The sequence below is a fragment of the Oreochromis niloticus genome, linkage group LG18 (assembly GCF_001858045.2).
Source record: "Oreochromis niloticus isolate F11D_XX linkage group LG18, O_niloticus_UMD_NMBU, whole genome shotgun sequence".
Lineage (NCBI taxonomy): Eukaryota > Metazoa > Chordata > Actinopteri > Cichliformes > Cichlidae > Oreochromis > Oreochromis niloticus.
This window is the reverse complement of record NC_031982.2, coordinates 27,274,254-27,342,260: the sequence shown is the minus strand read 5'-3', so window position 1 is coordinate 27,342,260 and position 68,007 is coordinate 27,274,254. Positions and strand designations below refer to the sequence as shown.

At 42.2% G+C, this 68,007-nt stretch overlaps 3 protein-coding genes and 1 long non-coding RNA gene across 4 annotated transcripts; 2 read left to right on the top strand and 2 right to left on the bottom strand.

The window, feature by feature from the left end:
• Positions 1 to 31,975: 31,975 nt before the first annotated feature.
• On the bottom strand, positions 31,976 to 32,541 carry LOC112842955 (uncharacterized). Its single transcript, XR_003215039.1, has 2 exons — positions 32,483 to 32,541; positions 31,976 to 32,147 (listed from the first exon to the last, which is right to left on the bottom strand). It is a non-coding gene; the product is annotated as an uncharacterized LOC112842955 (long non-coding RNA).
• Positions 32,542 to 36,143: 3,602 nt separating this feature from the next.
• Positions 36,144 to 43,500, top strand: LOC100703170 (acyl-coenzyme A thioesterase 1). The gene is made up of 4 exons (XM_019347353.1): positions 36,144 to 36,222; positions 36,990 to 37,445; positions 38,461 to 38,657; positions 41,276 to 43,500. Exons 2-4 carry the CDS (start codon positions 36,995 to 36,997, stop codon positions 41,894 to 41,896), a joined length of 1,269 nt encoding a protein of 422 aa, XP_019202898.1. The 5' UTR covers positions 36,144 to 36,222; positions 36,990 to 36,994; the 3' UTR covers positions 41,897 to 43,500.
• A 2,308-nt stretch (positions 43,501 to 45,808) lies between these two features.
• On the top strand, positions 45,809 to 50,577 carry LOC109195441 (uncharacterized). Its single transcript, XM_019347488.2, has 15 exons — positions 45,809 to 46,120; positions 46,286 to 46,425; positions 46,634 to 46,859; positions 46,972 to 47,047; positions 47,170 to 47,450; positions 47,533 to 47,568; positions 47,676 to 47,749; positions 47,844 to 47,921; positions 48,190 to 48,395; positions 48,477 to 48,576; positions 48,674 to 48,836; positions 48,939 to 49,045; positions 49,120 to 49,264; positions 49,402 to 49,528; positions 49,680 to 50,577. The coding sequence occupies exons 1-15, from the start codon at positions 46,073 to 46,075 to the stop codon at positions 50,015 to 50,017; spliced, it is 2,145 nt and encodes a 714-aa protein (XP_019203033.1). The 5' UTR covers positions 45,809 to 46,072; the 3' UTR covers positions 50,018 to 50,577.
• On the bottom strand, positions 49,836 to 53,295 carry LOC109195352 (uncharacterized). Its single transcript, XM_019347342.2, has 7 exons — positions 53,151 to 53,295; positions 52,293 to 52,958; positions 51,759 to 51,804; positions 51,312 to 51,403; positions 51,120 to 51,230; positions 50,727 to 51,000; positions 49,836 to 50,466 (listed from the first exon to the last, which is right to left on the bottom strand). Exons 2-7 carry the CDS (start codon positions 52,592 to 52,594, stop codon positions 50,260 to 50,262), a joined length of 1,032 nt encoding a protein of 343 aa, XP_019202887.1. The 5' UTR covers positions 52,595 to 52,958; positions 53,151 to 53,295; the 3' UTR covers positions 49,836 to 50,259.
• Between the last annotated feature and the right edge of the window lie 14,712 nt (positions 53,296 to 68,007).

The window sequence follows — 68,007 nt, the reverse complement described above, 5'->3', positions numbered from 1 at the left end:
TACAGTTAATAAAATAGATTTTCTATTTTAATATAATAGCAATTAATATAATTTTCTATATCAGTACAAATATACAGTCAGCTGAGCAATTACCTATTTTAGTCAGTTTAATTCCTCTTTTCAGCTATACTAGAATCTGAATTCATTTCAGTGTGCTATTTTACACTTTCTGGTTTAATTACCCTCATTAAACCTAAACACCTGACAATAAGATTAGGAGAGAAGAGCTAATCCACAGACATCAATGCACAGTCAAAATGAAATAAAAGTAATGTTAATAAAACTTACAAAAATAGAAGTGTTAACGGGAGCTGACTGAAAATAAGCGATAGACAGCTGTGGAGTCCTGGAAAAGGAGACAAAAGTCCAGAAGATGATCCACAGAAATGCAAAAAATGAAAAAGTCAAAAATCAACAAAGGAAAGAGCTGTGTCAAAAACTGGAGCTAAAGAATTTTGAATCTCTAAAGTGTTACAGTAAAGTGTTACCACTGTTATTCATATAATATATAAAAAAAGACCACTGGAAATGCAGCTTCAAATTGCAGAAAAATTAGTGTTAAGTTAAAGTTGAAAAAAAGAAAGAAAAATAGCCAGAAAGCTTCCTCGAGGGTTAAGTCATAAAAAAAACTTGATCACAGTCGAAATCCGAGACACATAACTGCCCTCAGTAGCTCTCTTATTTGTTGAGAGGGATTTTTTAGCTTCACCAGATCACTCTTACAGTGCTGTTTATCAAATGGGGTTGAGGGGATAAGGGGTGGGGTGGGTGAGGTGGCGGAGGGAAGCGTGGATCTGTATTACTACTTGCCACGCTTTGAAATTGAATGCCTGTAAGTAAACCTGTAAAGCATTTTGGGTCATCTATTTATATTTTTCCATGTCCATGTCCAAAATTTTATCTTACAAGGAAATAATAATTACTGAGTTACTAAAATTGGGGTTAGTAAGAGAGGGATATTATACCCCTTATGTCAAACAGTGATTTATGGACCCAATAAATTATTCATGAGCTTAGGAAGTAATTAAGTACGTAATAAAAATATGATATTCATAAAAATATGATATTAATAAAATTATGATATTCATCCAAATATGGTTACCCATTTCCACCGAAAACTCTGGGACCACAACTGCAACACCGGTTTGACTGGTTGTGTTCTTTGAGACGTCTGTATATATTTGAACATAACTATAATATTGGTCAATGTAAGCCTGTGCCGCATGAGAGTTCAAAATGCCTTATCCTCATTCTTCTTGTTCAACAATGTTAAGTCTACTGTAGCATCAGGAAGTATCCATGGAGGTACTGCTGGTAACGGCACTCTGTGACTAATGTTTAACTGATCCAGATTAAATTCTGTTGCTTGTCTCCCCACAATCCACCCAAAGCTCTTCGTTTCCCTCCTTTCTTTCTCCCAGCAAGGTTTAAGTACTTCATGCGTTGGGTGATCCTGGCCGTGGCCCTGTAAATTAGCCCAATAATTAAGTATGAGCTGCTCCCTTCTCAGTCCTAATGGCATCTCTCCCATCTCCACCTGTAAAGCTGCTGTTGGAGTTGTTTTAAATGCACCTGTGCAAATTCGGAGTGCCTGATACTGAATATGGTCTAACTTTACCAGAGTTGTGTCTGCTGCTGAGTTATATGCTACACACCCATAATCTAACAGTGATCTGACCAACCCAGTGTATATGGCCCTCAAAGACTTCCTATCCGCTCCCCAGTCCCTCCCAACTAAACACCTCATTATATTCAACACTTTTTTACATTTGTCCACCACCTTCTGAATATGTGCAGCCCATGTTAACCTTTCATCAAACCACAATCCAAGAAACTTAAATTTACTGACCCTTTCTAATTCTTGATCATACAACTTAAGCTTGATGTCCTTACCAACTCTCTTCCTTGTAAAAAACATCACTTTGGTTTTATCAACTGAAAATTTTAAACCCCACTTATAAGACCACTCTTCGACTCTTCTAATTGTTCCCTGCAGTTTCTTCACAATATACTCTATATTTTTCCCTCTCTTCCATATTGCTCCATCATCAGCAAACAGTGAACATCCCACCCCTGCCTCTATATCATTAAACACATCATCTATCATCAAAGAAAATAACAAAGGGCTCACTATGCTCCCTGTGTACCATTTTCTACCAAAAACCTTTCAGAAAAAACCTTCCCAATCCTCACTTGAATATGTCGCCCCTTTAAAAAATCCATTATCCACCCGTACATGCTCCCCCTAATACCCAATTTACAGAGTTTAATCAGTAGGCCATCTCTCCACATCATATCATAGGCCTTTTCTATATCAAAAAACACCACAACTACACTCTCACTGTTTGTTTGTGCTTTTCTAACTTCATGTTCCAAACATTCCTCCCTCTTCTAAACCCACTTTGATAATTAGAGATAAATCCTCTAGTTTCCAAATAGTACGTCAATCTTTCAGTTATCATACGCTCCATCACTTTACAAACATGCGATGTTAATGCTATAGGTCTAAAATTTCCTGGATTTGTGACATCCTTTCCAGGTTTCCGTATGGGTACCACCACAGCTTCCTTCCAGCTTTGCGGCAGTTTCCCACCCTCCCAAACTCTGTTATATCACCCTAACAAAAGATCTTTAGCTGACTCACTGAGTTGGTTTAACATGGTATAGCATACCTGATCTTTTCCCGGTGCTGATAATTTAGATTTCTGTAGTACTCGATGTAGTTCTGTCTTTGTAAAAAGGATATTTAATGAATCATCTGTATCCCCTACCAGGTCCAATAAGCCTCTATTCTCTGCAATAGTCATGTCTCTTTCTCGTCGCCCTTCCTCACTAACATTGCCTGAACTGTGGACTTTAACAAAAGTTTTTGCCAACACATTTGCTTTTTCCTCATCTGTTACTGCTATGATGTCTCCATCCCTCAGGATTGGATAATCACACTCCATTTTCATACCATTCATCCTTCTAATCATTGACCAGATGTTCTGTATTCTTGTCTCCCTCCCCACTGAATTACAAAACCCCCTCCAGAAGTCCCTCTTTGCACTTTTAATGGTTCTTTTTACCTTAGCTTGCAATCTTTTATATTCAATGAAATTCTGAAAACTGTGATTGTTCTTTAAAGTCTTAAATGCTCTATTTCGATATTTAATCACTTTATCACACTCCTGTGTCCACCATGGTACAATCTTCTTCTCCCCTCTACCGTCTTCCCTCTTCATCACCCTGCTGGCCGCCTCTAAAACTGCCTTACAAATAAAATAATTTAACTCATCCACCCCCACATTCATATCAATCTTTTGCATTTCTTGATCACTAACTAATCTAAATGTATCCCAATCAGCATCCCTAAAACACCACTGCTTCACCCCCCTTACGTCTCGTTTTTCTATACTGAACTCAATCATCGTCATTATAGGATAATGGTCACTGCATACAGGTGTCTCTTTCAGTACCTGCCATGAACAAATACCTGCCAGCGAGTCTGACACCAATGTAAGGTCAATTGCTGATTCTGCACCTGTTCTAACATCCACTCTCGTGCCACTTCCATCATTCAAACAAACAAAATTCTTCATCTCCATCAATTCCTCAATCACTGCACCATTTCGATCATTACCATTACCCCATAATGTGCTGTGTGCATTAAAATCCCCACACCAAATAACTTTTCCCTTTAAATATGTGTCAAGTTCATCCGCCGATATCAGTTTATTAGCTGGATTGTAGAAATTAATCACTCTGAAACTTCCAGTCCCTCCCCAGACTTCAAGTATGATATATTCCAACTGTGTTCCCAAACCTACAACTCTATATTGAATCCCTTGTGCCACAAATATTGCACACCCTCCTCCATTACCCTCCTTTCTATCTCTGCGAACACTACTATAACCTTTAATAACAAAATCTAAAGTAGGTTTGAGCCAGGTCTCCTGAATACAGATTATGTCTGGTTTCTTTTTGCATTGTTTGACGAATCCTTTAAATCCTTTAAATTCTTGTCCTAAGTCTCCTTTGCAATCAGACTTCTGGCGTTCCACTGTAAAATAATCATATTACACTCTCCTCTGGTCCTCCTGCCTTCCCCTCCCCTTGACAGTTTCCCAAGATATATCTTTAATGCCAAAAAACCTGTCTGCTCCTTTCACAACTATTTTAATTTTCTCTGTTTTGTGTTTCACCTGGTCTGTACAATTTGTGACATAGGCAATAAACAAAATCATCTTCTCCACTGTCAGTCCTGTACGAGCTCCCTGTGGTTGTATTACTTCTGACGTTGATGGTCGAACCTTTTCTGTCCCGTCCTTTGCCTTTTGTACCTTTTTGACAGCCTCAGCGTAACTTAAGTTGTGAGCTACTTTGACTTGCTCGACCTCCACAGCCTTCTTCCTTACTTCACACCTCCCATAACTCACCCTGTGCTGCCCCCCACAGTTACTGCATTTATCCTGTACACTATCCCCACATTCATCATATCGGTGTTCCCCTCCACACTTGGGGCACCTCTGTTTCCCTTTACAAACTGCAGCGATGTGTCCGTATCTTTGGCATTTATAGCACCTGAGGGGTGGTGGCACATATGGTCTAACAGGAAAGCTCATGCAACCTATTTTAACTCTGTCCGGCAGGACAGCCTCCTGGAATTCCAATAGAACCGACAGGCTACTCACCCTCTCCCCATTAACCGTTTTTAGCAGTCTTTGTACTTTGCTGACCTCACCACCATTAATACATCGCTTGAGCTTCTCCAGGTCCTCTTCTACAGGGATACCCGTAATCACCCCCCGTATCACTTTGTTGTCTCCTAAGATCCTTTTGTCTTCTACAGTCTTCCTACAAATACTTTCAGCATTCAACACTTTATTGTTTTGTTCTTCTGTCTTAACCACTATCAGCAAGTTCCCATCCCTGAGAATTTTAGCCAGCTGAACATCTCCAAACTTCTTTTTCAGTTCTCTAGACAACGCTATTGGGCTTAGCTGCACATCCTCATCTTCCTTCCTGAACTTTAGAATTATTTTGAATTCCTCCCTCACCGTTTTCCTCCGGACAACTCTGGACCCCTCCTCCGAACTGTTCTCCTCCAAGCTCCGTTTACTAGTCTGTGTCCCAAATAAACTTGCCTCCTCAGTCCTGCTTCTCCCTCTTCCTGATCTTCCCCCGCCAGCAACCGGGGTCCAGTCACCAAAATCCGTATCATCATCCTCGCCCACCTGAGACGCCATTCCAGCCAGTCACATACCAGTTTATGCCCACCCGCCAAAGTCCGTGATCCAAATCCGTAGTCCAAAGTCCAAAAACTAAATGATTCACTTAAACCGTATGGTATGTATGCTTCTAGCTTGTCGACCGACCACCGTCCGCCCCGACTCAGCCGCCGCTCCAAACAGCAACGCAGACTTTCTAAAACGATGACGCATTTTAGTCATGTGATGCAGTCATGTGACCAATTAAACAAAGATAGCGGAGTGCATTATACAGCAGTTGTTTTGAGTGCTCTCAATTTTGACAGCCCTAAAAAATATTAATATCAGTTTGTACATGCTCCAGATAGCTTTTCTTCAAATTCTTTAACTCTCACTTGCTTTTGCGCATGCGCAGGACTGAAACGTAAGCATTTTTGATCATTTCAATGTGGATGCACACCTCTGTGAAAACGACTGAAAACGCTAGTGTGGACGCGGAGTGTTTTCAGACGAAAATGCCGTTTTCAAATCTCTCCAGGCTTGTGTGGACATAGCCTAAATGTTTGACTTCAGCAAGTGATTACCACCAAGTCTGGAGCAAACCTTATCAAGTATGCTATTCAAGATCCCCTGGAAGAGAAGAACAAAGGAAGCCTCGTCCCCACTGAACGAGCCAAGAGCCAGTTCCTCTTTGTGGTTGCAGAGGACGACCTCAACTGGGACAGCAAGGCCTACATGGACGAGATGGTGGAGAGACTGACGCGTCATGGGAAGGAGAACTTTGAGACTGTTTTTTATCCTGGAGCTGGACATTTGCTGGAGCCACCCTATGGACCCTTCTGCTCCTCTGCTTTACATGGGATGCTTAGCTTCTCAGTGGTGTGGGGAGGGGAGCCCAGGGCCCACGCAGCAGCAGAGATCTACCTGTGGAAGAAGATCCAGGAGTTCTTCAGAACTCACTTGAGTTGTGATGCTGCACAGACTAAAGCCAAAATTATAACTTCAGGATGATTAAAAAGCTTGAGTTGCAGAAAAAATAAATCATGACTGCAAACATAGAAAACTCACAATTCTTTAATAAATGAAAATAAACATACTTTTAATATCTATTTGAAAGTCTCCATCTTTTTTGTTTGGTACAACAGATCAGGACAAAAGACAACAGATCGGGGGGGTGTTTGGATTATCCTTTGGACTTTTACACCCTTAAACTGGACTTTACAGCCATCTATTTCCTTTTTAGGGAGGAACACCTGGTATAAAATGTTTGCACTATTTGGCCATTTGTCTCAGCACATTTCTCTTTGTTATCTGTTGGATCACTTAAATGCTGAAGGGGGGCAAAAAAGAGAGATATGTAACTGTGAAGAAATCAACCCAACACACACAATCTCTGTGTTCTTAGCATGGCTTTTATTAAATATTCAGCAGCTCTTACTGTTGTTTCGGTCCTCAGACACAAGAAACAGGCACTCCTTTGCTGCTGCAACCACCCACTCCTGCGGCTTCACCATTACTAAATACACAGAGAGGAAAAAGGATCATTTGGCTTAGGGTTGGGCAGTATGGCTTAAAAGCCATATCACCAGAGGTGGGACCAAGTCATTGTTTTGCAAGTCTCAAGTAAGTCCCAAGTCTTTATCCTCAAGTCACAAGTCAAGTCTCAAGTAAAGTCAAGGAAGTCAGAGTCAAGTCACAAGTCAAGACAGACAACTTTCAAGTCAAGTCCCAAGTCCGAAACTTTGAATTTCAAGTCCTTTCAAGTCTTTTTTTTAACCCTCTGGGGTCCCGGGTATAATTGGCCGTTCTTGACTACTTTTGATTTTACTTCTATATTTCACTTTTAAAATATGTTTTTCTTGCCTTGTTTGGTATCATTATTTACAGCACAACCTCAAATATCTGAAATTTGAGTTATTTTTTTCATTTTGGTATACTATATTAGCACAGTTGATCTAAATTCAGACAAAAAATTCAGAATCCGAGTAGAAAAAAGTTATATTTTTTTACATGTTTAACGAATCATTTTCATAACTTGAAATGCAAATAGAAATTGTACATTTCTAAAAATTATGCACAAATTTTGCAAACAACAAAGTTATATGGTACTATTTACCTAAAAATGCAGCCAAGGCCTCAGGCGTTTTTTATATAACCATTTAAATCTATTTACAGAACAATCAGGTGTGCTGCATCAAATAAGAAGGCACACAAATTATTTGTGCCAGTCCAAAAAATGTAGTTTGTGTTCAGTATAAGACAGAGGAGAACACCACAGGCCTAAACCCTGCAGGTCTGACAACTGGAGGTGCAACAGTCCAGTTTTCTATGTGGAGACAGCGTTTACACTGGAATCTGCCTTTGACAGCTTTTTTAGATCAAATATGAAATTCAGCAGTCTAACCGACACACAATACAAAACAATAACTACACAACAAACTAACTACAGCCTCCAAACACGCTAAACGTCACTAATGTCTCACATATGAAAACTCTCTCTCTCTCTTTCTTTCGCTCGCCCGCTTTCCGTCGCGGGTGTCACTCCTAAAAACTTCCCCTTCACCCTAAACAACCAAATGTCACATGTTGCCTTATCATTTTTTTGATTGGCTGACATGGTAAACTCTAACACCAATAGGGAAGGGGTGTTTTTTCTTTTTCTTTTTTCACTCGCAAGTGGAGAGCGTATGCTAGGCTGTCTGTAGAAAACGCCGTTTTTGTCTAGCATCCCTGTTGAGAATAACCTTTGCAAATAAACAACAGCTAATAATATAAGATCAAAGTATTTTATTTGATGTATTGACATAAATGACAGAAGAAAAAGGCCATGTATAGCAGGACTACTCAATTACACACTAAGGTGGGCCAGATTTTCTAACCAAAAAAAAAAAAATTTTCCCCTGGCTCAGACATGCAAATGTTAAACACGACCATACACTAATTGCAAATTAAACACAGTGATTTTGAATTGTGATGTGATGGTAAAATAAATATTTGTCAGTCTAAACTGGGTTAAATCTACGGGGTTAATGATGGGGAGGAGACGGAGAGAGACTGAGTACAGCTACAGAACCCACTTTCTGAAACGGACCCTGCTCACCATTCACCGACAATTCTGAGCTAACAAGTTGCATGTTATTCTTTACGGAGCCCCGCAGGGGACATGGGAGAAAAAAAAATTAAGACGGACTTTTGCGAGATCTCGCAAAAGTAACTCGGGATCTCGCAAAACTATTGCGGGATCTCGCAAAACAAACTCGGGATCTCGCAAAACTATTGCGAGATCCCGCAAAACAAACTCGGGATCTCGCAAAAGTTTTGCGAGATCTCGCAATAGTAACTCGGGATCTCGCAAAACTTTTGCGAGATCCCGCAAAAGTTGAATTCCAACAATGGCGGCAGCTACTTAGTCGTAATATTACTCTTTCTGGGTCACAAAATAAACTTTTAAGATATTTTGAGGCGTGAATGTAGCTGTGTAAATGTCAAATATCTGCGCGGTTTACAAGACATCACATATTTGCAAAAGTGCTCCGACGTTTTTCGGAGATCTGACACCCACCATCTCGAAGCTAACGGGAGGTCGAGACCTACTACAGCCGGGAGAAACACCGCTCTCCCGGCACGTCGTGCCTCGACCTCCCGGTCGGCCTCGACCTAGCGGCCTCCGAATGCGGCTAAAACTTTTGCGAGATCTCGCAAAAGTTTTGCGAGATCCCGAGTTAGTTTTGCGAGATCTCGCAAAAGTTTTGCGAGATCCCGAGTTTGTTTTGCGAGATCTCGCAAAAGTCCGTCTTAATTTTTTTTTCTCCCATGTCCCCTGCGGGGCTCCGTAATTCTTGGATGCGCTTGCAGGACCGGATTTAAAATAGCATGACAAACATATCATACCTGTTAAAGCCAAACAGTATCATCAACGTAGCCCGAAGAACATTTGCTAATAAGATGAAGTTAGCTAAGTCAGCTGTCTCATCGTAGCAAAAAAAAAAAAAAAAAAAAAAAAGCACCACCTACCGTTCTTTATGCAACTTCAAATGTCGGACAAAGACAAAGTTGGAAGTTGTTCCATCTCTGTCTGTGATTCTCTTCTTGCATGTTTTGCATATTGCATTTCGTTTTTTGTTGACTACTTCGTAGTTTATGTACCCGAAAGAAATTACTCTTGGAAGCATTTTTGGCTCCAGCGTTTTTGTTCTTGTTTTTTTCAAATCTGGTTAATTTGATTGGCTGTGCTACAGCCCACGCTCACATACATACGGAGTGTGGTAAGAATGAATGAATGAATAAAGTGAATTAATGGTCCGCACTTTTTTTATAACATCTATGTTAAATTTTAGATTTGGGTAAAATATCAAGTCTTTTCAAGTAAACAGGTTCAAGTCCAATTCAAGTCCCAAGTCACTGGTGTAAAAGTCCAAGTCAAGTCACAAGTCTTACAACCTTCTTTCAAGTCAAGTCTAAAGTCATAAAATTAATGACTCGAGTCTGACTCGAGTCCAAGTCATGTGACTCGAGTCCACACCTCTGCATATCATGGTATAATTTGAAGCATATGCAGTAATGATATATATCGCAATATATTCTTTTCTTCTGTATACCGTATTTTCCGCACTATAAGGCACACTTAAAATCCTTTAATTTTCTCAAAAATCGACAGTGCGCCTTATAATCTGGTGCACCTTATGAATTCTGGTTGTGCTTACTGACCGCGAACTGATTTTTTGTGGTACACGGCGCTCAAAAATCTGTCAAAAAATGTTTTAGTATGACTTTGGTAAGCTACAAAGCCACAAAGCTTGATGGATTGTCGGAGCATCACGGCTACCGTAGTCAGGAGCCTCGCGGAGTAATCTGGGTTCAAAACTCCGTCCGCTTCAGGTCTCAAAGTCATAGAAACACTGCAGCATTGCTGTGAGTTAAAAACTGTCTAAATTCTTTCATCTTTAATTAAATGATCAGCGTTGCTGCTTTACCAGGTGTAACAATTAAGTTTAACATCCAGGCATCCATGAAAACAGAATTTATTAAATTTAATGGAGTTAGAAGTTAGCAGGAAGTTAGCTTGCTAGTTTCCACCTAAACATGATATAGCATGTTCTGACTGAGAGATTTCTGAAAAAATTTAAACGTACAGCTCTGCTTTCACTTCCAACATAAATGAAGGCAGAAAACTAAACAGCAGTGAAATTTGTAGGGTTACTGAAGTTGGACAAGCTGGTATATAATGATGTGCTATGTGATTGCTAGTGACACAGATATGTTAGCATAACATAAACACAGTGAAGCCGGAGGATGAACACTAACTTTTTTCTACTCGATAAAAGTTAACAGGAGGATTTCCGATGGTTAGGGACAGATGCAATTGCATGGCAGGATGCTATAAATGGACCAAATTTGAGGCAGGAGAACAACAACCACAATACGAGGTTAGTCATTAATATACTGAAACAACATGGGAATAGAGCAGCTGCGACAGAATTCAACATTAATGAATCAATGGTACGGAAGTGGATGAAGCGCAGTTTTTGGTTTTCCCCATATTCCAAAACGTGCTTCAACTCTTTGCTATTACTGTCGCCCGGCATAATTTGCAGATGATATTGCTTGCAGCTGCTGCAATGCTTTCAGCCAAAACAGGCGCAGCTTGATGACACCATCAACATGCGCTGTCGCGGTAGAGCGGTATAGTCAAAATCTCGAAAAGCAGCACCATTGGTCAAATTTATATAATTTCTACCGTATACCGTTTATACCACCCACTCCTAATTAGGCTTATCCCATGCACCTGCTTCTTGGCGCACCTCCCTGACACCCTGAGTGCTCACTGTGCCACCCCTCCCCTGCAGCAGGCCAGAGACCACACCCCTGCCACAGTAACAAAACATATTACCAGGAAGAAAGTGTTCTGCCCTCATAGTTTGCGGTCTGGTAAATGGACTGGTGTTATGTGTATATGTTGCACAAGCACTTGTTTGAGAGTCGGAGGAAATCGGTGAAGCTGCAGAGACCTTTAAAGGGAGAAAATCAAAGCTGCACAAAAAGTAGGCCTGTACATGATAATAAATATTTTGCTCCTCCAATTTGCATGTGTTTCATTTTGCTGGCCTTGTACTGTGTGTTTTATCCCTTTTCCAAGTGGGACACTGGACTGTTAAAAAGGATCTTATTTCTCTCGGGAGCAGGCTGTCATATCTTGCAGATTTGAAAGACTGCTATTATTTCAAAATAATATTTGAAATGTTCAAACAGATACTCATAAGAAAGCAAAAAGTAGCTGAGGATGTGTCAGTTCAATTTAGTTCCATTTTATTTATGTATGAGCAAGCACTATGGTGAGATTGGGAAGGAAAAACTCCCTTTTAACAGAAAGAAACCTTTGGCAGAACCTGGCTCAGCTAGGGGCAGCCATCTGGCATGACCGGTTGGTGGTGAGGGGAGAAAGACAGGACAAAGGACGCACTGTAGATGAGAGCAAGAAACACTCAGTGCCCCCAGCAGCCTACACCTATTTAGGCATAGCTAAGGGAGGATTCAGGGTCACCTGATCTCTCCCTAGTCATATGATTTGTAAAAAAAAAAAAGGTAAGTTTTATTCCTAATTTTAAAGGTAGAGACTTTTTATTTTCCAAATTCAAATTACGAGCTGGTTCCACAGAAGAGGGGCCTGAAAGGCTGTCAAATATCCTAGGAACCACAAGTAAATCTCCAGTCTGAGAGTGAAGTGCTCTGTTGGTGCGATATGATACAATGAGGTCTTTAAGATAAGATGGGGCCTGATTACTCAATGTATTTGACCACAAGGATTTTAAATTCAATTCTGGATTTAACAGGGAGCCAATAAAGAGAAGTCAGTATGGGTAAAATATGCTCTCTGTTTCTAGTCCCTGTCAGACCAACATTTGGCTTGACAGCATATTTCTAAGATTTTAGGGACTAACCTAGAGTTTTGAATTTAGAAGCGGGAAATTGGATGTCATCCAGGGCTTTATGTCTTTAAAATATTCCTGTAGTTTAACTAATTGGTGTGTGTTATCTGGCTTCGTAGATAGATAAAACTGAAATCTCGAGTTAGCTCTGCCAATCAGTAATCTACATGGAATGCGCACTCAAAACCGGATCGCAACAAATTGGCACTTTCGAGAGTACCTTTGCTGATACGAACGCCATGTGATTCAGCTAATAACACAAGGATTTCATCATTTGTGAAGCCACGCTGAAAATAATCAGCAATTTGTGCATTCATGACTGGCTGTAATAATGGTAGCTTAGTTGTTCTCAGTCCAGCAATAAATCTGAGTTGTTTAAGTTCATTTTTGCCTCCACGAGTCCTGCTCTTGGGTCCACCACTCCTGCCTGCCTGCACACAGCCATGACAGAACGACACGACCAGAACCTGGACCCAGCGGGCTCATCCCGGGAGATCGATCTTGCCCGCATCGTGGGCTTGGTAAAACGGATTCCCACACAGAGGATACTAAGGCAATGGCGATAGGAATAAACGCTATCGAAGCGATCATCAAGAGGAATCCACATTTTCGCCAACTCAGGGGATTTATGGGTTTAATGGACAAGCTGCACGAAGCCCGGGAGGTACTTCAAGCTCGGGAGCTAGCAGCTTTTGCTCCCTCCCGGTATTCCACGCCGAGGTCGCAGCAACAACCGTAGCAGTGGACAGAGTCCACTGCGAAGCTGCTCTCCGCGACACAGCAGTGGCAGAGCATGGAGCTTTCTACCACGCTACAGTGGTCGATATGGCAGGATAGCGATCCTTTGCCGCTGCCACGGAATAAACGACCCATTATGGTATGCTCCGACTATCGCTCACCCGCCTCTATATTGGCAGCGATGTGGTCGGAGAATCAGGAGCCGGCTCCAACCTCTCTGTCATCACCAGTTTCCTTTGCTATCTCCGCTCTCACTTCCAGGAGGAAGCGGCACCGGCTCCATTGTCATTCCTCGCCACAGCCACACTCCAGCCTTTCTCCAGAACAGTCTGCAACTGTGAGTAACCTCGACTGTTTTCCTTCCACTCCAGGGCAAAATAATGAAAGAGGCTGTGTTGTTCCTGCTCCACCTGAGCCTGGATTTACCTTCCCTGAGTCTGCTAAAGCTGTGGCTGTCACCCCAGAGACAATTAACCTCAGCCCTAAGGATATAAAGACTGTTTTTTTTCCTGAGCTGCCAACTCAAGAGACTGTTCAGTGTGCATCTGAGCGTTTTGTTTCTCGGACTACTGACACTCATTCTAAGCCATTTTGTGGCATGTGCAATGTTGTAGAGACTTAGAAGCCAGCTTTACCTGTGCCGTTTAAAGGTTTCACCCAGCCTGCGGCTCAGTCTGCTGCCCAGCCTGTGGCCCAGCCATTAAGTCAACCACAGTTTCCACCTCCACCACAGCCGTCACTACAGTCAGCCACCCAGGCTCCTTCTCAATCGCCCACTCAGCCTTTAGCCCCCTCTCCAGCTCAGTCAGCTGCCCTGTCTCCAGCTCAGCCAGCTGCCCTGTCTCCAGCTCAGCTTTCAGTTCTGTCGCCCTTAGCCCAGGCTCCTGCTCAGTCATTTACTCAACTTCCTATTCAGCTGTCACCTTCACCCGTGCTTTCTGTACAACCTGTAAACTCCAACTCTGAATCTATAAGCACTGCCTGCTCAACAGAAGGCAGCTCAGGGACTACTCATTTTCACACTGTGGACTGTTTTTCATCCACTTATTCTCAGCAAGGAGCCAAACCCGTTAAGATTCTAGCCGTTTCTCAAAAGCTGGCCTTTCTAGATACTGTTACTCTCTCCAAGGCCTCCCCAGAGGCTGAGCTTCAACCCTCAGCTGACTCTGGACCCCTGGAGCCCATGAAGCCAGCACAACCTGTGTTACCTGAGAACTCTGAGCCGTCTCAGCAATGATTCTCTGCTGAGAGGAAGAGTTAACCCAGCTGCCTCCATCCTCTGCTGGGAGTTTCTGTGAACTCTTTCAGCCAGCTGAGGACTGCACCCTGCTATCACTGTCTGAGCACACAGCTCCAAGCCAGTGTCGTCACCGCCAGAGGTTTCCGTGCCTGCTGGTTATGTTTTGTCACTGCTGGAGGGTCCGAAGGGCCCGTTCAGCAGTCTGTCTCCGCTAAAGAGGGATTGCTTCAGCCTGCAGACGCTGTTGGAGACTTCGGGGGGTCCATTGAGCTTGCAGTGCCACCACCTGCTCCATGGCCTGGGGCTTCCACACCGTCGCCTGCAGTGCCACCACCTGCTCCATGGCCCGCGGCTTCCACACCACCACCTGCAGTGTTACCACCTGCTGCGCCTCCCTCGTCTGGTCCTGCCTCATCTGGTCCTGCCTCGTCTGGTCCTGTGGGTGCCACGCTGCCATCTGGTCCACGACCTGTTCAGATGGCACGTCTGTCACACAGTGGAAATTTGTATTTATCTTGTATATTGTTTTTATTCTGATTTTTAGTGGTTATTTATGAGTGTCATTTTATTTGCATGGTTTTATTCTATTTCTATTGCATGGTTTTTAGTGTTTTATGTGACATGGTTTTTATCCACAGTGGACTGGCTGCACATGGGACAAATTAGCTGATAGGGACCACCTGCTGAGGCATGGGTGTGTCCAGAGGTGGCCTATCAGCTGTGTAAAGACCTTTTAAAAGCAGGCTAGCTGAGTGCTGAAGGGAGGAGGCCCAGAGTGGAAGAGGAATGCTAGATGGCCAGCGTGACACGACGTCCCAGTTGGACAGTGTGAAGGGCGACAGTGGGAGACGCTGCCTGTCATCGCCGGGCAGAGGTGTACCTCTGCCGGCATATGTGAGTAACGCTTTTCCCACTGTCGTATGCTGGGTGCAGCTGAGCTGGGAAAGGGTTGCCATGGCTATGAGCCAGGGTCTCTTCCTGGACGTGTTGTCTGGCCCCTATTTGTTTATTTGCAGGATGCTGACACGAGGGGATCCATGGTGGCATTGCGTGGAGGATTCCAGTGTGAAATGGAAGCCGGGCTGGGATGTGGGCGGCCCAGTGAGAGGACAAGAGGGGAATAGGAGACTCCTCCCCATCGGCCTAATACAGGGCTAGCATGGAACCAACTCATGCAAAGGAGTTTCTGGCCCGCTGGTGGACCCATAATGCATCCATGGTTGTGGGACATGACATCAGGGAATTTTAGTAAATGTAGAAAATTGTATTTTTACTAGTTTTAGCTGTCAATAACATTTTTCCCATGTATGTTTTCAAGGGTGTTTTTATTTGTGATCCCTGGCCTAGAAATAAACTGTTTCTGATGAGACCTGCTTCATCTCTGTGCCCTGGGTATCTGACTTGCTTGCTCCCCCTTGTATTTTAAAGAATCTTTCATTTTAGCGTGGCATTTTGGCGCGACTGCCTTTAATGTCGCTCGTGTTACACGTCCACATCTAGCCCGGCCGGCTCGTCCATGTTCACCACCTCAACATCGCCGGGCACTTTCCGGGCCGCTGGCTGGACATCATCGCCATTGTGGGCGGCCTCCTGAATGGCATCTCCACAGCCGTCTTCTACGCGGTTGGCCTCTGGATCTGCTCTGTCGCCACCGCTGCCTTTTGCGCGGTCGACCTCTGGATCTGTTTCGCCTGCGACTCCGCTGCTGCTTTCTGCGCAGCCGGCCTCCGAACCTGTTTCGCCTGCATCGCCGCCGCTGCATTCCGTGCGGCCAGCCTCCGGATTTACTTCACCTGTGAAGCCGCTGCTGCTTTTCACACGGTTAGCCTCCTGAACTGAGCTGTTTTGGACTCCTGCGCTGTCGGCCTCCGGGTCGGCCCCCTGAACTGTTTGTTGGCTCTGTTTTGTTGTGCTCCAGTGTTTTTGATTTTGTGACCTGTTTTGGTTTGTTTTTGTTCTCTGTCCAGCAATAAAGCTGAGTTGTTTAAGTTCATTTTTGCCTCCAGGAGTCCAGTTCTTTGGTCTACCACTCCTACCTGCCTGCACACAGCCATGACAAAATAACTTGAAATTTCAAGAAAGATAACTCAAAATTTCGAGTAATGGATACTATTTTTTTTTTCTTAGTGATGGAAACGGGCTTCCATAAAAATGTATGATACGCCTTCTAATAATACTGTCCATTTACATGAACAAACTGTAAATTTAAAAAGCTTTCCCTTTTTAAAAGGAAAGCTGCATCAAAAGTTAAATGTAAGAAGATTTAGCAATTGTTGCAAGGAGACCTAGAATTTTGATTAGCTTAGGTCTAAATCTGTTGGAGGAACATACAAGAGTTCCCTACAATCTCAGTCAGTGACAGAGCTGTAATTTGGCAGTGTGACATGGAAGCACAGGCTGTCCCTGGCACAGCAACTTTTGTTATGTTGACTTTGCTGCACTCACCATCTGTCTACATTGTTGAGCAGAACATGGTGTGAAGAAAATCACGTACTAGCTCAGTCTCCTTGTGTTTTTTGCTCTATTAGCGTTTTGCACCTTTGTGGTTTTGCTACCTAATTTAGTTGTGGAGGCAACTATATAATGACAATAAATAAAGTCCAAAGTTCAATCACTTTGGCAACAATTAAATCTGTCAGAGGCACATACAAGAGTTCCCTAGAAACATGTTTGATTTGCAGAAACAGATTTAAAAAAATCAGCTTTCCTGACCTACAGTGTAACGATTAGAATCATGAAGGCCAGCATAGGTAAATATACAGAATTGAAGACATTTGTCCTCATTCTTCCCATCACACTTCCCATCATTTTCTTGCTTTCCTTGCTTCCATCGTCATCATCTCAAATAACTTCTTGCTCACTATCTGCATCACAGACAGACCATATACAAGAATATTGGACTGATCTTAACCTGCTTACAGCCTCATACTGCTTTTTCAACTTTTGTGGCACATCAGAGGTCAAACCACATCAGGGTGGGAGGTGTGGGGATGTGGGGGTCCTAGGCTAAAAAGAAACTGATGGACTATCTCAGTCACTGACAGAGCTGTAATTTGACAGTGTGACATGGAAGCACAGGACGTCTCTGGCACAGCAATTTTGTTATGCTGACTTTGTTGCACTTGCCATCTTTTTGCATTGCTGAGCAGAACATGGTGTGAAGAATATCACTTACTGGTATCTCTCAACATCACGTACTAGCTCAGGCTCCTTTTATAAATGATGAAAAAAACAAAACATAAACAAAAACCTGAGTGTTTCTTCTTCACTCCACTTTTTAAAAAAAACATGTGTACCTTTGCCCTTAAAACTTCCTTCTGAGCTGCATGCTCTCCCTCTGCAGCCATCACTTTTGCGGTTGACGAACAAACGTTCATTCATCTCTACTTCTTGACCATTTCTGTCTATAAAGGATTTTCTTTGTCTAGAATGAATCTTTACATTTTTGAGATTTTGTTCCTATACTGTGAAGGTCAGCATAACAATGAGACATGGACGCCAGGTAGGCTTGTAGGCCACTAATCTACCCACTGGGCAAAAATAGGATCTGGAGTTGAAAATGCTCTACAGTATTTCTGCTCTCGTAATTGCATTGTTAACTGTATCTACGTAGTTAATTTGCTATACTCTTAATCTAAGAGGCTGGTGTAGTGTGTGGAATTTCATTCATACAGCCACAATTACTCCTAAACCACCTTTTATTTTTTTCTCAAATTTCCCCACCTTCAGCATTTTCATAAAATCAGCCTTGAAAAGCAGTTATATTCATGGAGTGTAGTATCTGAAGCATGTGTACAAATAACAGTACTGTAAACCCTAAAAGCGCTGAACTTAGCACTTGCAGTAAGAGAAACATTTCGTCACTCATCCAAGTGACTACTTCAGTCTCAGCTGACTGCAGTACATTTGTATAATGATTGAAAGAAAAAGTACTGTGAAATATAAGGGATGGACATGACCATCTAACATTATATAGGTGAAAATATGCAGCTCTTGGTATGTTTCAAACTTTAAGGAGCTTTCAAAATCAACACCTACTGTAAGGTCTTAACCTGGGAGGGAAGAGATACTGAAGAATTGTCAATGCACAGAGAGAATTTATCATTATCCAGAACAGTTTGGTTGTCTCCAAAAGACCTTCTGTTTTGTCTGTGTTTAAGAAAATTAGCAGACAACCACAATCTATTTTTAATTTTCTGTGATGTGGCCGATAACCAAGTTGAAATTGTTAAAATAGATGACTGTCAGAACACATTTTTTTTTATTTATAAAAGGAAAAGTGTGTGGGTGTAGGTCAGGAGGCAGAGCAGGTCATCTACTTATGGGAAGGTTGATGGTGCGATCCCTGCCTGCTCCAATCTGCATGCCAAATATCTTTGGGCAAGATACTAACCCCAATTTGCTCTCTGATGCATCAATTGGAGTGTGAGTGTTAGAAAGTGCTTAGGCATAGGAAAAAGTGCTTGTATCAGTTGGTAAAGGTGGCAGGTTGAATAAATTGCTTTGAATCCTCTGGTAGAATAGAGCTATATAAAAACCAGTCCATCTACCAATTCCCATTTGCCAGGATAAAAAATTGGACAAATGGACAACAGTTATTTAGGTTGAAAGGGTCTGCAGCTGATTTCTGAAAAGTTGGAATCATCACAGCTATTTTAAGTGGTAGACGAAAAAAGCCTCAGATTAGAGAAGTGTGAATAACGTCAATTATTAAAAGAGAGAGGAGGCATAAAAAGATTTATCCACCTGAATGAGAAGTGGGTCAACATGGCAGGTAGAAGGTTTAGATTGTATAACATATATTTCCTCAATAGTCTGGAGTGAATCTAGAAAGCACATACAATGTATAATATCTGGATTTACTTAGAGGAGCTGCTGATGGATATTACACATAATAATATTGCACTGCTCAGTGGAGTAAAACTGGGGTGGAAAATTGTCAGGTGGCTAAAGAATGTGGTTTACAGTAGAGGAAAGAGTCCTAGTGTCACTTCACCAGAGCTGATTAGTGCAGCCCTGCAGACAGGGCATCTTTATAGTGGCACCTGTGTTCTACATGAGCAGAAAAGGTGAAGAAGAGGTGAGCATTGGTTTTACTGTAGCTTCCTTTTTATTATTATTTAATTTTTCATTTGTTTGTCTTTAGACTCATTTTTTCAACTTTCCCTTGGATTGTACACGGTTTATCCTGGACTGTTATCTGTGTTTTTCCTGCCAACCTCAGTTGTCATTCCTTTTAAGTTTTTTGAAATTACTTTTTATTCATTTTGAGTGTACATTGGTGTCATGTATTTGGGTCTCCTCTCTTAATTGCTCATCTCTACACACAAATTGTACATGTATTCAGCTATTCTGCTTTAGATAAAGGTCATCTTTATCTTCATCTTTATCTTTAATGAGGACAGTGTTTCCATGCCTCACTGCCAAATCCTGGCATACTCCTTTTCCAGAATGTGTAAAATATTATTGATGCACTGATGTAGTTTCACTGAATGAAACTCCCTGGGAGTCATACTGAATCACCCTAGTTAGTAGTATTATGACCTTAAAGTACCACATTTCTGAATGGAACTTGGTGTGAAACTTTTTCACTTTTTTTTAATAAGAACATTAAAGACCATAGGGTCAGATTAAAAAAGTGAACAATAGTAATTCCACCATTTAAATGTTAGTTTATTCCTCTTTTTTTGGCTCTGTCATTGTCATCAGGTGCATTCTTATAGAGTTCCTTTGAGGTAGAGAAAAAAAATGTCTGTAACTACTAACCTTGGTATTATCTTTAAAAAATAAATAAATAAAAAGAAAATACCAGAAATGTATCATAATTTTAAAATGCATATATATTTTGTATTTTAATCACTGAAATTTTCTGTATGTTAAACAATGGTGAATACAGTTAAATTTAAATGAAATTTTGTGTATTTTTACAGATTTGTTATGTTAAATATATGCCACTTAGATTTGTCATAACAATGAAATTACTCGATAAAAAACGATATAAAAAACTACTGTAATAAAAATATTCAGACTTAAAAGTGCAGAAAAAACTGTTAGTAGTTGGGCATTATTATTTAATTTTATTTGTAAAGTCTTGTCTGTTTGGCAGTAATAGTCATTGGTTACAAATCACACCTAGTGAGATAATCAATAACAGGTGCTGTTGTTGAGTGATGCTGATTTTGTTTCGTAACCATGAACTTTTTAGTAACTTGGTAATTATTATTTCCTTGTAATATAAAATTTTGGACATGGACATGGAAAAATATAAATAGATGACCCAAAATGCTTTACAGGTTTACTTACAGGCATTCAATTTCAAAGCGTGGCAAGTAGTAATATAAATCCATGCTTCCCTCCGCCACCTCACCCACCCCACCCCTTATCCCATCAACCCCATTTGATTAATAGCACTTCAACTGTAAGAGTGATCCAGTGAAGATAAAAAAAATCCCTCTCAATAAATAAGAGAGCTACTGAGGGCAGTTATGTGTCTCGGACTTCGACTGTGATCAAGTTTTTTTTATGACTTAACCCTCGAGGAAGCTTTCTGGCTATTTTTCTTTCTTTTTTTTTCCAACTTTAACTTAGCACTAATTTTTCTGCAATTTGAAGCTGCATTTCCAGTGGTCTTTTTTATATATTATTTGAATAACAGTGGTAACACTTTACTGTAACACTTTAGAGATTCAAAATTCTTTAGCTCCAGTTTTTGACACAGGTCTTTCCTTTGTTGATTTTTGACTTTTTCATTTTTTGCATTTCTGTGGATCATCTTCTGGACTTTTGTCTCCTTTTCCAGGACTCCACAGCTGTCTATCGCTTATTTTCAGTCAGCTCCCGTTAACACTTCTATTTTTGTAAGTTTTATTAACATTACTTTTAAATCATTTTGACTGTGCATTGACGTCTGTGGATTAGCTCTTCTCTCCTAATCTTATTGTCAGGTGTTTAGGTTTAATGAGGGTAATTAATTTTTTAAGTGTGAACCAGAAAGTGTAAAATAGCACACTGAAATGAATTCAGATTCTAGTATAGCTGAAAAGAGGAATTAAACTGACTAAAATAGGTAATTGCTCAGCTAACTGTATATTTGTACTGATATAGAAAATTATATTAATTGAAATTATATTAAAATAGAAAATCTATTTTATTAACTGTACAAAAATTGTTTTACAAGCATGGGATGGTTTCTGATGTAAAGTTCTCACACTGATATGGGTTAAGTGACAGTTGCTCAAAATTAACCAAAAGGTAGCACATTGAGACTTCCCCTGTCATTCTAGCAAATCCCGTTAAACACATTTACTATCCCATGCAATATAATATCCATCCATCCATCCATCTTCATCCGCTTTATCCGAGGCCGGGTCGCGGGGGCAGCAGCCTAAGCAGAGAAGCCCAGACCTCCCTCTCCCCAGCCACCTCCTCCAGCTTATCCGGGGGAACACCAAGGCGTTCCCAGGCCAGACGAGAGATATAATCTCTCCAGCGTGTCCTGGGTCTGCCCCGGGGCCTCCTCCCAGTGGGACATGCCCGGAACACCTCACCCAGGAGGCGCCCAGGAGGCATCCTTGTCAGATGCCCGAACCACCTCAACTGGCTCCTTTCGATGTGGAGGAGCAGCGGCTCTACTCTGAGCCCCTCCCGGATGGCCGAACTTCTCACCCTATCTCTAAGGGAGAGGCCAGCCACCCTTCGGAGGAAGCTCATTTCTGCCGCTTGTATCCGCGATCTCGTTCTTTCGGTCACTACCCACAGCTCGGGGCCATAGGTGAGGGTAGGGACGTAGATCGACCGGTAAATTGAGAGCTTCGCTTTTACACTCAGCTCCCTCTTCACCACGACGGACCGGTGCAGCGTCCGCATCACTGCAGCCGCAGCACCAATCCGTCTGTCGATCTCCGGCTCCCTTCTCCCATCACTCGCGAACAAGACCCCGAGATACTTGAACTCCTCCACTTGGGGCAGGAACTCATCCCCGACCCGGAGTGGGCACTCCACCCTTTTCCGGCTGAGAACCATGGCCTCAGATTTGGAGGTGCTGATCCTCATTTCCGCTGCTTCACACTCGGCTGCGAACCGTTCCAGTGCGAGCTGAAGGCCTTCACCTGATGAAGCCAACAAAACCACATCATCCGCAAAAAGCAGAGATGAGATTCTGAGGCCACCGAAGCGAAAGCCCTCCGCCACTTGGCTGCGCCTAGAAATCCTGTCCATAAAAATTATGAACAGAACCGGTGACAAAGGGCAGCCCTGGCGGAGCCCATCACCCACCGGGAACGAGTCCGACTTATTGCCGGCAATGCGAACCAAACTCTTGCAACGGTTGTATAGGGATCGAATGGCCCGTAGCAATGGGCCAGACACCCCATACTCCCGCAACACCTCCCACAGGACACCCCGAGGGACACGGTCGAATGCCTTCTCCAAGTCCACAAAACACATGTAGACTGGTTGGGCAAACTCCCATGCACCCTCAAGTATCCTTGAGAGGATAAAGAGTTGGTCCAGTGTTCCGCGACCAGGACGAAAACCGCATTGTTCCTCCTGTATCTGAGGTTCGACTAGCGGACGAACTCTCCTTTCCAGCACCCTGGCATAGACTTTCCCAGGGAGGCTGAGGAGTGTGATCCCCTGTAGTTGGAACACACCCTCCGGTCTCCCTTCTTAAAGATGGGGACCACCACCCCGGTCTGCCAATCCAGGGGTACTGCCCCTGATCTCCACGCAACATTGTAGAGGCGTGTCAACCAGGACAGCCCTACAACGTCCAGAGCCTTCAGGAACTCGGGGCGGACCTCATCAACACCAGGGGCTCTGCCACCAAGGAGTTGTTTAACTGCCTCAGTGACCTCGCCCCCGGAAATTGGCGGGTCATTCCCCTCATCCCCAGACTCTGCTTCCTCCTCGGAAGACGTGTCAGTGGGATTAAGGAGGTCCTCGAAGTATTCCTTCCACCGCCTGACAATTTTCTCAGTCGACGTCAGCAGCGCTCCGTCAGCACTATACACAGTGCAGGTAGAGCACCGCTTTCCCCTCCTGAGACGCCTGACGGTTTGCCAGAATCTCTTCGAGGCAGTCCGAAAGTCTTTTTCCATGGCCTCTCCGAACTCCTCCCACACCCGAGTTTTTGCTTCAGCCACTGCCCGAGCCGCATTCCGCTTGGCCTGTCGATACCTGTCGGCTCCCACAGGCTAACCAAGCCCGATAGGACTCCTTCTTCAGCCTGGTGGCTCCCTTCACCTCTGGTGTCCACCATTTGGTTCGGGGATTACCACCACGGCAGGCACCAACCACCTTGCGGCCGCAGCTCAATGCAGCAGCTTCGGCGATGGAGACGCTGAACATGGTCCATTCGGACTCAATGTCCCCAGTCTCCCTCGGAATGCTGTTGAAGCTCTGCCGGAGGTGTGCGTTGAAGATCTCGCGGACTGGGGCCTCTGCTAAACGTTCCCAGCACACCCTCACTACGCGTTTAGGTGCACCGGGTCTGTCCAGCGTCCTCCCCCGCCACCTGATCCAACTCACCACCAGGTGGTGATCAGTTGACAGCTCAGCCCCTCTCTTTACCCGAGTGTCCAGAACATATGGTCGCAGGTCTGGTGATACGATTACAAAATCGATCATCGACCTGCGGCCTAGAGCGTCCTGGTGCCACGTGCACTTATGGACACTCTTATGTTCGAACAAGGTGTTCGTTATGGCCAAACTGTGATTTGCACAGAAGTCCAATAACAAAACACCGCTCGGATTCAGATCAGGGAGGCCGTTCCTCCCAATCACGCCCCTCCAGGTCTCGCTGTTGTTACCCACGTGAGCATTGAAGTCTCCCAGCAGGACAACAGAGTCTCCAGATGGGGCACCTTCCAGCACCCCCCCCAGGGACTCTAAGAAGGCTGGGTACTCTGAACTGCCACTCGGTGCATAAGCGCAGATGACAGTCAGGACCTGTTCCCCGACCCTAAGGCGCAGGGAACAAACCCTCTCATCCACTGGGAAAAACCCCAACGTACCAGCAGCAAGCCGAGGGGATATTAGAATACCCACCCCAGCCCGCCGCCTCTCACCAAGGGCAACTCCAGACTGAGACAGAGTCCAGCCCCTCTCCAGGAGACTGGTTCCAGAGCCCAAGCCATGCGTAGAGGTGAGCCCGACTATATCTAGCCGGTACCTCTCAACCTCACGCACTAACTCAGGCTCCTTCCCCACCAGAGAGGTGACATTCCATTGCGTGAATCGCTACCTTATCGTGGTGGAGGGGTTTGTGTGTCCCAGGGATCCCAGGGGCTATGTTGTCTGGGGGCTTTTGCCCCCTGGTAGGGTCTCCCATGGCAAATTGCTCTTGGGTGAGGGACCAGACAAAGAGCGATTCAGAAGACCCTTATGAAGAGAATATCGAGGGAACAGTTTACCCTGCCCGGGATAGGGTTACCGGGGCCCCGCCCTGGAGCCAGGCCCGGGGAGGGTGCCCGAGGGCGAGCGTCTGGTGGCCGGGCCTTAGTCCATGGGGCCCGGCCGGGCACAGCCCGAAGAGGAGACATGGGCCCATCCTCCCGCAGGCCCACCACCCGCAGGAGGCGCCATAGGGGTCGGGTGCATTGTGTGCTGGGCGGCGGCCAGGAGCGGAGGCCCTGGCGGACTGATCCCCAGCTGCCAAGACTGCAATATAATACATATGCAAATTTATAGCTTCTTGACAATATTCGTATTTATTTATTTATTTAGCTTGTCTCACTGTGATAGGTCTGTGTAGCACAGGCCTACTGCTGGAACGCCAAGACAATTCTATTACAACAGTAAAAGCAAGACGCAAGTCACCAAATGTCACAGATTAGTAGGCAAAGGACTCACTCGCAGGATTCTGAAGTATGGAGAGAAGGTGAAGGTTTATTCACAACGTGACACCAAGTGAGAATATATACATATATACAGTGAAACGGATAACACGGGGCTCCGGGGGAGTAAAGCGGGGTTCAAAGGGAAGGTCCAAGACGGGGGCACACACACGCCCCTCTTCAACTCACTCCGAATGTCCACTCCAAAAGCTCACGCTCACTCACACTTGTCCACAGAGATCCAGACGGCAGGGAAGACGGGCAGGGGATCAAGAAGGTCTGTACACAGAGAAAAACAATGTCAGGGGGGAAACTCTAGGAGATCACAAGGAACACTTTCATAGGCTAGGCTACACTGACGCTAGGTAGTGTGACGATCCAGCGAGGAAGCAGTCTCTCTTTCCATCTTAAGTAGTTTGCCAGGATCTGTGTGAATGAGCCACAGGTGTGTGTTCAGGGCGGGTTCAGAGGCGGGGAATCAGGGCCCAGTTCCGCCCTGGTGGAAGAGGCTAAGACAAAAGATACACACCACGACCTCTCCAGATCTTGAGAACCATGACAGTACCCCCCCCTCAACGGGAGCCTCCAGGCGACCCACCAGGCCTGTCCGGATGGGCGCGATGGAAATCCCGGACCATCCCCGGGTGAAGGATAGCCGACCTAGGGACCCAAGAGCGCTCCTCCGGGCCATAGCCCTCCCAATCCACCAGATACTGAACTCCCCGTCCACGGCGCCGCGAGTCCATGATGCGCGTAATAGAATACGCGGGCAGGCCATCAACGAGCCGGGCGGGCGGCGGGGGCCTGGAAGGAGGGCACAGAGGACTGGACAGGTGTGGTTTCAACTGAGACACATGGAACACATTGTGGATACGCATACTACGGGGGAGCTGCAACCGGACCGAGACTGGGTTAACCACAGCCTCGACGGTAAAGGGTCCAATGAAGGTGGGTGCAAGTTTCTTAGACTCAGTGCGGACAGGGACGAACCTCGTTGAGAGCCATACCTTCTGTCCCCGTGTGTAGGTGGGTGCAGGTGTTCGCCGACGGTCGGCTAGCTGTTGATTCCGTTCCTTTGTTCGAAGGAGGGCGGCACGGGTAGCTCGCCAGACTCGCCGACATCTGCGGAGGTGGAGCTGCACAGAAGGAACGAGATGCTCACCTTCCACAGATGGGAGAAGGGGCGGCTGATATCCAAGCGAGGCCTCGAAAGGCGACATTCCAGTGGCGGAGGAGGTGTGGCTGTTGTGGGCATACTCAATCCAGGCTAGATGCGAGCACCAGGTGTTTTGGTTTGTTGAGGCTACGCATCTCAGGGCCGTTTCCAGTTCCTGGTTCAGCCTCTCCGTCTGCCCATTTGTTTGGGGATGGTAACCTGAAGAGAGACTGACCTGAGCACCAATGGATGAGCAGAATTCTTTCCATACCTTGGACGTGAACTGCGGCCCACGATCGGAGACGATGTCTGAGGGAATCCCATGAAGGCGAAACACGTGGTCGGTGAGCAGCTGGGCGGTCTCGAGGGCTGTGGGAAGTTTGGGTAATGCTACAAAATGCGCTGCTTTAGAAAAGCGATCGACAATAGACAGAATGACTGTGTTACCTGCCGAAGGTGGAAGTCCAGTAACAAAGTCGAGGGCAATGTGTGACCACGGTCGACCCGGGGTAGGGAGTGGATGAAGTAAGCCTGCGGGGGGAGTGTTTTGTGACTTGTTTTGGGCACAGGTAGTACAGGCTTTGACATACTCTCGGGCATCCTGGGCTAAAGATGGCCACCAGAAAGCGCGTTCCAGAAAGGCGATGGTGCGTTGGATTCCAGGGTGGCATGAGAATCTTGCTGTGTGGGCCCATTGGAGCACCTGGGATCGTACGGACGAGGGGATGTAGAGCCGCCCCGGGGTCCTGTCCCCGGATCAGGTTCGGTACGCTGGGCCTGCCGCACCATTGACTCAATCTCCCAAGTGAGGCCTCCTATGACACAGCCCGGAGGCAAGATCGATGCCACCTCCCGGTCCCCCTCAGAGGATGAAAACTGACGTGATAAAGCGTCTGGTTTGACATTTCGGGACCCGGGCCTGTAAGTTATGGAGAAATTGAAACGGGTGAAGAAAAGCGCCCACCTGGCTTGACGTGCATTGAGGCGTTTTGCTGTCTGAAGGTAGGCGAGGTTCTTGTGGTCGGTCCACACAATGAAAGGCTGTGCCGTCCCCTCCAGCCAGTGCCGCCACTCCTCCAGTGCCAGTTTGATGGCGAGTAGCTCCCTGTCGCCAACATCGTACTTCCGCTCTGTGGGTGAAAGCCGACAAGAGAAGTAAGCGCATGGATGGAGTTTACCTTCAACCTTCTGAGAGAGGACGGCCCCCACGCCCGTATCCGAGGCATCCACCTCCACGATGAAGGGTTGGTTGAGATCCGGCTGGGAGAGGATGGGAGCGGAGGCAAAACGTTGTTTCAGATGATTGAACGCCTCTGTGGCTGCCTGTCCCCACTGGAACAGCACCTTAGGGGAAGTGAGGTAAGTAAGAGGGGAGGCAATTTTGCTGAAGTCACGGATGAAACGACGATAGAAATTTGCAAACCCCAAAAAACGTTGAAGCTGTTTGCGGTTTGGGGGTGCGGGCCACTCCAAAACCGCTTTGACCTTTCCAGGATCTGGTCTCAAGTCCCCCTGCTCTATTATGAATCCAAGGAAAGAAACAGTGGTTACATGAAACTCACACTTTTCTGCTTTGACAAACAAGCGGTTTTGCAACAATCTTTGTAACACCAGTTTGACATGTCTTTCATGCTCTGACACTGACCTGGAGAAGATGAGTATATCGTCTAAGTAGACGAAAACAAAGTGGTTGATGAAGTCTCTAAGGACGTCGTTCACGAGGGCTTGGAAGACTGCCGGGGCATTTGTTAATCCAAAGGGCATGACCAGATATTCAAAGTGTCCCAGATGGGTATTGAAGGCCGTTTTCCACTCATCCCCCTCCCTAATGCGAACCAAATGGTAAGCACTCCGGAGGTCAAGTTTACTGAATATCTTCATCCCGTGGAGAAGCTCAAACGCTGAGGTCAGCAGGGGCAGCGGGTATTTATTCTTGACAGTGATAGCATTCAAGGCCCGATAGTCAATGCACGGCCGGAGGGACTTGTCTTTCTTGTCCACGAAGAAAAACCCTGCCGCCAAGGGAGAGGTAGATGACCGAATGATTCCTGCAGCCAGTGCGTCAGTGATGTACTCCTCCATGGATTCTCTTTCCGGCCGTGACAGGCTATAAAGTCGGCTAGTAGGCAATGGAGCTCCTGGTAACAGGTCGATGGCACAATCATAAGGCCGGTGTGGGGGAAGAGAGCGAGCGCGATCCTTGCTAAACACCTCCACTAGTTCATGGTACACTGAAGGAACTGCCGTTAGGTCTGGAGGAGTCTGCGGGGGTGACGCAGAGGAGCCGACGGATGGAATGGCAGATTTTAAGCAAGTCATATGGCAACCCTCCCCCCATCTAGACACACAGCCAGCCTGCCAATCAATCAGTGGATTATGTTGCAACAGCCATGGATAGCCCAGAACCAGAGGTGTCAGCGGAGCTTTGAAAACAAACAGACTGATTAATTCAATGTGATTTCCAGACAAACACAGGGTGACTGGTTCAGAAACATGGGTGACGTCAGGCAAACGCTGTCCGTTCAGAGATGAGGCTCGAAGAGCATGAGGCAGAGGTTCGATAGTTAGGCCCAGTTTCTTAGCGAGTGATGCATCAATAAAACTCTGTTCAGCCCCTGAATCTATCAAAGCCTTGAGTGAGTGAGTGGTGGTGTGAGCAGTGAGCTTAGCTGGCAACAAAAAATGAGGAGGGGAATGTGAGATGTTTATTTCGCCCACCAGTACCCCCGTTCCTACTGGCGGGCACGCCCTTTTGCCCGTGCGGGGCATACGGCGATGAAATGTCCGTGACGGCCGCAGTATAAACACTCACCGGCCATGAAACGACGCTGCCTCTCCGTTGGCGTAAGCCGGGCGCGTCCGATCTGCATCGGCTCCGCCTCGCCGGGGCTCGCGTCCATCGAGGCCGGCTGTTGTGGTGAAGCAGCACTACCGGCAACAATCCCAACACCGAGCGGAGCACTCTGGGAAACTGAGTGTCGCGTCCCGCGGCGCATTCGCAGGCGCTCATCCACGTGAATGCACAGAGACATCAATGAGCTAAGAGATGATGGCAATTCCCTCGTCATAAGCTCATCCTTCAAATCCTCCGCAATATTGTGGAGCAGAACCTCTTTTACTGCCTCTTCTCTCCACCCAGTTTCTATGGAGGACCACAAGAGCCACGCACATCGAAATAAAAAATTCTGTGCTTAATTTTAATAAACTGCATTTCAAAATCCTTTTTCGAATTCCACTTTAATAAAAACATTTTCGAATTGCACTTTAATAAACTGCATTTCAAAAAACATTTTCGAATTGCACTTTAATAAACTGCATTTCAAAAAACATTTTCGAATTCCACTTTAATAAACTGCATTTCAAAAACCTTTTTCGAATTCCACTTTAATAAAATCATTTTCGAATTGCACTTTAGTAAACTGCATTTCAAAAAACATTTTCGAATTCCACTTTAATAAACTGCATTTCAAAAAACATTTTCGAATTCCACTTTAATAAACTGCATTTCAAAAACCTTTTTCGAATTCCACTTTAATAAAAACATTTTCGAATTGCACTTTAATAAACTGCATTTCAAAAAACATTTTCGAATTCCACTTTAATAAACTGCATTTCAAAAACCTTTTTCGAATTCCACTTTAATAAACTGCATTTCAAAAATCTTTTTCGAATTGCACTTTAATAAACTGCATTTCAAAATCCATTTCCCTTTCCTGTTCGCTCAGGGATTAACATGTGGATTAGCAGTTGGATTAGCAGTTGGATTAACAACTTCATTTTAAAAATCCTGCTGCTATTCAAATTAGCCACACCGTGGGATGTAAGGAGCTCTCTGATTGGTTGGTCAGACACAGGCTGTCTGCCAGCCTGGATTTTTCTAGCTCATAGCTTCGCCCTGCTACGAAGCGTGTGTGCTTGTACAAAGGCCGTTCAGCCTCGGGATTTACACTCGGCTCGACACGGATATGTGAAGAATGAAGGGAGCCTGCAGCGAAACGGAGAGCTAACCTCTGACTGAGTGCCCGTTTACTCAGTCTGACCACCTGTTGAAGGTAACGTGCTAACATGGCTAACGCTAGCATCACCCCACGTAGCCCCGTTATTTTAAGGTCATTTTAGCTTATGAAAATTTTACGTCGCAGCTGTACGAGCTAGCTACGTGTTTTGTAAGCTGCTGTGCTCTTCACAAATAAAGCTGGAAGCAGCTCAGACTGTTAGAACCAGCACTGAGGCCTGTTACATTTATACAGTGTTAGAGCAATGGCTGCAACCTACAGCCTTTAAACTAGCGATTAAAATGCTGACAGTAAACTCGTCAGTCCAGATGTTACCACATTACTTTGTGATACTTAGAGTTAAAACAACTGAGACAGGCTGATTAAAATAACAGCTGTCAGTTCTCTCATTCCTTATATCAAGACTGGAGATCACACTACTGATTTCAGTTCATTTAATATGTGAGTGCACAGATTCATTCTCAGCTAGACATAAATGATGATCAAAGGTTGTATATATGATGAATTCATCAAATCCCAGCCTCTAACACAGTGCGCTGAATCTTAGCTTTGAATGTCCAGTATATTCTAATCAGTGCAATTTAAGCATTCACTGAACCTACAATATCTACACCTGTGTGGCAAATATGTGGTAAAGATACAGATAATGAAGTTTAATTATTAATACAATATACATCATGAGAAACGAAAGCTGAAATTGATTCAGTTTAGTACTTTTCTCTGTATGTTCTGTGATTATAAAGGCCTTAAATTCTGTGATATATACTGTAAATGATTTTCACAGAGGTCTTAAAGTACTTAAATCACTGCTGATACTCTGGTTGTTTATATTTTCACGTTTTTGTGTCTGTAGGGCTGTTTGATGACGATTTGGACTCCTCTGGGAGATGAGGACACACCCACATCTGTTCCATACTGCAGCCATGGATGGTGTTACAGCTCTGAGTCAGCTTTGGGCCATCAGATGCACACACTGGAAAACCAGCGCCTGTACTTCATGCAGGAGAGATGACCTCAGTGATGATTGACTCTGCATCCTCTACTTTACCTCCTAATCTCTTTCTCTTTAACACACAATTAAAATCACTCCAAAAGAGTGTAAACTTACTGAGGAAGTCTCTAACTTGTACACATTTGTACTTTTACTTGTTTTATGAGTTATTTTTAAGAAGAGTAAAGTTATTCACATAAAGTTTTTATTCTTCTGTATTTATTCTTTTGTATCATGTACCACAGTCATACTGAACTTTACAGACCTGGTGAATTGGGGGGAAAAAAAGTCATATATATACATGAATGAATCATTCAGCTTCAGCAGTATTTCTATTCATCTTATGAATTCCAGTCTAATGTCAATTCACTGTTTGAGTTCAGTTTTGGTCTTAAACTCCAGAGAATACCACCTAGTTCAACAATCTTTTTATCTGATTATTTGCAAAACGGTTTTCTTCTGAGAGATGCTGCTAGAGCTGAAATTGAGCCCAAAGAAACAACAACAAAGTTTAGTTCCTCTGGATTTTCCATGGAAAATTGCTTTATCACTCACTCAGGTGACTTCTCCAGTGTCACGGATGAGTGATGAATGTATCTCCCACTGGAAACCATTGTGTCCAGTTAAAGTCAATCGACTTTTTTAAGGAGAGTTGTTAGATGCTGTGCTCATGAGGACAATGAGTTTTAACTTGGAGCACAATAAAAAGCTGCCATATTGGATCAACGAACAAAACACTTAATTGAGCAGAATTAAGTTAAAATGTAATATCCTCATATAATGACACATCACACATGACCCAGCATTGTTCTAAGAATGCAAACTTTCTTATTGGAAGTTTCCACAGCTGCCAGAAAGGGACAGATTTCTGTCTGGTCTTAATGTGTGGTCGTTGCTCTCTCGTTTTCTCTGGAATTGCTGCGCAGAGGATGTAACACCCATGATAAGCGCTGAGGTGTGTGTCCTTGTCAGGAATTAGCCATCCTCAGCTTCCAGGTTAAGAAAAGTGGAACCAGAAGATATTCAAATACATCTCTTCACAGCTGCTGATGAATTCTACAAAAAACAAAGTTTGTTAAAAACATTTGCAGGTGAATCACCACTGATTTATCAGTGACATCCATTTACTCAAAAATTACTGACAAGTGGATAACTAGAATATATAGTTTATAATTTCAACAATGTACTGTACAAAATGGAACTGTATATGACAAATGTGGTGTGGTGCTTGTGGAATTTTTAACAAGGGCCCTACAAAACTTTACAGTACTCATGCTGCCAAACTTCTGATGGCTAGGTGTGCAGTTCCTGCTTTAAATGCATTCACTTTTAAGATTAAGAAATCTAAGTGATAAGAGGCCAGAAATGTTTGAACTTGCTTATGAACCTACATCACTGAGGTCATCTCTCCTGCATGAAGTACAGGCGCTGGTTTTCCAGTGTGTGCATCTGATGGCCCAAAGCGGACTCAGAGCTGTAACACCATCCATGGCTGCAGTATGGAACAGATGTGGGTGTGTCCTCATCACCCAGAGGAGTCCAAATCGTCATCAAACAGCCCTACAGACACAAAAACATGAAAATATAAACAACCAGAGTATCAGCAGTGATTTAAGTACTTTAAGACCTCTGTGAAAATCATTTACAGTATATATCACAGAATTTAAGGCCTTTATAATCACAGAACATACAGAGAAAAGTACTAAACTGAATCAATTTCAGCTTTCGTTTCTCATGATGTATATTGTATTAATAATTAAACTTCATTATCTGTATCTTTACCACATATTTGCCACACAGGTGTAGATATTGTAGGTTCAGTGAATGCTTAAATTGCACTGATTAGAATATACTGGACATTCAAAGCTAAGATTCAGCGCACTGTGTTAGAGGCTGGGATTTGATGAATTCATCATATATACAACCTTTGATCATCATTTATGTCTAGCTGAGAATGAATCTGTGCACTCACATATTAAATGAACTGAAATCAGTAGTGTGATCTCCAGTCTTGACATAAGGAATGAGAGAACTGACAGCTGTTATTTTAATCAGCCTGTCTCAGTTGTTTTAACTCTAAGTATCACAAAGTAATGTGGTAACATCTGGACTGACGAGTTTACTGTCAGCATTTTAATCGCTAGTTTAAAGGCTGTAGGTTGCAGCCATTGCTCTAACACTGTATAAATGTAACAGGCCTCAGTGCTGGTTCTAACAGTCTGAGCTGCTTCCAGCTTTATTTGTGAAGAGCACAGCAGCTTACAAAACACGTAGCTAGCTCGTACAGCTGCGACGTAAAATTTTCATAAGCTAAAATGACCTTAAAATAACGGGGCTACGTGGGGTGATGCTAGCGTTAGCCATGTTAGCACGTTACCTTCAACAGGTGGTCAGACTGAGTAAACGGGCACTCAGTCAGAGGTTAGCTCTCCGTTTCGCTGCAGGCTCCCTTCATTCTTCACATATCCGTGTCGAGCCGAGTGTAAATCCCGAGGCTGAACGGCCTTTGTACAAGCACACACGCTTCGTAGCAGGGCGAAGCTATGAGCTAGAAAAATCCAGGCTGGCAGACAGCCTGTGTCTGACCAACCAATCAGAGAGCTCCTTACATCCCACGGTGTGGCTAATTTGAATAGCAGCAGGATTTTTAAAATGAAGTTGTTAATCCAACTGCTAATCCAACTGCTAATCCACATGTTAATCCCTGAGCGAACAGGAAAGGGAAATGGATTTTGAAATGCAGTTTATTAAAGTGCAATTCGAAAAAGGTTTTTGAAATGCAGTTTATTAAAGTGGAATTCGAAAAAGGTTTTTGAAATGCAGTTTATTAAAGTGGAATTCGAAAATGTTTTTTGAAATGCAGTTTATTAAAGTGCAATTCGAAAATGTTTTTATTAAAGTGGAATTCGAAAAAGGTTTTTGAAATGCAGTTTATTAAAGTGGAATTCGAAAATGTTTTTTGAAATGCAGTTTACTAAAGTGCAATTCGAAAATGATTTTATTAAAGTGGAATTCGAAAAAGGTTTTTGAAATGCAGTTTATTAAAGTGGAATTCGAAAATGTTTTTTGAAATGCAGTTTATTAAAGTGCAATTCGAAAATGTTTTTTGAAATGCAGTTTATTAAAGTGCAATTCGAAAATGTTTTTATTAAAGTGGAATTCGAAAAAGGATTTTGAAATGCAGTTTATTAAAATTAAGCACAGAATTTTTTATTTCGATGCGCGTGGCTCTTGTGGTCCTCCATAAGTTTCTACAGCAAGGATGCGGAAGTCAATCGAGAAGTCAGCCATAGTGCGTTTACCTTGTTTCAGATTTAGTAGACGCTGTGCAGCAGCAGAGGGCCCGCCGTCCCGTTCAAACACGCCTTTGAATTCAGTCAGGAACTCGGGGTAGGAGATATTCGGCAGGGTTTTCAATAGTGCCTGAGCCCACTGGAGCGCGCGGTCCCGTAGCAGCTGAACAAAGAAAGCAATCCGGGCATCGTCGCTGGCATACGTCCTGTTCTGCTGGCGGAAAAACAGGGAGACTTGGGCAAGAAAACCCGAACATTTCCCCAGCTCACCTGTAAACGGCTCGGGACTTGGCATCGTCCTCCCCGGGGCCTCTAGCCAAGCAGCGGGAGGGTCGGGGGGTGCAGTAGCGGCCAGGGGACTCGGAGATGGAGAGGGACTTACATGCGGAGATGGATTCACGCTCGGAGAGGGCGGGCTCACCAGGGGTGTGCGCTGGGCAAGAGCCTGTGTAAGGGCGGAGAGCTCTTTATTAATATGGTGGAGCATCTTCTCATGCCGCTCCAGCAGGGCGTCCTGAGTGAGGAGAGCCCGTTGAACAGGGTCAGAATCTGCTGAGTCCATAATGGCTGGATCGTTCTGTCACAGATTAGTAGGCAAAGGACTCACTCGCAGGATTCTGAAGTATGGAGAGAAGGTGAGGGTTTATTCACAACGTGACACCAAGTGAGAATATATACATATATACAGTGAAACGGATAACACGGGGCTCCGGGGGAGTAAAGCGGGGTTCAAAGGGAAGGTCCAAGACGGGGGCACACACACGCCCCTCTTCAACTCACTCCGAATGTCCACTCCAAAAGCTCACGCTCACTCACACTTGTCCACAGAGATCCAGACGGCAGGGAAGACGGGCAGGGGATCAAGAAGGTCTGTACACAGAGAAAAACAATGTCAGGGGGGAAACTCTAGGAGATCACAAGGAACACTTTCATAGGCTAGGCTACACTGACGCTAGGTAGTGTGACGATCCAGCGAGGAAGCAGTCTCTCTTTCCATCTTAAGTAGTTTGCCAGGATCTGTGTGAATGAGCCACAGGTGTGTGTTCAGGGCGGGTTCAGAGGCGGGGAATCAGGGCCCAGTTCCGCCCTGGTGGAAGAGGCTAAGACAAAAGATACACACCACGACCTCTCCAGATCTTGAGAACCATGACACCAAAGTTCTTTGTGTTGCTCGTGCACGAGGGAGAGAACTGTGACGAACGCCGTTCCTTCCACTCAAACCCCAGTCACTCTCAGTTAGCTCCCCCATAGCACTATCCTTTATTGAGGTTACATGAATATGCATAAGTCCATTAACATATGGCGTCTTACATAGGCATACATGTGAACACAGAGTCTTTGCAGACTGCTAAGGATCAGACATCCTATCACTATGCAATCGATTATATACCTTTAAGCATATATGAATATATATTTCTAAGCATAAATGACAATCCAACAATATAAACCTAACACACTGTATGAATATATTATATGGGTGTGAAGTGAGACCACTTTATCCTGCAAGATTACTCAGTACACACTGAATTTATCTGAAGGATTTTGTAGTTTTTGTTAGATATTTTCATACTGAATTTTATATCTGAATACTGAATAAAGATCACTTCATGTTCTATTTCAGTCAACCAAAGAGTTGAGTTCAGTTTTTTCCTCTAAGTTCAGTCCAAAGCTCCCATTTATCTGAAAGTTGACAAATCTGTGAAAACACCACTCCTCTCATGGTGTTTTTTTTTCTGGAACAAGCAGTAGAGGAAAGAAGTGCAGGAAGGAAATCTCTCAGACAGATCCCCAGCACAAAGATCACTGTCACAGTCCTTCCAGAGAGCAAAGATCTCCAGGTAGCTTATATAGTGGCGAAAGTAATGTTTCTGTCATGAATGATGCCGGTTCTTCAGCATTAGTTAATGATAAAGTGTTGTTCTGGTTATCATAGCTGTTAAATTAGCACACTGATTACTAGAGATGCGAACTGAGAACTGGTTTTTGTAGCAAACTGGTTCCCAGTAGTCCAGTTCATTGTGATTGTTAGTCTGCCTGCCTCTGAATCCTTATTGGTTCCAGTTTCGCTTGTGCTACAGCTGATTTCATCTGATTTCAGGAAAACAGCAGCGCAGTCCACAGCATGAATATGGAGTTCTTTTAGTCTTAGATTTTTTTTCATGTTATTTTGCTTTCACTTTCTGCCATGTTTCAGTGTTAATTACTGTTTAACCTCTCTGACACTTGTTTTTTTTGTTCCTTCTCACTGACTTTTTATCTTTGTATTGCTACGATACAAAGAACCTGCTAAAGTAACCCCTAAAGCAAACCTTCTTCAAATGTTTGTTTTAGAGGTTACTTTTGCAAATGGGTCACTGTGTTAATCCATCCTTTTCTTAATTAAATCATTCAATTTTCAGTCAGTTTTAAGAAAAGGTGTATGGTGTATAGAAAGTTAGATTTCTGGGGTTTATTACACTTTTGAATGCATACTGGATTTATGCCTCTCAAAACTGACTTACTGAAGTTAGATTTCTAACTTGATCTTCCATCTATTGTCTCCTTACAACAGGTAGTCTGACAGAGAATGTTTTTAAACATTAATTCAATCTTTTTCGTCTTTCAGAAAAGATGTCCTCTCAAGTCAGATTGAGGCTGCTGCCAAGAGCAAGGTGCCTGTTTGACGAACCCATTAAGCTGAAGGTGGAAGGGTTGAGGTCCAGACAGGTGGTCACCATGAGAGCCAGATTAACTGACGATAAGGGAGTGGTGTTCAGCTCCTCGGCTACCTACAGAGCTAATGGCAGTGGGGAGGTCGACCTGAACAGAGATCCCTCACTTGGTGGGTCCTACTTTGGAGTAGAACCTATGGGTCTCCTGTGGTCCATGAGGGCAGAAAAGTCTCACAAAAAGTTTCAAAAGGCAACATCTCTGAAGCCTCAGTTGGTGAATTTTTCTGTGTATGAGGAGGAAGACAGGATGCTGGCAGAAGAGACAAATGAGAGGCTTCTGATGGGAGATGGGGTCAGTCGGGTTCCTGTCAAAGAGGGGAACATTAGTGGAGTCCTGTTCACTCCTCCAGGTACTGCAGTTGTTCCTAGCTTTCTGGCTTTATTTTAATTTAACTACAGGCTAATGAATATTTCTGAACAAATATATTTGCCATGGTCCTGGGTCTTTGGCCCCAGCGTTTTGAGTGCCGTTATGGATTTATGATTGTTGCCTTTGCTGTAAGAGATTATTTTAACTTTGTAGTTCTGAGTTAGTTCTTTTTTAGTGCCCGAAGTTTATCTTTATTTCTCGTCATGATTTCTTGGTTGTTATTGTTAGGTTCCTTTTGTGTCTTTGTCTCACCCCTGTGTCTTCTGTGAGAGTCAGTCTTATCCTCTGTGTTTATGTACCTATCTGTTTCAATAGTCTCTGTTTATCCCTTCTGTCTTTGTCAAATTTATGTGTCTTGGTGTTGGTCTCTTTCATGTCTCCCCCTCTGTCCCTTGCTTACTCTGTCTTACAGCTCTGATACATCTGCCTCCATCAAGCTGTGTGTCTTAGCCTGCATCTCAGTGTGTTTCCTGTTTTATTTTGATAGTCCCTGTTTCATGTGCCCAGCTGTATTTCTCAGGTGTTCTCTCTTGTTATCCTGTGTATTTAAATCCTCAGTTTTCCTCGGTTTCTTGTCACGTTGTTCACATTTTGTGTCTGGAGTTCTGCCCTTCGCTCTTTATCCTGCCTACCACATAGCCAGATCTCGACAACAAGGGCATAAGCTTTTTTATTGTTGTTGTTGCAGTTTAGTTTTTTAATCAAGTAAATATCAAGTGATATTTCTGTAGTTAACACACTAATGGTCACCCTGTGTGTAGTAGATATTTACAGGACTGGTGTAATAACATTTATTAGGGTTTTGTTTAGTTTAAAGTTCAAAGGGTGTCAAGTTTTTATTCAGCCATGGTTGTGACCGCTGATCTCAATATTGACTCTCTTTCTACTGTTCTGGTAGTTACAGCAGAGATTGAAACTTAAGGACATCTAGAAATTAAAGATGAAATTAGTAATATGACTTTTTACTGACAGAAAATTTTGTGTCTGTGTTCCAGGAGAAGGTTTGTTTCCTGCTGTCTTGGATATATTGACCTTTAGATCTGAGACAAGAGCAAGTCTACTGGCCAGCAAAGGCTTTGTGGTCCTTGCTATAGGTCTAGTCCAAGGCAAATTTGAAAGTTTTGAACATTATCCAAGGTTTCATCTCGACCACTTCAAAGAAGCAATAGATTTCTTAAAACAGCAACCTAAGGTGAGTCAATTTAATGACCTTCAGCTAATAGGGATACTAATCCGCTTAAAAAGGAAAGACAAGAAATAAAATGAATAGGTCAGATTTTGAGAAAATTTCTCATTTTGTTTTGTTCAAAAACTTGGATAAGTGGATTCGTTTATCCAAATATAAAGCTGCAGCCAGTTGGGCAGCTCAGCACACAACCCAAAAATGGTGAACTGGTTGTGGTTAAGCTAGCAAAAAAAATCAACCTACCTGTTTCTCAAAATTACAATCATTACTATAATCTTGTTGGTTGAAATAAAAAATAAACAATTTGGGGGGGGGGGGGGGGTTTCTATAAAAACTTGGTTATTACAATAGATCAACTTTATTGGTATTGTTAGGGTTCAGAAATTGAGGAGGAAGACCAAAAATAATGACCACTGATCCTGCCGGGTGCAATTAGACGACATTTTAATGAATATACATGTGGAGTCCAACACTGTGCAGATTCAGTGTTGAACTGTCTTACAATAGTCAGAACAAAGACTTTATAGGGGTAAGATAGTACAGCCCCCCTTCTGTTGCCAGGCAGATCCAGTACAGCATACGTCAATCCAAAACCACAAATGTTCAGTTAACTTTGACATAGTTTAAAAAGAACATCATCTTCGGCTCGAACCCAGGTGCTTCCTGTCACCATCCTGCCCAGGCTTATCTGTCTGGAACATCAGGTCCACGTTCTGCACAAACTGTCACTCATGCAGGCACAATTTTGCAGTCGCAAGCAAAACATGATTAAACTCTTACCTATATAAATGAGTCTACAAATGTGTGTGTGTGTGTGTGTGTGTGCGTGCACGTGCGGGAGCGCGTGCGTGCTGTGTACTGCGTACGTGTCATGACCTCTCCTGCACCCCGGCTCACCTCACACCTCTCGTCATCGCCAGACACAAGGCCTGCGCACGTACACAGCTGAAACTATATGTGTCTGTATGTCTAACCTCAACTTAGGCAACCAGGCTAAGGCCATCCTGTGTGTGCCGATCTTGACTTATATAAAAAATGTATAAAACAAATGTTTCAATCTAATACAACTACTTAAAACTTAATCAAAGCTTAATCAAAGATATAAATGCATAATAAAATAACCTGCTCTTAGCTTGCACTTAGACTCTGCTTTCGGTTTCACTTCCTGCCCTGCACACTCTGCAAACCTGCAGTTTCTTGTGAAGCCTTTTAGGCCCAGATTATATTCAGAGGTGAGCCTTTCAAATAATGCAATGTAATCTGCCTATAAACATTTTAAGATTATAGATTCAACTCAACAGTTTAAAGTGGTTCTTACTGGACCTATAATAAAAGCTTAATTGGGTGCCAATATGTTTAAACATCTAAATGCAATATCAATATTAATAATTAATGGAATAGTAATAATGATCATAAAAATAGTAGCAAATAATAGCAGCATAATATTTTACTCCTCCTGACAGTATCTAAAAGGATAAAGTCCAGCTACATAGCAAAAAATAGTTATGAACTTTATTGCTTTATTTAATTAGGTTGTTGTGAATTGTGATGATGAATTGTTACACTCTCAGAATCCATATTAAATTTTGCAAATATGCAATACCTTGATAAACCGAGCAGATATTTGAAGTTTACACAGCTACATTCTCGCCTGAAAATATGTTAAAAGTTTATTTTGTGACCCAGAAAGATTAATAAAAGTAATTTTAAAACTTAGTAGCGGCCGCCATTGTTGGAAACTGGAGTTTGGCTGGGCCGCGCTATGAATTCTGGGATATGGTCGGCCACGAAGGACACACCCGACCCATCCTTCAAATTCGGGGAAAAGGAGGACGCATTTGTCGGCTGCATTCGGAGGAGTCTACGAATTTGGACAGCCTTCGGCGCGTCGCTGTGACGTAATCGGTCTACAAATGCGGCCTCAGGAGGATGCAGCCCATGAATTTGGACACGACCGACGTTTTCGGAGACGTCTGTTACCCACCAGCTTGATAGCTAACCGAGAGCTCGAGGGTCACTGAAGCCGCCGAGAACGGCACAACTCCCGGCACATCATTTTCAGATCACCGCGGACTTTTGCTACTCAGGTTAAACGTAATATATAAGTCACTTAGATAACCTAAAAAGGATAAAGTTTGGCTTTTTTCAGTGTTTTATTTGTTCGTGAGTAAATCGGTTTGGCTGAGAGTAAAGATATTAGATTAGATTAGATAAAATAAATCTTTATTAATCCCCTGAGTGGGTTCCTCCTTGGTTTTCACACAGCTGAATAAACGTCAAACAGAAAACTGATTAAACAGAAGTGTGAGATGGTCGAGAATTTATGCCAGTGTCCTGTTATATTTTACATAGCAAGGAGCAGACGGCTGAGTTTATTAAACTCCACAGAGACAGCGGTGACGTTAATCAGAAGGCTAGACCGTCCAATTTCACAGCCGTTTACTTCCGGCCTACCCGACCTTCTGAGGACCCGGCCCACGTAGACCGCGAAGGCCGGGTCCTCAGGAGGATGCAGCCCATGAATTTGGACACGACCAATGTATAATCTTATTAATTACGCAGAAACCAATGAAGTCAGCCCTGATTTCCAATTTTGATCACCTTTAATTTGTGTTATTTCACAGGTGGGCAGTAAAGGAGTTGGCATAATAGGAAGATCAAAGGCGGCAGACCTTGCACTCTCACTTGCTACCTTTGTGCCAGGTGTCAACGCCACAGTAAGCATCAATGGCTGCAGTGCCAATGTGGGCGTTCCTCTCTATTACAAGAAACAGCATATTCTCTCACCATTAGTGTATGACTTAAGTAAGCTGATTCCCACTGAGTCAGGTGCCAGTATTGGAAAGTACATTTTTGAAGACCCCCTGGCAGAGAAGAACAAGGGCAGCCTGATCCCCATTGAACGAGCAAAGACTCATTTCCTTTTTGTAGCCGGAGAGGATGACCTCAACTATGACAGCAAGACCTACATGGACCAGATGGTGGAGAGACTGAAGCGTCATGGGAAGGAGAACTTTGAGTGTGTCTCTTACCGTGGAGCTGGACACTTGCTGGAGCCACCTTATGAACCCTTCTGCCCTTCTTGTGCACATGGGATTTCTCACTATATAGCCTCATGGGGAGGTCAACCCGAGGCACACGCAGCAGCTGAGGTCCACCTGTGGAAGAAGATCCAGGAGTTCTTCAGAACTCACTTGAGTAGTGATGCTGCACAGACTAAAGCCAAAATTATAACTTCAGGATGATTAAAAAGCTTGAGTTGCAGAAAATAATAAGTCATGCCTGCAAATACAGAAAAATCACAACTCTTTAATATCTTAAAATTAACATATTTGTAACATCTATTTGAAAAGTCTCTTTTTTGTTTGGTATAACAGATCAGGACAAAAGTCAATGTCTCTTCACACTGTCAGTTCTGCCCTGGAGAAGTTATTCTATGTCTCTACTTGTAGTCTGACTCAACTTCCTCTTGGGGTTTGTTTTTTGGTTTTTTTGGTGTGGGGGGAAAATTTGTTGGATTGTCATTTGGACTTTTACACCCTTAAACTGGGCTTTACAGCCACCTGTCTCCTTTTTAGGAAGGAACACCTGGTATAAAACATTTAGTGCCTTTTCATACCATCTTGCCTGTTGGACTGTTTGGCCATTTCTCTTAAAAAAACAACAACTAAAAACTAGTTCGCTAAACACTCGGGAACCACACAGAGAATTCCATACTACCATGAGGTAGGACGCGTCAGAGGACTGAGGGAGATGCTGAGCTAAATACACAGAGGGATAGCAAGGAAGTGAGAACACACGAGGAACACATCTGACGCGAATAACCATAATGAGACAGGGGAAATTGGACTGAACAGAATAAGCATGAAAACCCGGGACCTTCACAATAAAACAGGAAACATGATCTGAGAATCGAAGAGAGGCAGAAGAGGGAGCGAGGGAACATGAGAGAGAGCACAGACATGACACGCTGGGGCAAACATGGAAAACATAACAGAGTAAAACACAAAGGGAACCACGACACAAGAACTCACACCGCAATATAAAAATAGACACATAGGGAGACACAGAGGGCAGAAACACAAGATGGAATTCAATAAACTAAAATGAGCAACCTCGGAACCGTAGAATAAATAATGAACTAACAAAATACAAAAAACACAAGAAAACTAAGAATGCTGGGTCAAAATGACCCAGGACCATGACAGGTTCCACAGAAGAGCGGCCTGAAAGTTGTCATAAATACTATAAAAAGGATTTTAGTTCTCTCAGGAACAGGCTGTCATATCCTGTAGATTTGAAAGACTGCAATTATTTCAAAATAATATTTGAAATGTTCAAACACATAAATGCACTGTATTTTATGACAAACATCTAGTCCTTTGCATCAAAAATGTTAAAACATTAAAATTACTTTCTGTATATAAAAGACATCCAGTTGAAGGTCAAGCAAAGGCCAAGTTTATTTATATAGCACATTTCAAGTGCTTAACAATGCAAAATGCAACTAAAATAAATAAAATGCACAAAAATGATGCTGTTCTGCCTTTTTTAAGTTAAGCTAGTTAGTTACCTTGTTCCCCCCTTGTGGCGTAGTCCTGCCATTACATTTCCCATAATTCAATCATAAATAAGTGAAATCACTGTAGTACACGAGGTATTTCCATCAATAAATTCTTTTAAAAAGTTACATTATTTGCCATATATTTATAGGCATCACACAAGCATCAGTGTACATCAGAGATTTTTTACAGGCATGTACATCTTAAGGCTTGTCAGCAGGGGCGGTTCTAGAAGGGTGGCATGGGGTGGCAAGTGCCACCCTAAAATGAGCCCTTGCCACCCCAAGTGCCACCCCAGTTTTGCATATGACAGTGTTGTTTATTAAAATAGGATAGCATTAACACTTTGAGCGTAGTTACAGTCAACAGTGAATATAAATGCTAAAACTGAATATATTGCATAGTGTTCCCCCCCTCCACCTTTAACAAATGGTTCAGCCCATAGCTCAGACCAGCTTTTTTCTTGTTTTCAGTAGCAAGTGATGCTTATGATTGTTCCAGAGCACATTTTGAACAACGGGAATTCAGATTTCACATAGGTAGTTGGTTGTAACACTCTGGAAATGGAATGAAGATGAGTGTTATTAACCCTCTGTGGTCCACGGACACGCTGCACCTCCAAATCACATGACTGATTTAAGCTGACACAGCAACAAGCTGCAGCCACGCTGAGTCTCTATTTCAGCCCATATTGAAAGTTTGGACTTCCAATTTTTAAAATTTTAATTACAGCCCAGTAAATCTAGAGTTATGATAATATACATAAGCCATGCTTTTTTCTAAATACTCTCATCACGTTTTTTTCTGTGTGTATGGTTTTTTTTAAAGCGTTTTCTAAAGACAGCGCGAAAACAGTAAAGAAAGAAAAAAAGCCACCTCTTTCCTATCGGTGGAAAAATGTACCATGTCGACCAAGTTTTAAAAAAGTCAACACGTGGGATATGGTTGTTTAGGAAGAGGGGAAAGTTTGGGGAGTGACGGTAACGGCAGCGAGACAGAGCGAGCAAGTGAGAGAGAGAGAGAGTTTAGATGTGGGAGATTTATGACGTTTAGTGTGGAGTGTATAGTTAGTGTGATGTGTTGTCTTGTGTAGTTGTTCTGTTGTGTAGTCGTTGTTTTGTTTTGTGTGTCAGTGAGGGCACTAATAAATGTCACAAAGGCACATTTGCAATGTAAACACTGTCAATAAGTAGAAAACCAGCGGAGTGATACACCTCCTGTTGTCAGGCCTGCAGGTTTATCTTTGTGCTGTTCTCCTCTGTCTTTTGGTGGACAAACTTTTTTTTACTGGCACACATAATTTGTGACACCTGATTGTTCTCTCATTTTAGTTTTAGTAATATTTTTAAATGGTTGTACAAAATGAAAAAAAAAACCAGCAGGTGTATTGGCTGCATTTTTAGATAAATGGTTGTATATGTTTATAAAATTTACAATTTATATTTGCATTTCATGTTATGAAAATTTACTCAACATGTCTGTGGGGGTGTTTTTACAGTAAAAAAATACTACCAGGATTTTGAGTTCTTTGTGTGATTTCAGATCAGTAATACTAATGCAGTATGTCAGTGAAAAACAACTAAATTCAGACAAGTGAGGTTGAGCTGAAAAGAATGATACCAAACAAGGCAAGGGGAAAAAATAAAATGAAACAATTTGAGGGTAAAATACAAACGTAAACTCAAAAGGAGTCAAAAATGGCCGGTTGTATTTCAGACTTCAGTGGGTTAATCCAACAAATCAAGAAAAATTAGGTTTAAATTTTTGTTCATGACAGTGCAGATTTCTGACATTTTGTGTAATTTAAGCTGTAACATTGTGATTGTTTTCTAACAAAAAACAGTGTGAAACTTAAGTTAGACTTGTGTTTGTAAATGAACCATGTTGTGTAGCTTTCTGGATTTTATACTTATTTTGCTACATATTTATTTCTTATACAGGCTATACAGTACATAACATCAAAACTCACGTTTTATATAACTAAAGTGTTTAATTATGTGGGATACAGACAGTAATTAAGTGATAGACTATATTTATATATACTTACTGCATTTGAATCATTTTAACCATATGTAACCACCTGCATATGTGTGTGGAAAAAAAGGCTTTGATTTTGCCACCCTATTTGATTGCTTTGCCACCCTCATGCCACCCTAAGAAAATTTCTCTAGATCCGCCCCTGTCAGTGGCGTGTCCAGCGGGGTGGCCTGGGGGGGCACAGGCCACCCCCCAACCAGACTGGCCACCCCAGGTGCCACCCCGAAGCTAAAACAATACAATTCAATCAAATATCAAACGTACGATTGTGTTTTCACAGTGAAGCTCAGATATCCGAATGTCAGTGAATGCAGCATCGGCTTCTGCACTATGAGCATCACGTTAGCAAAGGTAGGAGTATGGCGTTATTTCAGTGCCACTATTCTGAGCGCACGTAAAAAAAAGATTGCAAGTGCAAGTGTTGCATTTTGAAGAGAAATTTATTTTGAGCGTACAAAAGCTGAATTTGAGTGAACAAAATTCATTGCTGCGTGCAAAAAATGTATTTCAGTGTTTGCGCTTATCCATATACACACACACAACAGCACCCCCTCTCGCTCAGTTTTTTCATTTGCGCTTGCTCGCAATGTGTTGCTTGCGCTCACAACATTCTCTGCTGCGAGCGCTCAACTCTCTGTACACCTTTATAAGTGTGCCACAAAACCAACCAATCACAGACTTGGTTTCAAAAATTCTGATTGGCTCTTACGGTCTCCAATCAGCTCGCTAGCTGCTGCATTCCGGACACCGGAAACACTGTCCACTCAGCCTCGCTTCTTGCAGATAGAGGGAGTTTTGATTTACTCTGCAGCCAAAGAAGAGATGGCAGAATCAAATAATGGCTCCAATAATACTACACCACAGTATCAGGTGAGTTTAATTTTTTTGTGTGAATTTAGTAATTTGCTGTCCTTTCTGTTTAATATGCCGTGAAATTGCAGTTACAGATGCAGCTGTAGAGTTTAAGCTAGCCTAATGGGTAATTACCAGCGTAGTTGTCATACTGAGGCAGTGTATCCCAATCATGCTTTTTAGGGTAATGGTGCAGTTGAGTCAGCAGTAAGAAATCTGGTGTCTTTGCTGCTTAACAACATATCCACAAATCCTTCAGGGAGGCCAACAGAGAGTGGGCAGCCGGAGCCTAGAAATCTGACTATCCAGCAAGAGATGACAAGGTGTTAGCTTTTTTTGTGTGGTTTATTTTTTTCTAAACGTTTTGCAATCTTTTCTGTTACAGTTATTTGGTTTATCGATTTATCAACATTGATTTCTAAATTAAAATGTGCTATTAAGGACTGGTGTCATATTTAATCTTAACTTTATTAAACAATAACCCTTATGCAACACTGCATTTTTTTAAACTCATGCATTTTCATCACACAGATCATTTCCAGGACATTTCAAATCAAACTTGAGCCGTGGTAAAAAGAGATGTTTTACATCTACTAAACAGCTTGTCAAGGCAGGCAGTAAGACCACAGGCCTCAGTTTTTATTTGCTGTCAAAAAACACATCCTACACTCCTTTGCCAGCTGAGGAGCTTGAACTCCTACAAACTGGCATGGGGAGACAAACCGTGTCTCTTCCAGAAGATGGTGACCATGCAGAGGTAAGGTTGTATAGTCAGTATTAAAATAAGTCATTGGCAGACGCATTTAGCCTGAATCATATGCCACAGTCCATTTAGTGTTCCATTCTGCTTAACTGTGTTTTTAACTAAGATTGCAAGACTTCTGGAAGAAACCTTTCCAAAAATGGAATATCTTTGTGGAGGATGGCTCTTGCATAAGGCAACAGGTTTGTTGTAAATTCAGTTTTTATGTGTGTTTTTGGCATTCTTGCGTGCTCATACTGCATTAGAATTATGTAGTTGATACTTTTGCTGCTTGATTGTATGTGCTATCTTTCTGTCAATAAAGGTGGCAGTGGTCGACGAAAGCTCACTGTAATTCCACCTGAAACAGAAGGATATTCTGTCAAAACACTGAAAGCTGTGTCAGGAGGTGGCAAATCCACTTTTTACATTGTACCTCTTCAGGAAACATTAGACACATCTCCTCTACCTCCCGACTCACAGCACTTTTCAAAGATGCCAAAGAAGTTATGTTACCAGTGTAATGAAGTTATGCCTCTGCAGATGCTTGCAGTACACATCAATACGTGCAAAGGAAAATTCTCTCCTGATGAGACTAATGATGAGGTGAGACAATTTTGATGAAGTCAAAATGAGAAATTTTAATTAAATAATATAGTATCACAATTACTGTTTTTTAATTCTGCAGGAATCTGAGTTAGGCATTGTGAAAAGCAAATGCAAGGTAAACCTAGCAAATTACTAAAAACCATAGTAACTACAATAAATTTTGTATCGGTAATGATCTTTTTCCCACTATGCATAACATGTACCCCCTTTTTGAAATTCTAGGTTATTTGTCCAATATGCACTAAGGACTTTCCTGAAGATGAGATCACAGTCCACGCAAGTCTGTGTGGGGATAGGTAATCTTTTTTCAGCCATTTATGAAAAAATGTTAATCAGTAACAGTCCACGCAAACATATGTATTTTTTTTTTTTACTTTGTTTCGTCAACAGCTTTCAATGCATGGTGCCTGAAGAAAATGACCAAACTACATGCACACCAACTCAAACTTCAGTATGCACAACAGACAGGTAATCTTTGCTCTATTATAGTTCATATACACACTATTATGCAGAACCATTTGTTAAAATTATGTGTAAGATCTTTTAAACAATAGCTGGGTTTTAATTTCATATAAAACATTTTATGATCACACTACTTTAAATTATGGTTAAAGATTGTTGCACAGAACATGCTGCGATAAGTTCTAATCAAGTTTAATGTGGTAGCCTCTTTTAATCTAAAGATGATTATTTTTCTTTGAGAACTTAGGATGTTTTCTACCCTGTTTTTGTTAAGCGTGGAAGATGTATTGCGTTGCCTTGAACAACAAGTCGACACCACAACAGAATTTAAGTTGTGTGTGGACAGAGAAGACCTTCCAGACAGAGGCATTCTCCAGTGGCAGAGAAAAAAATCTGCATCTCCCACCAGTGTTCTTAGGGTGGTTTTCATTGGAGAGGCAGGCGTGGATACAGGAGCACTTAGGAAAGAGTTTTTGAGTGGTGAGTTGCCTATTACCTGTTTTGTCCTAGTGTCAAAAAATAATGGATAACTTAAAAATGCGGATATTTTTTGTATGAAAGACATGATTTCAGGTATTGAAAGCAGATTCTTTGAAGGACCTGAGAACAAGGGCAAAAACCCCAAGTATTCTCTGACCGATCTTGATAATGAAAACTTCAGGTTGGTTACATACGAGCTTTGTGTATTACATTTAATACGCATCCGATATTTTTGTAAATGTTACCTGAAAATGAATTATAATCATTTGTCTTCACAGAACTGTTGGTGAAATAATTGCAGTCAGCCTCGCCCAAGGAGGCCCATCTCCTGCCTTTTTCAAAGAATGGTGCTACAATTTCCTCTGCTCAGGAGAGGTTGATTTCAGCTGTCTGTCTAAGGAGGATGTTGCAGATGTGGAATCTTCCCTGCTCATCAGCAAAGTGAGCACCTGGTTTAGCTCTGGCACATGATATATTATGAGTATGGTGTTTTTAAACACTTTTAACCTTCTGTATTTCCTCTTTCACATTATACATTTCCAGGTTGAAGATGCAGCAGACATACAGTCTCTGATGTTGTGGGCTGATGAAATTGTCACCTGTGGATACACAAACCAGATAAAGATGGATAGTAAGGAAAGCATGATACGGTAAGCGAGAAAAAGTCAGTGAGATCATTAACCCATCCCCAACTAGTTTTTCATTTTGTTTTGTTTTCTTTAAGTGCCATTGTCTTACACTCTACAACAAGACTGATTCCAATGCTACAGCAGCTCAGAAAGGGCATGGAACTGTATGGTCTGGTGAACCTGATGGCTGTAAATCCTGAAGCTTGCCACAGTTTGTTTGTGCCTGGGAAAATCCTCAAAGTAAGTATTAACATAGCAGCTTCAGTCTGATCCGAAGACAGTCCACTTATCTGTACTGTAGTTATCCTGTATTTATTTATTAGTTTTGAATGAACAATATATCTATAATATAATCTACTTTATTTCCTTATTTACAGCCAGACGCTGATTTCATTATGATGAGCTGCCAACCACATTTCAGTGAAAAGGGGACATCTAGGGAGAGAACTGAGAGGAAGATCATAAATTTTTTGCAAGATTTGTTGCAGGAGATTGAAGCATCAGGTACTATATAGTATTAGCTCTATATACCTATAGTATTGTGTATATATACTGTATGCATCTGTTAAATATTTTTGCTTTAACATACAGGGCACTAGGAAGTATTCTTAGTTGTTAATTTAAAACATTGTAATCCAGATTGCTTTTTATTTAGAAAAGACTTCAGAAACATTTTCAAACATCACAGATGGAAACACAGGCGGTGCAGGTGGTGAAAAATCAGAGTCTCTTGCTGTCCAGCATGTGCTCCAGTGGATGACCGGCCAGTCCCATGTTCCCATCCTTCCTGATGAAAAGAGACATTTCAAAATAACATGCAAGTTTGACCACGAATGTAAGGAGCGGCTGGGAGATCACTCAATTTGTTACCCAGTTGTGAGTGCATGCACTTGTACTGTGACTTTTCCAGTGCAGCATCTGGACACGTACACAATGTTTAAAACCATAATGAGTGCAGCAGTTAGATATGGTGGTGGATTCCACAGAGTTTAACACATTGTTGTCTTGTAATTTGGAAACTAAATGAGTAAAAATGTTTCTAAACATTAGCTGTTAAGATGTTCGTAGCTGTTTCATGAAAATGATAAGACTTCAAAACTTTGTGTAGGGTCCTACATTGATAGATATTAAGCAAGTTCTTTGTTTGATTGTCTACTTGTAATCTGTAATCTTTCAGCAAAGAAATCCAGTATTTGAGAACAAAAGAGCGTTGACTTTCACGTCCATCTTAAGTGTCACTGTTGGTTTGACACCAGTAGCAAGAATTGTATATACAGGTCACGACCGTAAGATTCTGAATGTTCCAAGGGATTAATTGTTCTCTGAAGTCCCTCCAGGGTTTCCTCATCCAGTGGGCATTCAATTTCAGGAACCACAACTGTGCTGTTAGATTCTTCTTGCAGTACAGCACTCTCCCAGTCAATGCCTGGATCCTGAAGCTCCTTCAAATCCACAAACATATATAATAGTCATTATTCCAGAATAGGTACTTTTGGGAGTAATGTTATTTTGTGTAAGCGTTTTTTCCAATAAATACAACAATTTAAAAAGAATGCCTTTGTTTTCATGTTCTTCTTACTGTGATTTACATTAGTGGTAATTGATAGGCAAGAATGTATAAAATCACCAGAAGCATCTAGCAGATGTGCCACAAGTGTTTAATATGTTAGTTTCAGAAAAGCAAAAAATTATGATCTGGTACCTCAAGTCTCTCGCCCTCGTCCAGCTCTTGTAGATGTCCTATACACCAGAGCTGTTCAGGAGTGAGACCACCTTCTGTCCTGAGGGGATGATTATTCCATCCTCCAACAAGGGTGACAAGATCTGCTCGGAGTCGAGGGACAAAGATGTAGTGGACACCAAAGAGATGAATGACATCTGAAATGTCAAGCAGGCCATCCTCCTCAAGTGAGTGAAGAACATCATGGTACTTGCTAGTGACTGCAATCCAGACATCACGCCAAAGTCGTTCTACTCTGTAAATACATTTGAATTTGGATTTATGGTATTATATGCTTTAAATCAATATCAGAACTGCTACAACAATCTACCCATGCAGTCAATAATAATATAAAAAAAACATCAAAAGACTAACCTCTGATTGTGGACACTCTTTCCAGATATGAAACTCGCTCTCCCTGTTCCTCTTGTGGCAAACATGAAATGTGCAATGTCCAGGTTTTCTACTCCTTGATCTGCCCTAACCCTATGATAAAAATACATTTTTAAGGAAGTTGTCTTTAATGAAACTTGTTGCTAGCATATAAATTTGATCAGGGCATTAAACCTTGATGGCAAGCCGTGAAGCTGGGTTGATCTCAGGAAAAATGAGAATGCAGTTTTTGCCCTGTTGTTAGTTGCTGCATCCAAGTACAGGACCTACAGTAAAAACAAATGGAAAATTAAAGATCTGGTTTCAGATCATGTATAGTTTTTCAGTCAATAATGCAGTTCCACAATAAGTGTTCGAGGAACATTGTACGGTTCTATGTTCAAAACCATAATTCAAAGCTTGAGTAGTCTATACATCAATATTGGTAGTACTTATCAAAAAATAAAAATGGCCTTTTAGTTGAACCTTTTTTTTTGTAAAGAACTGATTATAATTTTTTTTTTAAATTGCAAATCGTCCACTATGTTGGCTTGCTGAATAATTGATGTTCATAAAAAAATAACCTAATACAGCTCTCATTTCAAAACTACCAAATATTCTACATAACAGTTTAAATTTTACCTTCCTTGAGTAGCCATCCACTCCACCAAAGATCACAACATTGTACCTGTTTCAGAGGGAAAACAATCTCACTAAGGCTTGATTTGTAAGACATTGAAAATACATTTTTCAGTATGCACACTTGCCACTGATTTAAACTGGACACTTGTCAGGTGTGCTGAAAATAATACCAACATTTTTATATGTGAAAGTGGATAAGTTCAATGAGACTTAATATTTTAGTTCCCTTGTCATGATTTTTTTTTAAGTTTTCAGGAGCACTTACCATATTATGTGTTGATAGGCTTGTTATCATGGAAAATATCGATATACAAAGTGTAAATAATTGCTCAAGAAAATTTACAATTAACAATATTACTGCTTTTGTTACACATCCTGTAATCCTTTTACTTAATATTACTCTATGAAGTGCTTTTTAAAATATTATAAACACACTGAAAGACCTATCAGATAAGGTTGATTAAAACAGATTTAAAGTATAACGTGCATCTTTCTGCCCAACTTTTATTAGAGCTATATAAGTGGGTATTTTACCTTATGAGCTTGTGATTTGTGTCTATGTGGACAAGGGAGAGAGGGCCTCGCACCGAGTAGCTTCTTCGCACAACACAGCCTAGTTCTGTAATCCGTGTGAAGATCCCAACAGCATCAACTTGATGCATGGAGGCCATCATTCTCCACCACTGAACACGGAGACCCATAGAAACCAAATGTCCTTGAACCATTCGATAGCCAGCATTTGGCATCTGATTTTTGATAGCCGATATGATGTTGTCCAGCTCTTGGTCATTCATTGTGCTGTATGTTCCTCTCACAGACAAGTCAAATTCTTGCATCCTCCTGAAGATTGTTCTTCTTGAAACACCAAGACATTTAGCGATGCAGCTGAGTGTCCAACAAGTTCTTCAGTTTTTCTCTCTCTAGTACGATTTTGGGGTGGCCAGGTCCCAGACCAACTTCTGTTTCCAGTTCAATAATTCCCACAGAGGTGATGTTAATTTCACACTGAACCAGATGATGAACGTTTTGTAGAGCCTCTGTAATATCTGACAGACCACCTATTTGCTGAGAGAAAGATTCAAACAGAACAAGCTCATGACGAGTCAAGAACTCCATATAATCCAGATTTAGTGGTTGTTGGTTTAAAGCAGCTTCCAGTTTAGAGAGGAGTCTATGCATCATTTGCTGTCTCAGTATGTCCTGTTAAAAGCAGCAAACATGGACAAGTAGTTAGAAAAATACAATGAAATGACGTATCTCAGACAAAAATAAACAACCCATAAAACGAACTACATGAGGGTACATCATTTTGCAAGTTTGCATAGTTTGAAAATTAGCTAACGTCAGTTATCAAGCGAATAATAATGTACAAAATGATTTTATATTACTTACATGTGGCCGGGACATGTTGTTTTCGTGCTGCTGTTCAGTATTCGACGACATAAAAGAGAGCTACTCAAATATAATTTGGAGAGTCAGTTGGCATGGTTGTATAATGCAACTACATTATACTACACCGACGATAGTCTTAACAAATAATATATTTTAAAATAAAATAATTAAAGATAGTATCCGCAAATTGGGGTTTAATTGAGTTTAGCTGGATTTAGCTACATTTCGGACTGTTTCCGGAATGCAGTAGCTAGCGAGCTGATTGGAGACCGTAAGAGCCAATCAGAATTTTTTGAACCCAAGTCTGTGATTGGTTGGTTTTGTGGCACACTTATAATGGTGTACAGAGAGTTGAGCGCTCGCAGCAGAGAATGTTGTGAGCGCAAGCAACACATTGCGAGCAAGCGCAAACGAAAAAACTGAGCGAGAGGGGGTGCTGTTGTGTGTGTGTATATGGATAAGCACAAACACTGAAATACATTTTTTGCACGCAGCAATGAATTTTGTTCACTCAAATTCAGCTTTTGTACGCTCAAAATAAATTTCTCCTCAAAATGCAACACTTGCACTTGCAATCTTTTTTTACGTGTGCTCAGAATAATGGCACTGAAATAACGCCATATAGGAGAGCCAAGCACGAAACACAGCACCGCAGAAAACAATTCTTCGGCGAAAGAAAATGAGGAGAGAATAAATGTCCCTGTAAGTAATATTAAGTTTGTTGAGTTTAGTAAACTTCGGTAAAATTAGAATACCAAGGAAAAAATAACACTTAAAGAATTATTGCAACCGTCGAATATATCAGACAGTAGGCTACTGGGGGGAGCTAACATAAGAGTTATGAGTTATAAGATATAATCCAAGTCGTAACATAGCTTTATGGAGCTGCAGATTTGGTTGCAGGTTAACATAGCTGGACTGATCATCGGGCAAACCGGGCATTTGCCCGGTGGGCTGATGACTTTTTTTTTGTAACGGCATGAACAATGAGAGGTGGTGGATTGGCCAGATGCTGGTCGATGTGTAAAACTAATTCAGTTTTTTGGTGGTAGCTGTGGCGGAGCTTCCACAGAGGCCAGCTGGTGGATGAGGGAAGGGGAGGCAGGAGCAGAAACCCGAGGCGGCCGCTGGTCCGAGTGTCAGGTGAACTGAATTTCAGATAAGAAGTTATGACCTGCAGTCTATCTGGGTCAGATATAAACCAAGTTTAGGTGGAGTTTATTTTCGTTGTGCTGACTTTTTACCGTCAGTTACAGTAAGCGTGAGCTAGCATGACGGAGTTTCTATACAGTTGGGTGGGTGCTGTGATGTTATTGATAGTGAACTTTATTCATAAGTTTAGTTAGTAGAGTTTCCAACGGCTCCTTAAAAATGGAATGGTCCCTCATTCAGAGAAAATAGTACACGTTTTGTATTGAGCTGAGAAGAGACGCAGTTTGTCCCGTACTTTCGCTATAATGAAAAAAAGAAACAAATCTTTAGTTATTCTGTCGTTACGCTGCACAGCTGCCTCTTCTTCTCTCATTCTCTCCCCCTCCCTCTCCTGTTCCTACTTCAATCATGAAACTGATCAATGATCAATGATCAGCTTTTCTCTCTTGTTTGTTTATCTCCCACTTTGCACCAGAAACAGGAAACCAGCAGATGTCGCGCTAAACAACAGCAGCACGTTTAAGCTTGGTCAGCTGTTGTTAGAATTTATTTAATATTAATTTCTAGTATCAGCTGATGTTTGCTGGAGCCACAGCTGTAAAGCTGCTGGTCATGATGTCGGTTTGTATATCTGGTGAGAGGGAAACATGAAGATGAAACCAGGAGATGTCCTTACTGAATCATCAGAGCTGAACAGCTGATGGAGAAACAGGTTTACCTTTTAGGTCACATGAATGAGTTGAAGGGAAGTTATGAACTGTTTCTGAGAGACAAATAACACCAGGATCCTTTTCTAAGTAGCTGACAGCTGGTAACTGTGCAGGGGCGGATCTAGCAAAGTTTTGCCAGGGGGCCAGGTAGGGTATTAACAGGGAAAGGGGGGCTCAAAGAAATACTTTTCTTTCTTATTATCATTTAAAATATCTAGCTTTTATTAAATAATTATCTGAATCTTGCAAACAAAGTTTTTATCTGATGTAAAATGTATAGAAATCATACATATACTACAAGACAGTGTAAATCACTGTCACAACAGTGTTTGTTTTCATTCAAAGGCTTTATGGCTTTAATACCTGGTGGGCCAGTCTCTGGTCAAAATGCCCGATTTTTTGTCCCAGTCCAACCCTGCAGGTTAATACTGGCAGTGTCACCATGCCAGCTGACTGTATTTCATCATCAGCCAGTGTTGTTCTTTATGCATCAATATTACCAAAGTTTGAGTGACCTGTGGTGGATTTTTGTGTGATATGTATAACTATGTAACTATATACTCTATATATCTATGTGCACTGAACATATATATTTTTTAACTTTCATGTAGAGTCTTAAGCACAAGACATTTTTGCTTCACCGAGGTTTATTAAGGTGGTACAAGAATAGGGCAGTTAATGTAAGGGGAGAGTTCTCCTGAATAATTTACTCTCCGGTAACTAACCTTCCCTAATACACACTCAACGTCTTTTTAACGCAGCACAACCAAAACAGTAACATTGTAACAGAGATCCTGAACACATCAAGATATAATACCATACAAAATAAACACACACACACAAACACACACACACACACACACACACACCACACACACTTTGAACCCACACTGAAGTGTTTTTAAGCATGTAACCTGTGTATTATATGTTATAAGATTGTGCCACTTGCTGTATAAGATTTAATAATTAGGATTAATGTGTGACCTTTGACCGTTTCATGACCTATTGTGATAAGCCAGAGCAAGGGGTACTCAGAGTCCTGACTGGCCTTTGGCCAAGACCTTGGCCGCTACCTGACCCCAGCAGCTGTGCTGGGCGTGTGGGAAAGTTAACCAGCAGCAGGGGGCGGCAATACTGGTCCCTATATTAGGGGACCAGAGGACGCCCCCAGAGCTTTTTTTTCCTCCTGCTGCGGCTACCTGTCCGTCTCTGTGTTGCTCTGCTGTCTGTGCTTAAGGCTGTACACCCTGGGGTTTTGCTTTGCTTGCTTTCTGCTTTGTAATTTTCTTGCTAAATGTCTGTATGTATTTTTCCTGCTGTTCATATGATTCAGTGTATTAAACTCTGTTCCAAGAATTCTACTCTTTTACAGAGCATCTTTTTGAGTGTCTTGATTTTAATTGGATTTGGATCTCCACATCGTTGGTGGAAGAAGGTTATCAGAATGGCTTCAAAATTTGCGACCACAGACCCCTCATCTGGGACTCTCCTCAGCTCTTTCTGGGATAGTGACGCGGCTGCCCCTCTGTTGGTCTTCCTTGGTCTCTTGTGTTCTGGGGGCCTCTGGACGTCTGGAGTTTTGATCTCCTCCATACCTGCGTCATGCCCTGGAGGACGGGGCAGTGGCCCCCCACACCCTCTAGCAGATCATTACATGAAGGAACCTTTTAAAAAAAACAAAAAAAACAAACAAGCGCGTTCATGCTCACAGGTGTACACACAGGTGATCACACACAAACTACACTCTTTTTGGCTCCTACCTCAAAGCACACTGTGCGCTGTCGATCTTACGTGCTGCACAATAATGTTTAATATTTAGTATTTACTGTCATATTCCCATAGATCATTGTGATGATGTTTATTACTCTCGTTTTCTTCTGCTTGCTTTCTTCTTTCTTTCTCAACAGGTGATCCAGGTGATCGATATATGTATTTTTTGTCTGCTTATTCTGTTGGTTTTTGGTTTTTTGCCCTTTTTCCCCGTCCCTCTTCCCCACTGTTTTTCTTTCCCTCTTTCTTTCTCCCCTTTCCTTCCCCCAGTCAAGTCTGTCCCGTATTCAGCAAGTGAAAATAAAATAAACAATAAAAGGTGAATCAAATGGACCATTACGGCAAGGCTGGGATGGTCCATTTGGTAAAGTAAATCCGTTGGGCATCTTTCTTCGCCTTTAGACAATAATTCTGATGGCAAAAGAACCAAACGGGACAGGTTTAAAAAAAATAAAATAAAATATTACCAAAGTTTACATAAGGCAGCATAGAAAGTATTTACTTGCTTTCAGGTTTCATTCAAATGTTAGTCTTTTCATTTGTTTCCCCACTTTTTTCCTGTTTCAAAATCCAACATCAGTTTGTGAGAAGATTATCTTCTTTTTTTAATCTGCCTTTTTTAATAGGCAGATAAAGTTAACATAATAATAAACACTGACAAAGCACTGATTATATCTCTTGTACTTTATCAACGCAGTATCTAAAAACTTTGCACCGTAGTGGTTAAAATCTCACTCTAATAAGAGGTAAAAGCACATTCGGTTATTAGGTTTATAGGGTTATTGAATTATGGTTAACGGTTGGTAGATTTTTTTTTTTTTTAAACATTATCTGCCACCCTTCTCCAAACCTGTGCCCCTGCCTGGCCCCCCCAACAAAAATTTTCTAGACACGCCACTGCTCGCCGTCACTCCTAAAACTTCCCCCTCTTCCTAAACATCCAAATGTCACGTTGTCATATCAGTTTTGATTGGTTGACATGGTACATTTTTCCACCAACACAAAGGGCTGTTTTTTTTTTGTTTGTTTGTTTTTTGGCCATAAGCAGAGAGTGCTTGCTAGCGCTGTCCTGTAAACGGGACGAAAGTATTCAGAAAAAAAACGCCGCGTATATATTGTTTATCATGACTCTGGTTTTACGTGGCCTATCGACACAATTTAAAAACTGGTATATATCACCTTGTTGCTTTGTCATCTTGAAGTGGTCATGTGATTGGCTTACCACGACTAGTTTATTCTTCCTCAGTCAAACAGCAGCACTCATGTGATTGTTTTGCCCCTTAGCTACAGGTGTTGTGCCAAAAAGTGATCGTGTGCCAGAAAGTGATTGTCGTCTGCGGGAGCGCGCAGCTGCTTAAAGCTGTAGCGCCCAGATTACTTACAGCTACTTCCGTGCAACTGATATAAGATGCGGTAAGCTGAACACAGCTTCAACCATCTGTTTGTTGAAAAATAGTAATGCGACCGCGCCGCATTTTCTTGTTAATAACAGTAACGGCGTTGTAACAATAGAAATAGTAATTAGTTAGATTACTCGTTACTGAAAAAAGTAACGCCGTTAGTAACACCGGTACTTGTAACACCGTTATTCCCATCACTGCCTGCAGGTCCCATGAAAATACAGTGAAAGTGGCTAAGAGGTGTCTGTGAGCCCATTGCACCTTTAATAAGACCGACTGTCACACATGGCAGCTGAAGCACCCCCAAAGATTTCTTACTTTTTGACAATATTTGCTGTTTGTGTGACACACTACTAAAAATATAAAAACCATACAGTATTTGGTTGACACGTAATATTCTAACAACAAACGTATAGATATTACCGCCCCCTGCCCCCCTCAGAATGGTTTGTTCCAGCTCACCTCTCCCCTACTCTGGCTCTAGCGCCCTTTCTGCCAGAGCGATGGTGGCTGAGACACAGGGAAGCGGAGGTGTCAGGTTTGTCATTTATGCTTGGAAATATTTACTCATATATGCTTAGAGTTTTATAATTAGTTGTAGATTGATAGAGGTTTGATCCGTAGTAGTCTGTGGAGACTCTGTGTGCCTCCCAGAGCACTCTGGCATGCACACACAACTTAAGGTCAGGAGAAAGGTTATATCTGCTTTTACTGATTTATGGTATAGGAGGTCACCTACTCTGTATCTGGTTAAGTATAAGAGCCTTTTGTTCAGATGGACTGCTAGACTCCTGGCACCAGCTTTGGGGAGTCTTCACGGGGTCACATCGTGACGTTTTCATCTAATTGAATACAATCTATTTGTGTATGATTGTCAGTCCAAAGAGGGAGAGAGGAAAGAGGGGAACGTGAGGAGAAAGTACAAGGTCAGGAAGAACCAGGTAAGAAAACAGACAGGGAACAGTGACAGGCAAAACAGAAACTGTTAAACTGACAAAGAAAAAAACCTAATTTTACTCATACAGTCTGGAAGTTAGTGTTCTCCCTATATTAAAGCTGCTATACAGAATCTGCAAAATAAACTGGGTTGAAACATTTTTGACCCTCTTTAACAACATTCCTACATAACATTATCATTGATTGGGGAGATTAAAATTAATGATATATTTTTATGTGGTTCAGCCACAACTCTACTAAAACCTCAGCCAGTAATAGGTAGGCCAACTTTTGGACCATCTAGTTGTCTGTATGTCTGCTGCAGTACATGCACCACATTTGCGCACTATCAGAAAGTGTCAAACAGAGCCCTGGTGGTGTGAGGAGCTGTAAAGAGAAGCAGAGTGCTCTGTTTATATTCTAAAGATGTTTTAAGCTAGCTTGTTTCAAAATTTCTGTACAGCAGCTTTAAATGTTTTCCAAAAGCACACATACACTTACCTTATCAGTGTTTCTCAAACTTTTTACAGTGTGTACCACCTGAGAAAACGTCAAGCTCTCCCAAGTACCACTATGAAAGCATGAAACTCAAAAATCTTACAACACAAAATTAGTTTTAGTAAATTAGTAAAATTAGTATCTGCAGTAAAGATTTTTTCATATATTGTTTACATTGTACCATAGGCAAAGTTGTATCAATTTTTATAATTTTTTTATTCATATTTTGTACATTTGTATCCCTGTACACTTAATCCCTTTGTCAGTGCCTCCAGTACAACCTGCAGGTCCAATGAAAATACAATGATAGTGACTAAGAAACCTCTTTGAGCCCATTGTACCCTTAATGAGACTGACTTTCTCAAATTGCAGCCACACACCCTCTCTGTGTAGACTCCATAGTCATCCCACTCACCAGTAGAGGCCTGCCTGAAACTTCCAAGTTACTACTTCTACTCCCCAATGTTTAATATAATTCAATTTTATTTATATAGCAACACATAACAACATTTGCCAAAAGTACTTTATATTGTAAGATAAAGACTCTGCAATGATGTAGAGAAAACCCCAACAATCAGATGACTCCCTATTAGCAAGCACTTTGGCAACAGTTAAATCTGTCAGAGGCACATACAAGAGTTACATACAAGACTGATCTTAACCTGCTTACAGTCTCATACTGCTTTTTCACCTTTTGTGGCACATCAGAGGTCAAACCACATCAGGGTGGGAAGTGTGGGGTTTCTAGGCTAAAAAGGAACTGATGGACAATCTCAGTCAGTGATAGAGCTGTAATTTGGCAGTGTGACATGGAATCACAGGATGTCCTGGGCACAGCAACTTATGTCATGTTGACCTGGCTGCACTCACCATCTTTCTAATAGTGTGAAAAGTATTACGTACTGGTATCTCTCAACATCACGTACTAGCTCAGGCTCTTTTCAAAAATAATGAAAAAAAACAAACAAACAAAAACAAAACAAAAACCTGAGTGTTTCTTCTTCACTCTATTTTTTTTAAAGTGTACCTTTGCCCTTAAAACTTCCTTCTGAGCTCCACTAGTGGTGTGCGATACTGCATATTTTGGTATCGATCCGATACCAAGTAAATACGGGCCAGTATCGCCGATACCAATACCGATACCGATACTTTTCAATAAATCAGGTGGATGCCTCATTCAATTGCTAAATCGCAATTAATTTTCATGACCTTAAGTGTTTTTTGTGATTTTTCCTTTTGTATTATTAATTACTTAAAACCCAGGACATAATTAGGAGAAATAATTTATTTATAATTAAATAAAAAATGCTTTATTATTGTGGCGGGCCGTGGTCTGCGATGCTGCTGCAGATGAGGTGGACTCACCTTCACTGCATCTACAATCATGCCTCACCGGCTTAAAACCTGTGCGCTGCTTGTGCTGTTGTTGTTTTTGGTGTTGATGTGTACAGCTGGCAGCAGGAGGGCTGCAGCCATTGAATGTAGGCTACTGTTACAGCAACCGGGTGATCACTGTAAGGGTGGACAGCGCGCGGCTCGGGGTGAGCCGGAGGCTGGCGCGCTAGCGGGACCTGCCAAGCTGGAGATGGAGGTCGAGGTGCGCGAGGTGCGCGGGGGTCCTGCCTGAGGGCGGCATGCTGTCCGCTTCGGCACGCAGGCTGCATGGTCCTGCGTGCCGGCCGTCTGCCCAGCTGCCTCTGAGCCCCGGCTCACTTCCACTCCTGCTCCGCCGCCTCTGCTTGCCATATGGTTGGCCATCAGGCCTCCGCTGGAGGCACAGGCGACCACCAGAGTGGACACTTCCCCGTCGCTGGGCCGGGGCATGGGGCGCCGATGGTCCGGGCCGATTCCCTCGCCTGCTCGCGGGGTGGGGTGAAGTGAGCGATGGGGGTATGTGGCAGGGCGTGTTCTGCGATGCCGCTGCAGGTTTGGTGGTGGTGATGTGTACGACAGCCGTTGAATGTACTGTTACAGCAACCTTATGATTATTGTAAGAATAAATGATGCGGCGAAGCATGAAAATGCCATCGGGTCTGCCGTGGTGGCGATCTTTTTTTTTCTTTTCTTTTTTTTTTTTAATCTTAAGTGCACGCAAACCAGTAAACAAATTAAAACAAATAGTGTTGATAAACTATAATACGAAAATTACATTTAAAATTCTCAACAACAAAAACAATTGGTAAAAATATAATTAATATGTAAACAACTTAATAACCCCCAAAGTGTCTAAGTCACCTGACGTGTCAGCGCAACACCGAAACATAAGAGAGGGGGTCGGGGGGAGCAAAGTGTGCCTGCTCTCCGCTGACACAGGAGCGGCTAGTCCAGCGACCTGTCTGTTTCGTTTTTGCCGAAAGCACAGCATAGCAAACAAGCAGAACTCAAAGTAAAGAATCGATCTAACCAGGCTAGTATCGATCCGATACCGATCCCGACTTGGGATCGATACTATCGATATTTGGATCGATCCGCCCACCACTAAGCTCCACCCTCTCCCTCTGCAACCATCACTTTTGCATTTGACTAATAAACGTTAATTCATCTCCACTTCTTGACCATTTCTGTCTATAAAGGATTTTCTTTGTCTAGAATGAATCTTTACATTTTTGAGATTTTGTTCCTATACTGTGAAGGTCAGCATAACAATGAGACATGGACGCCAGGTAGGCTTGTTTGAGCCACTAATCTACCAACTGGGCAAAAATAGGATCTGGAGTTGACAATGCTCTGCAGTATTTCTCCTCTCTAGTTCCATAGTTAACTTTATCTACATAGTTAATTTTCTATACTCTTAATCTAAGAGGCTGGTGTAGTGTGTGGAATTTCATTGATACAGCCACAATTACTCCTAAACCACCTGTTTTTCTTCTCACGTTTCCCCACCTTCAGCATTTTTATAAAATCAGCCTTGAAAGGCAGTTATATTCATGGAGTGTAGTATCTGAAGCATTTGTACAAATAGCAGTACTGTGAACCCTAAAAAGTAAAAAGTTTGATTCTGTTCATATGAATAGAGTTCAGTTTTAGCACTCAGTGAGAGAAACATTTCGTCACTCATCCAAGTGACTACTTCAGTCTCAGCTGACTGCAGGTTTCCCCAAACTTACAAAGAGTACATTCGTATAATGACTGAAAAAAAAAGTACTGTGAACTATAAGGGATGGGCATAGCCATCTAACATTACATAGGTGAAAATATGCAGATCTTAAGGAGCTTTCAAAATCAACACCTACTGTAAGCTCTTAACCTGGGAGGAAAGAGACATTTTAGGAATTGTCAATGCACAGAGAGAATTTATCATTATCCAGAACAGTTTGGTTCTTTCCAAAAGACCTTCTGTTTTGTCAGTGTTTAAGAAAATTAGCAGACAACTGCAACTTAATTTTGTGTAATTAGTCAGTGAGAGAAAAAGATGGGAATATCAAACGGCTTAGTGGATGGGAACAGCTGGGTGTCATCAGTATAGTCTTACACTCAGCTGGCTGCTCCAATCTGCATGCCAAATATCTTTGGGCAAGATACTAACCCCAATTTACTCTCTGATGCATCAATTGGAGTGTGAGTGTTAGAAAGTGCTTAGGCATAGGGGAAAGTGCTTTTATCAATTGGTAAAGGTGGCAGGTTGAATAAATTGCTTTGAGTGTTCTGGTAGAGTACAGAACAGTCCACCTACCAATTCCCATTTGCCAGGATAAAAAAAATTGGACAACTGGACAACAGTTATTTAGGTTGAAAGGGTCTGCAGCAGATTTCTGAAAAGTTGGAATTATCACAGCTGTTTTAAGTGATAGAGGAAAACTCTAAGGAGCTTGGAAAGAAAAGCGTCTGGACTTTTTTAAGTTGCTTGAAGACGTTTCACCTCTCATCCGAGAAGCTTCTTCAGTTCTAGGGTCAAAATGTGGAGTCTCCCAGATTTAAACCCTGTGGGAGTGTCCCCCCCAAGAGGGACAAAAGGACCCCCTAATGATCCTCTACCTAATCACATGAGCCAAGGTGTGAAAACGGGTGTGGGTCACAATCAGCCAGCGTTTCGGGTGAGCTCATTGGTTTTTTGGGGTTTTTTTTGCCTGTCCTGTTTGGTTCTTTTGCCATCAGAATTATTGTCTAAAGGCGAAGAAAGATGCCCAACGGATTTACTTTACCAAATGGACCATCCCAGCCTTGCCGTAATGGTCTATTTGATTCACCTTTTATTGTTTATTTTATTTTATTTTTTATTTTCACTTGCTAGATACGGGACAGACTTGAATGAGGAAAAGGGAGAAAGAAAGAGGGGGAAAAACAGCGGAGAAGAGGGACGGGGATAAAGGGCAAAAAACAAAAACCAGGGCATGAAGCAGGTATGGAGGAGATCAAAACTCCAGACATCCAGAGGCCCTCAGAGCACAAGAGACCAAGGAAGACCAACAGAGGGGCAGCTGCGCCACTATCCCAGAAAGAGCTGAGGAGAGTCCCAGATGAGGGGTCACTCAGCAGCCCCGGAGCAGAAGCCGGGGGGTTGCAGTGACGTGCCCGTGAGCTCCGCCGGCAGCCAGCTGTGCCAGAGTGACCGAGCCCCAGGCCGAGAGGCCGAGGGCACCCCACCCCCGAAGTGACCCGAGCGAGCCCCAGGCTCCAGGCCCTGATAAGCAGCCACCAAGGAGTGAGCTGGTGTGTACCTGGACGCCCATCCCCGGTGACAGGGGATTTCTTTAAATCACCCTGCCGTTCTTTCTTTAGCCAAGACTCCTGAGTTTAGAAAACACACAAACACTGCAGAAGTTTTTCCTCGCGAGGGGCAGTCATGTACACAGGATCTGCGCCCCACAACTGTCCCCGTCCTTTATTTATACAAGATGTTTTGTGTGTGTGTGTGTGTGTCTGTGTGTGTGTGTGTGCAAAGGTAATAACGTCATTTAGAGCCGCGGGTTTTTCCCCTTCACTACATTTGCATGTTCTTCTAAAAGAGCTGAGGTTTCACTTCTCTGTTCTCTAAAGACAGGAAGCGGTTAGTAGCTGCATCGGTTCATCACACAAGTTACTAGGTAAAAAGTCATGTAGAAATGTGCTTAATGATAATACATTTCATGTAGCTGATCACATATATATCATATTCTCTTAACATTCCGCCCTGTTTATCAGAGAAATGAAATGTACAATAAGCAACTACTTGTCTTCCACTTTCTCAGTTACTACATCATAAGTTACACTTCATCTTCATCTGACAAACAGGAAAAGAAGTCTTCATCGGTTTTGGTACATCTGCGTATGCTGCGAATGACAAACTTATCATCTGTGAAATTACAGCTTTAAACAAGGAATAACATAAGTAAAGAAAAGCAAAATAAAAACAAGAAAAATTCAATGACGATCAACAGTCTCTTTAAAACTTGTTAAAGTTGAGGGCTTCTTCCTGGATCAGGATGACGATGTTGTTGTTGTTGTTGTTGTTGTGCACTTTACAAAAGTCACTCTGGAGGTGGTCGGAAATCAGAATTAGTGCACCTGTCCCAGGGTGTTTCCCATACATGGCTGTGTTAATATGCTCGGCATGTGCGAGCAAACATAACAGTCTTTCTCTGTGGCTTTGTTAAACACATATCTGTATCAGTCACTTTCCATCCAAGGATGGATGTGATCTTGTGTCATGTCCATTAGGTGTAAGTTGTCGTACGTCCATCTTCTCTGTCTGCCTTGTGGCTCGGCTGCTGTTGGCATCAGCTGGGATCCTGTAAGGGTGAGCTTTGTAGTCAAGGTAACCATCAGGGTTCCCCTTCACACCTACACCTGGCTGCCTAAAGTTGATCGGATAGAGATTGGAGTGCGGGCTTACCCTACGGGGGCCCCAAGAATGCACTTACCACCCTCACCCCCGAAACAACCAAGCGTAGGCGCTTCCTCCTCGGTGTCGGGGCTTCCCGGGACCTCAACCTTTTGCAGTGGCTCTGATGTATCCAAGATGGTCTCTCTGCAATTTTACAGGCTGTGGGTGTTGTCAATAACACTTGGTTTCAACCTGCAAGAGACTGGAGAGCCTTACGGCAGTTTATTGTTCAAAACAACCTGTTCTAATTCAAAGGTTGTGGGTTCACACGATTTCCTGTTTTTGCATTAGTTAGTTTTTGCAGACTAATCGAACTCTTTTCCTAACTTTCCATATAGCAACAATAAGTGTCCAGCATTTGAGAGTTGTCTCACATGTGTGAGATAAGACAAAGTTGCTTATTATTCTTTTTTTATTTTTTTTTTTAAATTGAAGTCACTGCGTGAGGTACTTAGATGATCAGAGTGTGCCCTAAAACAACGTCAGCTGACTTTTTTACTGCCTCTGCTGCAGCTGCACAGGCCTACAAACAACAGAGTCTAATTTACAGGAAGGAATGCAAGTTACTGAATGCTTCTTCTGATTTCTTTTCTATGTAGGTGCAAGACTTCATTTTGACTTAAGGCATTTAGGTCATTCCTTTTTTTTTTTTTTTTTTTTTTAAAGAACTCACACATCTTACATATTTCAAACTTTTAAGTTAAGGAAAAAACTTTGCATTGCTTACAGCTCATAACTCACAGCTCTAAAACTCATCATTGTTAAATCATGTGCCTAATCATTATATGTCACTGTGATCCACAAGTATGATCACAAATTTGTTTTCCAAACTTACAAAACAAACAAACAAAAACAAAAACAAATTGCCTATGGCACCAAGGCTTTGCGTTCATATTAATTGAGTGTAAGCTGCTTTCTTCATTGCAAGTATTTATTTCAATAAGGTTTAATTCATGCATCTTATCACTGAGTTCTAAATTCAAACTATCTCACTTCTGATTCATTTCAAAAATAATCTCACATGTAACAACTTGTGTATGTGTGTGGTCTATTTGTGTTTTTACCTCTTTTAAACGTGATATTCGTGGACATCACTAAACAATCATGAGTTCCCGCTTCAATTTTTCCAATCCAATTATATCCTATATTCTCGCAGTCTTACTCGTCCACATTCACCTGACACTGGTCCCTTTTTCATTCACATTGTCCTGTTCGGGCTTCAAAGCTCCAGCAAACACAGTTTGTTCCTTCTCTTTTTCTTCTCCAGTCTTCTCTTCCAAAATTACTCCAAGCATGGCAAATATGACACTCAATGTCCAGTGCTCTTCCACAATTCTTTATCCCACTGTTCAACTGCCCAGCCTGCTGTATTCAGGTCTACGATGTTCTGTCGGTCTTCATCAGGCGATTGACTGTCCTTTGAACTTCTTCTCAGTTTAGGGACAAAGTGACAGGTGAAGCTGTAGAATTTCAGCCAAATGTGGCCTATTTTTCCCAATTGTGTTAATCTATTGTTCTGCTGCTGCACTCAAGGATCAATGTTGAAAGAAGCCCACCTGTATTGGCACACTAAAGCATACAATTAGTATTATATTCATTTCTTTTCTTAAAGGCTTCATTTGCTTTATGTGCCTAGAGGTAACTCATCTGTCTCTCTGTGTTCTTTCTTTACACACTTTTAAAGGTTCTAACCTCTTTCAGACGCCATGACTCGTCTCACACACACTGCCTTTTCTCTCAAACTCCCCCCTTTTTCAGTCTCTCAGACAAATCACGCAGAGTCACTCAAATCAAATACTGACAGCATTCACACAGTTAAAATCACTCAAAATACGCTTTCATACGAGTATCTTGGACATGCCTTCCATAATCAGAAAGAGCAAGTCAAAAAGAAAAAAGAAAAAGAAAACTGAAACCTCTCATCATCCTCACGGCTTCTCATTTGCATTCTCACACACACACCGTCTAAAAATAGAATCAGCAGCCAGTGCACTGTTGTGTTGTCACAAACCTGTAGCTTTAGCTGTTGTATTCAGGGCTTGACTTATTATTTGTTAGTATAGGTTTGCTCTTCATCTCAAGAAAGTCTCATCTAGGCTAACAGGTTTACAGACAGGTCAGGTGTCTCTATGCACTTGATTAGATTAGGTATTTTCCTTATTTTTTCATCGCATATATCATTGTACTGAGTTTGAGCAAACCTTAAGCTTGAATCAGACTACTTTTAACAATTATCCACCTCACATCATAACTGACTGAGGTGTCTCTTATTATTTAATATTATGTCATTATTAATGTTATTATTGTTTTGTGCTTCCTTTTTTATAACAGCAATAATATATACACTACTTCACTACTTTACTACTAATATACAATAGTATATTAGTTTATATTTTATTATGTATCCATCACGGGTCTGTGTGAACCTGCAGCTTCACACCTTCCCAAGCTGGAGACATTTGCATTTTCACACTCTTTCTTTGGCTGAACAATGACACAGCCTTAATATACGTTATGCATTTCTCTTTTTTATTTGATATATTTTCGTGTGAATTATCTGGTTTCACGCATTCTATTCATTCAGCTTG

Bases quoted from the DNA above. Each gene is read 5' to 3' on its own strand.
- LOC109195441 (XM_019347488.2), top strand. From the start codon at position 46,073: ATGGCAGAATCAAATAATGGCTCCAATAATACTACACCACAGTATCAG. The intron at 46,121-46,285 runs GTGAGTTTAATT...CATGCTTTTTAG, and splicing joins ATACTACACCACAGTATCAG to GGTAATGGTGCAGTTGAGTC. The intron at 47,750-47,843 runs GTAATCTTTTTT...TTTCGTCAACAG, and splicing joins GCAAGTCTGTGTGGGGATAG to CTTTCAATGCATGGTGCCTG.
- LOC109195352 (XM_019347342.2), bottom strand. From the start codon at position 52,594: ATGCAAGAATTTGACTTGTCTGTGAGAGGAACATACAGCACAATGAAT. The intron at 51,805-52,292 runs GTAAAATACCCA...CCTCTGAAACAG, and splicing joins ACAAATCACAAGCTCATAAG to GTACAATGTTGTGATCTTTG. The intron at 51,001-51,119 runs GTTAGTCTTTTG...ATGTATTTACAG, and splicing joins AAGAGTGTCCACAATCAGAG to AGTAGAACGACTTTGGCGTG.
- LOC100703170 (XM_019347353.1), top strand. From the start codon at position 36,995: ATGTCCTCTCAAGTCAGATTGAGGCTGCTGCCAAGAGCAAGGTGCCTG. The intron at 37,446-38,460 runs GTACTGCAGTTG...TCTGTGTTCCAG, and splicing joins AGTCCTGTTCACTCCTCCAG to GAGAAGGTTTGTTTCCTGCT. The intron at 38,658-41,275 runs GTGAGTCAATTT...GTTATTTCACAG, and splicing joins TCTTAAAACAGCAACCTAAG to GTGGGCAGTAAAGGAGTTGG.